Source organism: Oreochromis aureus, linkage group 1, assembly GCF_013358895.1.
Source record: "Oreochromis aureus strain Israel breed Guangdong linkage group 1, ZZ_aureus, whole genome shotgun sequence".
Taxonomy (NCBI): Eukaryota; Metazoa; Chordata; class Actinopteri; order Cichliformes; family Cichlidae; genus Oreochromis; species Oreochromis aureus.
The window spans coordinates 37,557,242-37,629,330 of NC_052942.1; the positions used below are offsets into that span (position 1 = coordinate 37,557,242).

At 41.7% G+C, this 72,089-nt stretch overlaps 2 protein-coding genes across 2 annotated transcripts in view; both read right to left on the bottom strand.

The window, feature by feature from the left end:
- Positions 1–5,437: 5,437 nt before the first annotated feature.
- LOC116325074 (adhesion G-protein coupled receptor G2-like) lies at positions 5,438–59,723 on the bottom strand. Its single transcript, XM_039613525.1, has 15 exons — positions 59,676–59,723; positions 37,943–38,082; positions 37,672–37,746; positions 37,392–37,461; positions 36,073–36,217; positions 35,465–35,584; positions 23,648–23,755; positions 23,465–23,510; positions 23,219–23,313; positions 9,721–9,857; positions 9,157–9,425; positions 8,988–9,084; positions 8,330–8,459; positions 7,293–7,449; positions 5,438–6,203 (listed from the first exon to the last, which is right to left on the bottom strand). Exons 1-15 carry the CDS (start codon positions 59,681–59,683, stop codon positions 6,109–6,111), a joined length of 1,692 nt encoding a protein of 563 aa, XP_039469459.1. The 5' UTR covers positions 59,684–59,723; the 3' UTR covers positions 5,438–6,108.
- Positions 59,724–70,670: 10,947 nt separating this feature from the next.
- The window catches only part of LOC120441080 (adhesion G-protein coupled receptor G1-like), an 11,292-nt gene continuing 9,873 nt past the window's right edge, over positions 70,671–72,089 (bottom strand). The window contains exon 12 of the mRNA XM_039614766.1: positions 70,671–71,253. Within this exon, the coding sequence (XP_039470700.1) occupies positions 71,159–71,253 (95 nt within the window). The 3' untranslated portion in view covers positions 70,671–71,158. The remainder of the gene's footprint in view (positions 71,254–72,089) is intronic.

A 72,089-nucleotide genomic window follows, 5' to 3' on the forward strand; every position in this document is an offset into this window, starting at 1 on the left:
AACATCGGACAGCAGCAGCAGCCCAAGCCTCATAGTGAAGGAATATGAGGTGAGGCGCACACTGAGGGCAGTGAACCCCAGGAAGGCCGCCGGACCAGATGGGGTAACCGCAAGGGTCCTTAAAGAGTGTGCAGACCAGCTGGCTGGGGTCTTCACTAAGATCTTCAACACTTCACTGTCCCAGTCCTGCATCCCGCCGTGCCTAAAGTAAGCCACAATTGTCCCACTGCCAAAGCGTACTAACATTAGCAGCCTCAACAACTACCGACCAGTTGCTCTAACACCTGTTATAATGAAGTGCTTTGAGAAACTGGTCCGACGTCACATCATGTCCTGCTTGCCACCCACACTCGACCTGCTCCAGTTCACATACACATCCGACAGATCAACTGAAGATGTCATTGCTACAACGCTCCACACCACCATCTCTCACCTGGAAATGCAGGGCCGTTACGCCAGGCTGCTCTTTGTTGACTTTAGCTCTGCTTTCAATACGATACTCCCGGACAGACTAATAGTTAAACTGCTGGAAATCGGACTTCCTTCTACCACCTGCCGCTGGATCAGAGACTTCCTCTCAGACCGTGTACAGAGAGTTAGAGTGGGGCCTCATCTTTCCTCAGCCCTCAGCCTTAACACCGGCTCTCCACAAGGCTGTGTACTGAGTCCCCTACTGTACAATTTGTACACACATGACTGTGTTAGTTCCCACCCAGACAACGCAGTCATCAAGTTTGCAGATGATACCATCGTGGTGGGGCTCATCTCTGGGGGGGAGAAGAGACGGCGTACAGAGCTGAAGTTCAGAGGCTGTCAGATTGGTGTGTAGATAACAACCTGGACCTCAATACCAACAAGACAAAAGAACTGGTACTTGATTTCAGAAGGAGGAAGTCTGAGCTGCAGCCTGTCAGCGTCAACGGGGAGTGTGTGGAAAGGGTCTCCAGTTTCAAGTTTCTGGGTGTGCACATAGACACAGACCTCCAATGGAGCTCTAACACCTCTGCTGTTTTAAAGAAGGCCCAACAGCGTCTCCACTTTCTGAGAATCCTCAGAAAAATGGACCTGAAGAAGGAGCTGCTGACCGTTTTCTACCGCTGCTCCATTGAAAGTGTGCTGACATATTGTGTGGTTCTCCAGCTGCACCACAGCACAAAGAAAGGCACTCCAGAGGGTCATCAATATGGCCCAAAAAATCATTGGACATCCTCTTCCCTCCCTGAAGGACCTGTACAGCACTCGCTGTCTCAAGAGGGCACGCAGCATCCTACGGGACTGTACACACCCAGGACACGGGGTGTTTAAGCTGCTGCCGTCTGGCAGGAGGTTCAGGCTGCTGAGGTCCCAAACAAATAGACTCAAGGACAGCTTTTACAACAGGGCAATAGCCCTGATCAACGCAAATAGCTGAGCTGACTGGCTACCTACCTGGACTTACCGTTAACAATGGTAAAAACAGTAATAATAATAATAATATTTATATTTATAACAAGGTGCAATAATAATTAATGTGCAATAATAACAGTGTGCAATACAAATACACTTATTCTTCTTTTTTATTACTAAGTTATTATACTGTGTTGTGTTGTTTGTGTTGCATTGTGATGTGTCGATCGTGTCATGTTGTGTTACATGTAGTGCCGACATAGGACAGTTTTCCAATTTCATTGTACTATTGTACTATGTATGACTGTGCAATGACAATAAAGAGTTATCTATCTTATCTTATCTTATCTTATGTTTTAGTGATGTCGAGAGCTTAGAGAGAATCTTGGAGCAGATTGTTACCAGAGTAAATAATGCGGCACTGTACGCTTCAAGATCATAAGGCGAAATGTGTGGGATGGAGCACCCAGAGCCATGGGCAGATCCAATTTTTCACCAGAGAAAAAAATAGATGTGAAGTTTACTGATGACTATGGAATATCTGAGGGTGCTGTTGACAATGGAGGACCTACTCGGGAGTTCTTCCGACTTTGCCTCCGTGAAGTCAAGGACAAACTTGGCATCTTTGAAGGTCCACCCAATGCTAAAGTTCTTACGTGCAATTCTAAAGGTACTTATGATTTAATTAATTGTTGCCATTTGAGTTATTTTACATCAATACATTATACATCAATTGGTTTGTGATTACATGTATGAGTTTAGTATCTCATACAGTTAACTAAACACATTTTTTTGGCCATGATAGAATTTTTGTACCACCACAGAGGATTTTAAAAAATTAAACCTAGATATTTAGAAATTCTGGCCATTTTTATACATGCTCTCTCATTTTCAGAGTCTCAAAAGTAATTAGTCAAATGACTGATATGGTGTAATTCAACAATCAAGAGATGCACTTATGAATGGAAACACAGATGTTTTAAAACAAGGTGCAATAGTAAATAACTGGAAGGACTTTGCCAGAAAACATCTAAAAGAACTATGCTATGCTACTATGAAGATATGGACTGATGACACCAAGATTAACCAAAATGATGGAAGGAGAAAAGTATAGTAAAGAAAAGAATAGCTCAAGTCACACATAGTGGAAGCAGTGTTGTCAATGATATCACTGGTGATTTGTGTAAAGGGCAATCTGTTCAGATTCAGCCAAATGCAAATGCTAAATTGATTGGACAGTGTAAATTGATAATAACCCAAAGCATACCAAGCCAGCTCAGTTACCTGATCTGACTGTAAGGCTGTAAAGAATATTAAAGAATTTAAATCCTTGTATTAAAAATAATACATAAAATGGTGTTAGCTTTCAATCACTTGTCTAAAGCCACTATCTTTAAAGATGGTGGATAATGTATAAAATTGACTGCAATTCCTAATTAGCTGGTTCCATTTTTTTTTAATAAAATACCTTGAAGAAATTGCACTTCAGTATCATCTTGATTGTTTGGTTTTAAAATCCAAGGTGGTGGTGCACAGCAAAATTAAGATGATTTTGTCATTATCCAAACTCTTATGGGTGCAACTGTATGGGCAATACTTTTTTCAGAAATAACATTTGGTGACTTATACTATAAAAAATGGCACAGTAACAAAAATAATGATGCAAGCTTTTGAGATTATGTTTTATTTTATTTGTTAACAGCAATGAAAGATAATGGATACTACTATGATGGCCAGATCATGGCAATGTCAATTGCCCATGTGGGACAGAGTCCATGTTTCTTGTTTGAACTCTTGTATGAGTGTCTTCAAAAGGGTCCAGACAATGTAAAAGTCAGCACTGATCATAATACTGATGAGGAAACGAGGTCACAAGTGCAGTAGGTGAGCATATTTTCCTTTGGTCCTTTCAATTTCAGTATAGGTCTGTTTTTGCTTGTCTCACATTTTTACTAACGCTTGCCTAATATTTCTTGCCCGAGTCCTGCACCTTTCTGGTGCAGTGGATCTGCGCTCGACAATGCAGCCTAGGTGGAGTAATCGAACGCAGATTCACTGAGCACTCAACGTAGACGGCATCGTCAGAAGAAAAGTTGATCAAATAAATAAAAAATTTTGTATCATTCAATACATATGCGTACCGAACCGAAAGCACTGTATCGAACGGTTCAATACAGATACATGAATTGTTGCACCCCTAATATATATATATATATATGTGTGTGTGTGTATATATAAACTCCCCCTTAGCCATCTGCTGGAGCCATTTGCCGATCTTAGGAGTCACTGTACCTAGTGTTCTAAATACCACAGGGACCACTGTTACCTTCACCCTCCACATCTTCTCGAGCTCTTCTCTGAGCCCTTGGTATTTCACCAGCTTTTCATGTTCCTTCCTGATGTTGCTGTGATTCGGTATCGCTATGTCCATCACAATCACTTTGAAGAAGAGAGTGCAGGCAGGCTGAATGGGGTGAGGAGTGTCAGGTGTGATTTGTGAAATAAGGACAGCAGCAAGAGTGAAAAGTTAGAAAGGGAAGGTTACAAGATGGCCGTGAGACCTGCTGTGATGTATGGTTTGGATGCAGCAGCTCTGAAAAAAAGACAGTAGCCAGAATTAGACAGGAAGATTTTTGGGGGGAGTGACCAGGATGGACCAAATTCAAAATGAGTATAACACAGGAGTACATCAGAGGGACAACTCAGGTTAACCAGTTTGGAGACAAAGTTAGAAAGGCAAGGTTGAGATGGTTTTGACATGTACAGAGGAGAGGTAGTGGGTATAGTGGAAAAAAAGAGGTTGAATATGAAGCTGCCAGGTAGGAGGAAAAGAGGAAAACCATAGACAAGATCCATGGATGCAGTGAACGAGGACATGTAGAGGGTTGGTGTGATGTTAGGGATAGGTTGGAGGCGCATGAGATATTGAACTGGGACAAGGACAAAGAATATGTCAGAATCACATACATTTAGAAAGTAAGGGTAAAAAAACAAGTGAGAAGAAAGTTTGCTTGAGAAAATTTATTTAAAATAACATTTATTAGAAGGAAAGCCTTATTGCACAACATTGCCTTGGGGTAATCTGCCTGTGTGCTACAATGAAGAAAACCTATCATATATTGTATGAATCTTCAAACACAGGTAGAAGTGTCTGTTATCATGGTGTGGGTAAAGAGGAGACCTTTCATGCTGTAAGTTTCTCTGAGCAGCCACCGGTCCCACATGGTGATATGACCACTGTTTACCTAAAATCCACTTTTTAAAGGGTTCTCTACTTATGAAAAATGCAGGGTAACGCTGCTTTTTTCTGCTATTCTGTGTTGTAGACATTAAATTACTACACTTTTGAGATTTAAACTATGATTTACCATATGATAATGATACTGAACAAACCTGAGATTTTCCCTTTTGTCATGATCCTGGGTCATTTTGACCCAGCGTTTTGTGTTTCCTTTTGGGTTCATCTTGTGTTTTGGGTTAATTCTGATTTTGTATTAGTTCTTAGGGTTGGTTTTGGTGTTTAGTGTTTTATCATCCCTACCTGCGTCTTTCCTCTGTGCTCTGTTCGTGTCCCGGAGTTTTGTGTTGTAAAGCAGTCTGTGATTTTTCTGTTTTACTTCCAGGTCTGTGTATCGTTATGCCCATTAGTTCCAGCTGTGTCCACCCCTGCGTGTTATTTCCCCTCATTACCTTGTGTGTATTTATAGTGCGTGTCTACCTTTGTTCCTTGTCGTGTCGTCTGCATTACTCTGTGTAACCCAGTGTTCATTCTGCGTCTCTCTGCCATCATTCTCTGTGCATTTTGCTCCTCATCCTGTGTCCTTATGTTTTCAGGTTAGTTCTTTAGTTTTCCCCAGTTTATGTTTGTTGACTCCCCGTTCTGCTCTTGCTGTTTTGCCACTTTGTCACTTCTGTAAATAAAGCTCACTCGCACCCCAGCCAGTACCTGCATTTTGGATCCTTCTTCTCACCACACCACACGACTGCTGCCCCAGCCGTGACACCTTTAGAATGCACATAACTTGTAAATATCCATAGGGTGAAGGTAAAATTCTGTTTAATTTCAAAAATATGCAAAGTTATTTTACAAAAACATAAGCTATAAAGAAACTTTGTTCATTTATTTTTCCTGGAATGATATCAGAAAATACATGTGCGAGTAAAGATTCATGTGCAATAAGGCAGCTATTACTGTTATTACTAACACCACAGCCTTTAGTGATTCACCATGTGCTTTAATATAATATAATTTTCAAACCAGTGCTATTACAATAAAGCAAAACGCTGTATGTGCAATCAATCAACATAACAGCCTTATAAAACACTAAACTAATGCCAGATGAGTTTCATTTAAAACTAACATCTGATATTCACCAGGCCACTGGTGAATATGTGACAAAACAGCAATTTTCAGTTGTTTTGCCTCTGATCTCTGAAAGCAGGTGCAGAAAAGACAGTTGATCTATCGTCTAATCTCTAAGATAAACTGCTTGCCGCAAAGACTCTATTGAAATAACAAGAAAACTTCAAACTACATTTGAGCTGTTAAAATGTTCCCACTTCATACATCCATATACATTTTTTTGTGTCAGTTGGTATCTTATCTGATACTGTTTCTTCTTAAACTCAAGTATATAACAATGTTTCTAAGTTAATATTACATTACACATTCCAACAGCACACACAAAGGAACTTCTCAGGGTATTGGTAGTTGTGTGTAAGCTAGGTGTTGGTGCTTCGTGTTTCACTGCTTGTCTTAGTAACTGCGGTTTTAGGCTTTCTCAGTGACATCATAAACCACAGGAAGATGAAGAAACCTGCATGGAACAAGGAAGAGAGAGGGAGAGAAGCAAATGTTTAGACTGTGTACAGGAGATGCAATGAGTATGCACATTTCAAAATAAAAGTAGTAATTCATCTATGTGTCAGAATCTGCAGGATGTACAGATTGTAAGTTGTGAGAGACCCAAACGCAGACGCTTGGAGACAGATTGATTGAAACTTAAAGCGAATAATTCATTTAATGAATAGAATAGAATAGAATAGACCTTTATTTTCATTGTACATGTACAATGAAAAAACACCACAGGCTGACTTCCATGAGTACAAATGGAAACTGTAGTCTACAGATCTAGAATTTAGAAAATCACACTAACTAGAGCATGAAGCCAAGGAGAGAGGCTTGACTGGGGAGGAGCAAAGAAAGGGGGAAAAAACCTCACTGGGAAGCGAGTAACAGAAACAGGTGCTTTGAAAAAGGATCAATGGAGACAGTGACAATATATACACTGAAGGTTGATTAGAGGAGCGAAGACAGCTGGGGAGAACAAGACATGGCTGAACAGAATGATCAGACAAGACAAGAGGAATAAAACCCAAGACAACAAACAAGGAACACAAACTCTAAAATAAAACAGGAAGTGAGATAACTAACCAGGGAAAATACGGAAACATGAATGAACTAAATACATGGTGCCCAAAATAAAAAGAAAAGTACACAGAGGGTGAAATTAACACAGTAAACACAGATGAATACAACACTAGCAACTATAAACAGAAATATGGATTTTTTGCCATGAGAGACCTAAGTATTTTTTTTTCCAATAGAAAGCGCTTTCCCTTAAACATAATGTGTTCCTCTCAGAAATGCAGTGCAACCAATATTATAGAGTAGACATTTAGAAGCCTTTGAATTCTTTGGTCTATTTTTAAAATTTCAAAATCTTCTGTGACTCTCCAAAAATCTTGAATCACTACAAAATAATATTTTTTAAAATGTATTGTAAATGACCTGCACACCTGCATTACTTTGTTTCCCATGAGGGGGCCACACAGAAACTTGTGACCTACAATAGCTCTAATATCATGACAGAACTGAGCTTAATGCTCAAAAATGTTATACAGACCTTGCAGTGAGTTCAGGATGCAGAAGAGGTAGACGCCAGCAGTGGTCAGGTAGCCAAAAGAGAAGAAGACCAGGCCCCAGGTAATGCCGAGCAGAGTCATGACTCCCAGCAGGGTACAAATGTCTTTCTTGGCTCTGTCACGGTTACTCTGCCCAAACTAATTTGGGAAATATACAATGACACAGGAGATTATATACAATCTCACACAGTTAGATAAATGTGTTTAAATAGTCAATACTAAACTATGTTTTTTGTTTGATTGTTTTTAAATAAATTACTACAAAATGTAATACAGTGCTCAAAAGATTTAAAGGAACACTTTGAAAACACAACAGATCTCAATGGAAAAAAAAATGATATGATGAATGGTGTCTTTAAGGATCTCCTCACAGATCTGGACCAGGGCATCACTGAGCTCTTGGACAGTTGAGCTGGAAACTGGCACTATCGGATGGACCAAAACATAATGTCCCCGAGGTGTTCTATTGAATTTAGGTCAGAAAAGTGTGGGGGGCAGTTAAGGTATCAGGTCTTTCATTCCTCAGGAACTGCCAAATGAGACCAGGCATTGCCATGGACCAGGAGGAATCAAGAACCCACTGATCCAGTTTAGGGTCTGACAATGGGGCAAAGGATTTCATCCTGATACCTAATGGCATCCATAGCTCTCGCTGTTAATTTCATTAACGTCAAACCTGCTGAAACTGATGAAACACTCCCTCTGCTACTGAACTGACCAGATCAGTATCCCAGAAGTTCACTTCATCAAGTTGCCTTAATGCTACACTCTGAATAAAAAGTATTCCTTTATTTTTTTTGAGAATGTACTTGGTCTTAAAAGCTAACAGACAATCATATAGTTCATCCTTTAAAAGGAATGACTAATGTAAAATAAAAATTAACAATAGTGGTGACTAGAGATAGTCTTTATTTTTCTTGTTATGTAAAACTACCAGTTGTTGATAAGACTAATTTATTATTATTTTTTGAGCTTTCATACGACATGTTGACAATAGCAACACAAAACTGCCCCGTACCTCTGTGCTTTTGCGTAGAATCCAAACTCGTCTGATTGTCACCGCAAACATGATCATGTTAAAGAGGAACACCAAGATGAATGGTCCCAGTGTAGTCCCCATCTTTACCTTGTCATCGGTTATATAGCATCTAAAAGAAAGGGAGTTTAGATAATACGTGTTTGAATTAAGAAGTACTTTCTGTAATAGAAATCCTATTGCAGGTGTATTGGTGCATGCTCAATCATCCAGGTAGGGAAATCGCCCCAAAAGGTTGATTCTGTTCATCTGGACGTAGTGTTTTCAGTGCGAGAAACTTTTCGTCACTCATCCAAGTGACTTCTTCAGTCTCAGCTGACTGCAGGTTTCCTCAAGCCTTTCCCATCATTTGAATGAGTGACGAAATGTTTCTCCTACTGAAAACATTACATCCAGATGAACAGAATTAACTTTTTGGGGGTGGGTATAGCGGATAATTTAGATACATGTAGTAAAATATACCAGAGACTACTCAGTATAGGCAAATAAGTGTTTGGTAAAATTGAGTTTGATTTCTATCCCTTTTATGACAGTTTTCCTCTACACTCTGATGCGTATACCGACAGTTAATAAATAAATATGAATTGTTATTTTAAATTTTCTTTTTTCAATTTTACATGCTTGCAAATATTTTCCTTACATATGAGTGTTGTTGGAGTTAGACGTGTCCAGAGAGACAAGACCATAAAAGCTTCTGCCTATGATCACCACCACTGACACAATGACTGCAGGAACACCTGAAACACAAGAACTGAACAGTTATTTAAATGATGATATTAACAGCTTCTTGCTTAAATTATTCCACTCACCCCATCCCACCATGCTGAGTTTGAGCAGATATCTCTTGATGTAGATGTTGAAGACTTTGACTAAGAGAAGGTAGAGGTGGAATCCCTCCAAGGCCATCCAGCTGAAAGTGGTCAGCAGAGAGTAGTGAAGGGCAAGAGCCATGTATAAACAGAGCCCAGTGGAGGACACTGCTGCTACGGTGGAAGTTAACAGGAAATGCAGGTTGAGGAGGATCAGGGCGATCACGAGGTTGATGTGGACCTTCATAGAAAGATCTTCTCTGACTTTTCTGGCAAATACAGGAGATGTGATTCACAAACTTTTTGGTTTTGTTCTATTAGGGATAAAATTAGACCAAATCTAGAAGTATGGACAATATAAACAGAGATATGATGGCATAAGGAAAAAAGACTAAAATAAAGAAAAAAGACAAAAAGGTTATTCATTGACAGTGGTGTTAAAAAAGTCAGATAGGACTGGAAGATGATAGTAGATGCTGAAGAGTCGATGGGGTAGGAGGATTCTACTAAGAACAGCAGAGAAAGAACGGATTGAGGTTTGAATCATGTCATTCAATAAATTACCTATTTGTGATGAAAAGCAAAACAGTGATGACCAGGGCAAAAAGAGACAGACTGCAGCCAATCAGCGTGATGTATGTTAAAATCTCCTGGTCTTTAGATGAGAGGGACCCAGTGCCATTTGTGTCAGAAACAGGCACCTGTGGAGAAAATACATATACACTTTTGCAGCAGTTCATTTGTGACAAGTAGTCAGTGAATATAAATTAAAAACAAAAAGACACAAAAACAGTAAAGCAGTCAATACATAATAAGCAACAAGAATAGAGGAAGTGTATGTAACAGTGCAGTTTGATAGAGTACAATAAGCAGGAGACAGACGCATGATTTGGGAAATACAGTCGTTTGTCAAGTTTTAATATTTCTTTTCGTCATCATTCAAGTCTTTGGCTATATCAAATTAAAATCACGACACCCTGAACATGATTTTTATTTCAGGGAGTTTCAGTAAATTAAAGTGACCAGCATAGGTGTTGTAAAACGAAGATGTAGATGAAAAAAAAAAGTCACAGATAAGATAGGGATGATACTAACAAAGAAATGAAGATTGTAGTCATGAGTGTAAAGGGAGCATTTGTAACAGAACAAGATGACTTTTTTTTTTTTAAATTGGGGCATCTAGTGGCAGTATCAGGAATCACATGAGGTAGGCAGGGCACACCCAGTGCAGCAACATTCTTAACACACTATGGTTGAGGAAACATTTTGGCAAGAGATGAGTGTTGTAGGTTATGAATACAGTATAAAGGAATCTTTCTGTTTTAACATATAGCAATATTAAACATACAGTAAAGTCAGTACTATGAAAATCTTGAGTCACCCCTTAAGTATTTATATTTAGCTTCTAAGGGGTCAGTAAAAAAAAAGCTTGTCAAAAAGCCATTCTTCAGAAAAGCTTGATGCACAATAAATTACATAAGAACTGTATTGAAAATCACTGGTAACATGTCTGATGGAGGGATGACATTTTTTATATGGAGGAGGTCATGAGAGAGGTACAACAGTGAGTGTCTGCAGCTGTCTGTAAGACACAGTGGGGGCTCTGTCATGTTTACACTTCAGCCAGTGGTGTTGTGAATCTTATCAAAGTTGATGTAATTATGAACACAGTAAAGGTACTGTCAGATTTTGATTGGCCATGCAATACCATCTGGAAAGTTTCTAATTGTTTTATTTTTTAGCATTAAAATGATTCCAAAGATTATATTACTATAGTTAAAGAATACCTGGATAGAAAAACACACAGTGTGACCAACTTCACACCCGATCAGATCTGCACACTGTTAGACCTCTGCCTTACCACAACATTCAATTCAATTCAATTCAATTTTATTTATATAGCGTAAATCACAACAAAAGTCGCCTCAAGGCGCTTCATAGGTACAGAGAAAAACCCAACAATCATATGACCCCTATGAGCAAGCACTTTGGCGACAGTGGAAGGAAAAACCCTTTAACAGGAAGAAACCTCCGGCAGAACCAGGCTCAGGGAGGGCGGGGCCATCTGCTGCGACCGGTTGGGGTGAGAGAAAGAAAACAGGATGAAAGACATGCTGTGGAAGAGAGACAGAGGTTAATAACAGATATGATTCAATGCAGAGAGGTCTATTAACACATAGTGAGTGAGAAAAGTGACTGGAAAGGAAAAACTCAATGCATCATTGGAATCCCGGCAGCCACGTCTATTGCAGCATAACTAAGGGAGGATTCAGGGTCACCTGGTCCAGCCCTAACTATATGCTTTAGCAAAAAGGAAAGTTTTAAGCCTAATCTTGAAAGTAGAGATAGTGTCTGTCTCCCGAATCCAAACTGGAAGCTGGTTCCACAGAAGAGGGGCCTGAAAACTGAAGGCTCTGCCTCCCATTCTACTTTTAAATATTTTAGGAACAACAAGTAGGCCTGCAGTGTGAGAGCGAAGTGCTCTAATAGGGTGATATGGTACTACAAGGTCATTAAGATAAGATGGGGCCTGATTATTTAAGACCTTGTATGTGAGGAGCAGGATTTTGAATTCAATTCTGGATTTAACAGGAAGCCAATGAAGGGAACCTAATACAGGAGAAATATGCTCTCTCTTTCTAGTCCCTGTCAGGACTCTTGCTGCAGCATTTTGGATCAGCTGAAGGCTTTTTCAGGGAGTTTTAGGACATCCTGATAATAATGAATTACAGTAGTCCAGCCTGGAAGTAATAAATGCATGAACTAGTTTTTCAGCGTCACTAAGAGACAGGATATTTCTAACTTTAGAGATGTTGCGCAAATGGAAGAAAGCAGTCTTACATATTTGTTTAATATGTGCGTTGAAGGACATGTCTTGGTCAAAAATGACTCCAAGGTTCCTCACAGCGTTACTGGAGGCCAAGGTAATGCCATCCAGAGTAAGAATCTGGTTAGATACCATATTTCTAAGATTTTCAGGGCTGAGTACAATAACCTCAGTTTGATCTGAATTAAGAAGCAGAAAGTTAGCGGCCATCCAGGTCTTTATGTCTTTAAGACATTCCTGCAGTTTAACTAATTGGTGTGTGTTACCTGGCTTCATAGATAGATAGAGCTGCGTGTCATCTGCATAGCAGTGAAAATTTATGCTATGTCTTCTAATGATGCTGCCTAGGGAAGCATGTATAATGTAAACAGAATTGGTCCTAGCATCGAACCCTGTGGAACACCATAATTGACCTTAGTGTGTGAAGAGGACTCTCCATTTACATGTACAAATTGGAGTCTATTAGATAGATATGATACAAACCACTGTAGTACAGTACCTGTAATACCTACAGCATGTTCTAATCGCTCTAATAGGATATTATGGTCAACAGTATCGAACGCTGCACTGAGGTCTAGCAGGACAAGCACAGAGATGAGTCCACTGTCAGAGGCCATAAGAAGATCATTTGTAACCTTCACTAAAGCTGTTTCTGTGCTGTGCTGAGCTCTGAAACCTGACTGAAACTCTTCAAATAAGCCATTCCTCTGCAGATGATCTGTTAGCTGTTTGACAACTACTCTTTCAAGGATTTTTGATATGAAAGGAAGGTTGGAGATTGGTCTATAACAGAGGTTCCCAAAGTGTGGGGCCCGCCCCCTAGGGGGGGCGCAGAGCCATTGCAGGGGGGGCGCAGTATGAAAAGAAAAAAAAAAAAAAAAGAACGCTTGGACACTTCTAGCATAAGGGACAGGTTTTTGACGGGGCTCCCACACAAACGCAAAGCAGGAGATGAAGCATCGCCAAATATGTTTCCAAACCAACTTCCTTCCAAGCCAAAGACTAGAAAATATGGTGAAGCATATCTTCCCTTTGGCTTCACCTGCACAAGTGCCAAGGTAGGTCTCCCCTGCAAAATTAGTTTCCCTGCGTCGGGAGCACGCGCTGGGCTCTCCAAATCACAGACAGACAGTATCCAACATTCTTGATTTTTAGTTCACAAACACTTCTTGTAATGACTAACTACTCCTGACATTTTGGACATGTTAGCTCTTTATGCAGTAAAGTTACAGTGGGATACAAATAATATCAGGCTGATCCTGCCGTAATTTGTTCCCTCGGTTCAAATCACGGACTAACAGTATCCCACAGCTGTTTTTGTTTTTGAAGCCATTTTGCACAGAGAGGCATTTTTTGAAAAATGTATTGACAGCAATGTTGAATATTATTACATAGGGAAAAAAACAACTACATGTAAAATAATTACACCATGACGCCTCTGCCTTTCTAAATGGAGGGACAGTAACTGCGTGTGTATATGTAAGCGTGTAAAACCTGAAGATAGTCAGATTAACAGTAACAGTATTTTGTCTCTATCTGCCATTCTGCAATTCATCTCATGTAAACAATAACGTGGCGCACAGCGTGACGTGAAAAGAGGCACATACCTTTGTCGTTGCGTGACGAACTCTGTATTCCTCATCCACACATAAACGCAAAAAAGGAGTTTTAAATAATCTCCGTTTTCGGTGAATCGTAACGCCGTTTACGTGTTGACGAAAAGTTTTCGCCTGTGACATTCAAGAACGCACAGCAATGAGAGCTAGATTCGCTGATCTGGTCAGTTTTGTAGAGAAGCAGGCAAAGATCGCTTCTCACCCATTGTTTGGTAACATTCAGGACACCACTTTGTCAAGAGACAAGGGCAAACCAAATGTACGCAGAGAGAATGCACTGAAATTCAAGGAGAGGGAAAGCATCTTTGCTACTAATACGACACCTGTGTCAAACAGTGCTGAGCAGACAAAGAGGGAAAGGGAAAATGTAGGCTCTACAGGTGGAAGACAGTGTCTTTTCTGTCATAAGGGAGGGCATAACCTCAATACCTGCAGACTCCTCAAGCAAAAGCCCCACAGAGAAAGGCTTGATTTCCTCAAATCAAAGAGTTTGTGTTTTGGTTGCCTGTCACAGGGGCATTTGAGTAAGGGTTGCCAGCAAAGACACACGTGTGAGACTTGTTCTCAGAAACATCCCACCATTCTGCATAAGGAGCAGTACTCTCCTCCTGATAGTGACGCTAAAAGTATCAGGGAACCAGCAGCAATTTTTTCTCCAGCAGCAGGCAGTGAAACATGCGGTTGCACCGGGGCTGGCGAAGCAGTCTGTGCGCTTTCAATTGTGCCTGTGAAGGTCAGATGTTCAAGGAGCAACGCAACAGTTGAATCGTATGCATTCTTAGACCCAGGAAGCACTGGAACCTTTTGTACAGACGAGTTGATGAGGGATTTACACGTCACAGGAAAAAGGTCCAACATTCTGCTCCGCACCATGGGAAAAGAAGCGACAATCAGTACTCATGTCATTATGGGTCTCGAGGTCAGTGGTTTGGATGAGGACAACTTTTTGAAGATTCCCCAGGTTTTCACACAGGCAGAGATTCCAGAACATTCCACAACAGAGCGATGTGGACAGATGGCCTTATTTGAAGGAGGTTCAGCTCAAGCAGATTAATGGAAAAATTGGTATGTTAATAGGAACGAATGTACCAAAGGCGCTTGAGCCCTGGAAGGTTATCAACAGTGAGGGCAACGGCCCATATGCTGTAAAAACTGCACTAGGCTGGACGATTAATGGACCTCTGCTAAGAGAAGAGGGTAGTGCTCAAGGAGCTGTTGAGTGGCCACCGGTGATGGTGAACAGGATATCGGTGACAAAGCTAGAGGAGCTCTCGCAGCAGCAAATGAAGTATGACTTCCCTGAGCATGAGTCGTCCGAGAAAATGGAAATGTCAGCCAGAGACAGACAATTTATGGAGTCTGTGTCGCTGTCAGTGAAGCAGGTTCACAGTCACTACACCATTGGCCTTCCTTTAAAGAACAAGGGGGCTGTATTTCCAAACAACCGTGTTGTGGCGGTGCGAAGAGCAGAAGGCCTGAAACGGAGGCTGTTAAGAGACAGTGAGTTTCATCAAGAGTACACAAAGTTCATGACAGAGACACTGGAAAGGGGCTATGCCGAAGAAGTTCCCGTGGCAGAAACTTCTAAAAGTGGTAGCAGAATATGGTATCTCCCACATCATGGGGTCTACCACCCAACCAAGCACAAATTGAGTGGTATTTGACTGTGCATCCACGTATCAAGGCATGTCACTGAACTCACAGCTGTTGCAGGGGCCAGACTTAACCAATTCCCTTATAGGTGTTTTGATCAGGTTCAGGCAGGAGCCAGTTGCCTTCATGTCTGATATTGAAGGCATGTTTCATCAAGTCAGGGTTCCCGCTGAGGATGCTGATCTGTTGAGATTCTTGTGGTGGCCACAGGGAGATCTTGGTAAAGGCCTCAAGGAATACAGAATGGTAGTTCACTTGTTCGGTGCAACTTCTTCACCAAGCTGTGCATGCTACGCGCTGCAAAGGTGTGCTGAGGACGATCAGGCGAGGTTCAACCATATTGCAACAAACACTGTTCTAAGGAACTTTTATGTGGACGATTGCCTAAAATCTGTTGGCACTGAAGAGCAGGCAATCTCACTGATTCAGGACCTCAGGGCTTTATGCGCTGCAGGAGGTTTCAAGCTCACTAAGTGGATTTCCAACAGCAGAGTCGTGCTTGCATCTATACCTGAGGATGACAGGGCCAAAGAAGTCAAGGAGCTCGATCTTGAAAGGGACTGCCTCCCTATTGAAAGAGCTTTAGGGGTTCAGTGGTGCGTGGAGTCTGACACGCTGAAATTCAGAGTTCTGGTTGAGAGCAAACCACTCACAAGGAGAGGTCTGCTTTCGATGGTAAGCACTATATATGACCCACTTGGGATCTTATCCCTCTGATCTTGCCAGTGAAGCACATCCTGCAAGAGCTAAGCAGAACAAAGCATGCATGGGATGATATCATGCCAGAAGCTCTGTCTCTGCAGTGGCAACAATGGGTCGACAGTTTGCACCACTTAGCTAGGTTTGAGGTAGACAGATGTGTGAGACCAGTCAACCTTGGCAAGATCACTTCAGCTCGACTTCACCACTTTGCCGACGCAAGTGAAAGGGGTATGGCATAGCCACATACCTGGTTTCAAAAACAATCTGAACCAGCCACATAGTGCTTTCATTATTGGTAAAGCCAGGGTTACACCATTGAAGCCAGTTACCATACCACGACTCGAGCTTACTGCTGCAGTGGTGGCAGCAAAGATGGACAGGATGGTAAGAGCCGAACTGGAGTTGGAGCTGGAGGAGTCTGTCTTTTGGACGGACAGCACGTCCGTGATTAAGTACCTCAAGAATGAAACAGCGAGGTTTCGTACGTTTGTTGCCAATCGAGTTGCTGCCATTAAGGATAGATCAGCTGTCTCTCAGTGGAGATATGTGAACACCTTGGCCAATCCTGCAGACTTTGCTTCCAGAGGGCTCAGTGTTGGTGCCTTTCTCAAGGCAAAGACATGGATCACAGGTCCAGATTTCATCATGAAACCAGAAATGGAGTGGCCAGAAATGCCAGACAGTGTATGCCAGCCAATCTGTAATGACCCAGAAGTCAAAGAAGCATCAGTATATGCTCTTATGGTTGAAGAAGGTGCAGACGCCACCTCTCAGCTCATTCATCATTACTCAAGCTGGCATCGGGTTAAAAGAGCCGTTGCATGGGTCCTGAGATTAAAAGGTGTGCTGAAGCTTCTCACTCAAAAGAGGAAGGATTTAGAAGCGAATCTCTATTTTGGAAGGTTGGATGTAGGAAGTCAAAGGCTGGAGCAGGAGAAGCAAATGACCAGTGTTGGGACTAACGCGTTATTAAGTAACGCGTTACAGTAACTACGTTATTATTGTGGTAACGAGCACGGTAACTAGTTATTATGCCAAAACCAGGAACGCGTTACTCGTTACTGGGATTTAGATAGGCTCGTTACTCGTTACTTGCGGTGGTGCTATCGCGGAGCTTCCACAGATTCAATAACATTAGCAAGTGGTGGAAGCCAGCAGGTGGATGAAGGAAAAGGAGGCAAGAGGAGAGACCCCAAGCGGCCGCGGTCCGCGTGTCAGGTGAACTGAACTTCAGGTAAGAAGTTATGACCTGCAGTCTATCGGAGTCAGATATAAACCAAGTTTAGGTGGAGTTTATTTTCAGTATGCTGACTTTTTCGTACTGCGTGCTAGCTAGCATGACGGAGTTTCTATACAGCTGTGTGGGTGCTATGTTACTGATGTTGAACTTTATTTTGTTCATACGGTTAATTATTAGAGTTTCCAACCGTCCCGTAAAAACAGAATCGTCTCGTATTCAGAGAAAATATTTCGCGTTTGCGTACTGAGGTGAAAAGGAACACAGTTTGTCCTGGACTTCAGCTACAATGAAAAAGACACAAAGCTGAAGCTGCACAGCTGCCTCTTCTTCTCATTCTCTCCTCTCCTGTTTCTACTTCAATCACGAAACTGATCAGTGATCAGCTGATCGGCTTTTCTCTCTTGTTTATTTATCGCCCACTGCGCCAGAAAGAGGAAACCAGCGGATGTCGCGCTAAACAACAGCAGCACGTTTAAGCTTGATCAGCTGTTGTTAGAATTTATTTAATATTAATTTCTAGTATCAGCTGATGTTTGCTGGAGCCACAGCTGTAAAGCTGCTGGTCATGATATCGGTTTGGTTATCTGGTGAGAGGGAAACATGAAGATGAAACCAGGAGATGTCCTTACTGAATCATCAGAGCTGAACAGGTGATGGAGAAACAGGTTTACCTTTTAGGTGACATGGATGAGTTGAAGGAAGTTATGAACTGTTTCTGAGAGACAAATAACACCAGCATCCTTTTCTACATAGCTGACAGCTGGTAACTGTGCAGGGGCGGGTCTAGCAAAGTTTTGCCAGGGGCCAGGTAGGGCATTAACAGGGAAGGGGGGGCACAAGGAAATACTTTTCTTTATTATTCTCATTTAAAATGTCTAGCTTTTAAAAAATAATTATCTGAGTCTTACAACAAACGATTGATAGATTGATACATATATACCATCAGAACAGTGTACATCACTGTCACAACAGTGTTTGTTTTCATTCAAAGGCTTTATGATTTTTCCTATAATGGTGGGCGGTCTCTAGTCAAATTCCCCGGGACGATTTTTTTGTTCCAGTCCAGCCCTGTATGCAGCTCATCTGCAGTCTGGTGTTACCTACATCTTCCTATTCAGAAGGCAGAATTTCCAAGTTCTGAGTGCAATCAAAAGCACCACGACTGCAGTTTTTGTGTTGGATGTAAAAGCAGGCTAGAATCATGGCGGCGGTCAACGACGGTCCAGGCGGGATTTCTCTCGTGGAAATGTGCACATTATTTTTCCTTTCTATTGGTAGGTGGCACAGTGCACTTGTGGCAAGTAAGCAAGCTAGAAGACTGGCAGTCTTGCTGGGTATCCAGTTAGGAAGCAACACATTAACAAGAGAATTCTGAGTAAAACCAAAGTTACTTTCCCTAGTAACTAGTTACTTTGAAAGTAACGAGTAACTTGAAGTAACTGAGTTACTTTTTTAGAGAAGTAACTAGTAATGTAACTAAGTTACTAATTTAAAGTAACTTACCCAACACTGCAAATGACACACCTCAAAGCTAACCTTCCCATCTTGCCACTTTCTGTGAGTGAAATGGCTGAGGCGGAAGTAGAGATCGTGCGCTTCAGTCAAGGGCAGCGGTTTGGCGAAGAGATTGCCAAGCTGCGACAAGGAAAGACAGTGTCAAAGGATAGCCCTCTTTGTCAGTTGTCGCCAGTTGTACAAGATGGCATTCTGAGAGTGGGCGGCAGATTGAGCAGATCTAGCATGCAAGAGGAGATAAAACACCCTGCAATCTTGGCTAAGGATCAGCATATAGCCACTCTCATTCTCAGATCTGCTCACGAGGATCTTGGACATGGTGGCAGGAATCATGTCCTATCAAAGGTACGGCAGAAGTACTGGATACTAAGATCCCATGCTGCTGTCCGGAAGATTTTGTCCCAGTGTGTTGTCTGCAGACGGCATCATGGGAAAGCGGCAAGTCAGATCATGGCAGATCTTCCTACTGAAAGGCTCACGCCCGATGAGCCACTGTTCACGAGTGTTGGTGTGGACTATTTCGGTCCCTTTGAAGTCAAAAGGGGTAGGTCCATGATCAAAAGGTATGGCGTAGTTTTTACCTGCTTGACAGTAAGGGCTGTGCATGTTGAACTGGCAAATTCATTGGACACGGACTCTTGTATTCATGCATTGCGGAGGTTCATTGCTAGGAGGGGACAGGTTCAGTTGATGCGTTCTGACAATGGAACAAACTTTGTAAGTGCAGAGAGGGAGCTGCGGGAAGCAGTGCGTGCTTTGGATAATGCAAAGATTCAAGAAGCCTTGTTGGTTAAAGGCATCACATGGATATTCAACCCCCCAGCTGCCTCGCATTTTGGAGGAGTTTGGGAGCGGCAGATACGGTCAATACGCAAAGTGCTCAGCTCCGTTGTGGAGCAGCAGGTCCTTGATGAGGAGGGTCTGCACACACTGCTGTGTGAGGTAGAGGCGATTATCAATAGCCGCCCTATCTCAAGAGTCTCTACCGATCCGAATGACCTGGAGGCCTTGACGCCAAACCATTTGCTTTTGATGAAAGCCAGAACTCCGCTGCCTCCTGGAGTATTCAGCAGGAGCGACTTGTACTCGAGGCGTAGATGGCGTCAAGTCCAGTACTTGGCAGATTTGTTTTGGAGACGGTGGATTAAGGAGTATCTGCCAGACTTGCAAAGGAGACAAAAGTGGGCCCAGCCACAAAGGAATATCAGTCAAGGTGATATTGTCCTCATCGTGGATGATTCCGCTCCAAGAAATTCATGGGTAATGGGTCGAGTGATTCAGACGTTTGAGGATGCCAAAGGTCGGGTTCGTCAGGCCAAGGTGAAAACCAGCAAAAACGTTCTCCTACGACCTGTGACGAAGCTTTGTGTGCTGCTAGAGTGTGATATGTAGCGCCCCTTCTACATATCACTCGAGAGACAGCGGTAAAGGCTGGTCTCCTACGGTGAGTCATGTGCTTGAACCTCTGACTCCATTCCCTAATCTCCCCAAAACACACACACATGCACGCATCCATGAAGATATGTTCCAGCTTAAGAAGAGTTCCTGCTGTAACAAGGCAGAGCGAAGTTTCTGTTGGAATAAGGACATTAATGTGCCATATGGACAGTTCAAGTACTTTGTATATTTGCCTGTTCGTTATCTGGAAAGTTTGGTGTTCTGAACAATATATATGTATAAGAGTAATTGTTTTTTGGCTTACAAGAACAATTAGGGGCCAGGATGTTGGAGCTTAGACAGTTCAGGCCAATATTTTACTTAGTTACATCATGCCATATTTAAGTATTTGTCATGATCTTTGAGTTTCTAGTTATAATCTTCATTATTTTATGTTATAATGTAGTATACTGTGCTCCATAAATTAATCCTGCTTTGTTAATCTTTTGTGTTGTTGTAAAGTGTTGATAGATGTCGTAAAGGGGCTGTGTATTTTGCCCGCATGTGGGGGGGGGGAGTCAGGTTAGGCTAGCAAGCAGGACGTGGAGCAACAGTTTTCTGACCGTCGCCGTTTAATGTTGTTTTCGTTGTAGCATAAATGGAAAGTAAACGGAGCTCCCACCGGAGGCATTTGTTTTGTATTTTTTTGGTTTGTACTGAGAATAAATGTTTTGCCCTTTTTTCCTTCGCCTCGTTTTTGTTACCGGAACGCATCCAAGCGATTTAACAGGAGCACGAGTCAGAAACTTTACGTCCTGCAGAAGCGGCAGAGAAGGACCGAAGGTTGCCGCTACATTAGGGATTAATAAAGTATTCTCATTCTGATTGTTTCAGGATACATGACCTGCCATTATCCAATGACACATCTGCTTACCTGTATCTTTTGCTCGTTTCCCCTCCCCTTCTTTTCTCTTTTTTCTAAACTGAGCACCTGATTTCTTTGAACTTTTCTTGTCCATCTTCCATTGGTTTTAATTTTGCACTCCAGTATGAACACCCATCCCCCAACTCTAGGATCACCACAACATAACCTAATAGACCTATACCTGAGTTCACAGATTCACTTTGTCAAGGGTTTTTTTCTGGGATTTTGCACAACCCAGGATTCAAATCATGAATGGGCTTGGATTTACAACATTATGAATGAAATGTGCTCTATTTGGAAACAGCAGGGCCCCCTCCCCTTTCGAGGGGTTGTGTGTGAGACTTTAAATCATCAAACTGTAAATTATAAATTTTACATTGTCATTGATCCCTTTACCCCTAGTCCTAAAGTGGATATTTATTTTCTTACTCTTCTTATATATATTGTTTGTTTACTTGCAGTGCTGTAACTGAAGCCTCGGCGTCTCGTCTCTCTATATACTGGACTGTATGTAGCGGAGATGACAATAAAGTTTACTTTGACTTCAGCAGCGAGCAGGCGCACCGAGGGCTCTCACGCTCACTTTTCGCGTATAGAATATCGAAAAAACATCGGTGCAAATTATGTATGTATCATAATATGTATGTATGTATGTAAGTCTGTATTATAATGTCTGGTGTTTTCGTGTTTGTTGGGTTGTTTTTATTTTGTTTTGTTTTATTTTGCGGGTTGGTTATTAGATGCTGCTCCAGCCAGCCAGAGAATCCCCCGCCGCCCCACCCTCTCCTCCCTGTGCCGCAAGCAGCAGGCGCACCTCGCAAACGGAGGCCGCCCTTACTCCCAGCAAATGGGCGATAGAAAACTGATTGCCCGTGATGCCGCCCCGGGCAACCGCCCATGTCGCCCGTATCAAAAACCGCTACTGCTTGTAAGTCACTTAAACTCAAGTTCACTCATAAAATGTGTCTGCCATAATAACGTTACAGGCTATGCTAGGCCATACATGCCAAGCCTTCCGATTTTTCCGTGAGAATCCCGAATTTCAGTGCCCCTCCCGAAAATCTCCCGTCCAATTTCACAGTTGCTCATTTCTAGTCTACCTGGCTTTCGGAGGACCCGGCCCACTTAGATCGCGAAGGCAAGGTCCTCAGGTGGACACAGCCTCTGAATTTGGACACCCCCAGCCTGTTTCCGGCCGGACAATAATAACGGTGACATTTAACTTATTTTATCACTGTAAGATTCAAGTTTTTTGTGTGTACATACATATATATATAGATAGATAGATAGATAGATATAGATATATCTATATATCTATATATCTATATATAGATATATATATTGTATACCACTCCTCCCCCCAACAGCCCTTTTGAATGTCTTGCTAATTCTGAGGTCTCAATGTTGGCAAGTATGTGCTAGGCTTTTGCTGTAAAACAAATATGCCAGCAGTTCATCTCAGTTAACGAGAGGAGAAGGCATGTGTTTGGCTTCTTCACATAGTGGACATTGAGTTGTTGTGTGGGGCACCAGTAGTCCATGTCTGTTGCTGTAACAGTAGTTCATGTTTAGAATAAAAAATCCCATCTCACTGATTTGATCGGGGCAATAGTGCCTAAAATGTTGCATAATTTTGCTGAGAGATCTTTTACTTTGTGGTAATCTTAGATCAGTAGTTTTATGGACAAAAACCACCAGGTCATTCAGTGTTCCCTTAGTGCTAATGTATAAGAGATGTTGGTGTACTATAACTGAAGTAATGTTGCTGAGTCCTTAAAGTCATATTCTTTTATTGTCATGACTCTATTTGAAGCTATTTTTATTTTTGTATGATACCTGATTTATATGGCTGAAGTAAACTAAAGTCTAAAATACTTAGTCAGTCATTTGTTTAATAGTAATTTATCATTATATAATTCACATATAAAACTATGAATTGTGATTTTAAATGGTTTAAAAGCATGTAGAATAGCATATGTAGGCAAGTATATTTCTCCTTTTTTTATCAAGAAGCAAAGACAAAAAGGAGAAAAAAAAAGAAACAGGGCAGGGTTCGGTGGTTGAATCATCCGTCCCCACCAATGCCAAAACCAAATCTACGCCCTTGCTGTCGTGTTTGTCTATATTTTGTTGATCAAGTTGCCCTAACCTATAAAGACATGTAACTCCCGAATTCCACTTTTTTGAATGAAAAAGTTCTCTCCTACCAGGAGCACAGCGAAGTATGTGAGATGGTCACAGGAACAGGTGAGATTATTCTGACCACGTGTCCGTAGGGTAATGCATCCATCCTCACTAAAAGCTGATAAGTCAAACAAAGAAATCAATTATACATAAGATGATTTTACATCCAAGTCAGATCAGATCAGCTTTGGATGACAACAATCACTCCAGTTTAAAAAAAATATTCATGTTCTACATTATTTAGGCAGATGTGATGCTTGGTTACTCACTGTTTGTTGAGAAATTAAGGAACTGACACGAGGGTTCTTGGGTTTCCTATGACACAGAAATATTGCATGTTTTAATATTATATATGCCTTTTTTATTAACTTTTGCTGAACAAAAGATAAAATGTATTTAATAATATAATACTGTTAAAAGGCACATCTGGAGTAAATCACCACATTATGTACATTTATTTCCTTGGTAAAGTTTATGGTGATGTTGACACGCTGCTGTAGTCCCGATATGTTCTTGCCCTGCACACTCAGGCCAATCAGTCTTCCGTCATACACTTCATCCTACAATAAAATACAAATTCATCACATTCATGTTTTTCCAGGAAATATTTATTTAAGATTTGCTGTCTATTATGAAATAAGTTTAATATCATTTACATTTTATTAAAAGGTTGTAGAGATTTTTCCCTGGTGTACCAACCTTCCTACATAAAAATATATGTTAAAGTGTCTTAAATATATACCGCATTTATATTTTATGCATTATTGTTAAAGATATAACTCTTCCTCTTCCTGTGTGAAAGTTGAACAAATTGATTAACTCTTACTAATTAGAGCAGTAAAAACATTCTTTTGTGTTTAAAATATGAAGACATTAAACCATAAAGAACAATGTTAAGTCTAAACTTATTACTCCTTCATGAGACACAACTATTCCATTTATTAAATCACAGAGGCAATAATGTACTGGACACAAAGTTATTTGTACATGTTATATGTGTTGGAGTTTTCATGTACTGTATATCTGAATTAAAATTTGTAGTTTAGTGGGAGAAACTATATGGTATAAAGGTATTTTGAATACACAGCAGGGTAAATGTTTTCCGAGGGGCCCGTCCAGCCTTCTGTTCCCGCTGGAGGGTCCGAGGGGCCCGTCCAGCCTTCTGTTCCCGCTGGGGGTTCTGGAGAACCGCACCAGCCCTTGTTCGTCTCCGCTGGAGGGTCCGAGGGGCCCGTCCGGCCTTCTGTCTCCGCCGGAGGGTCCAAGGGGCCCGTCCGGCCTTCTGTCTCCGCCGGAGGGTCCGAGGGGCCCGTCCGGCCACAGCCACCTGTCTCCGCCGGAGAGTCCGAGGGGCGCGACCGGCCACAGCCACCTGTCTCCGCCGGAGAGTCCGAGGGACCCGTCCGGCCACAGCCACCTGTCTCCGCCGGAGAGTCCGAGGGACCCGTCCAGCTTCCTGCCTCTTCCGCTGGAGGGCCCGAGGAGCCCGGCCGGCCGGCAGCTGCAGCCTCGTCATCCTCGCCAGCTGCAGCCTCGTCATCCTCCCCAGCTGCAGCCTCCGGGGCTTCGGCGTCGCCTGGTCCAGCTGCAGCCTCCGGGCTTTCGCCGCCTGGTCCAGCTCCGCGCCGCCTGGTCCAGCTCCGCTTCATCAGCGCCGCCTGCAGCGCCACCATCTCTGGCTCCGCGCCGCGCCCGACAGTGCCGGCCTCCTTCCAGGCCTCCGTTTGCATCGCTCGCCGCCCGCCTGCCCGCCCTGCTCGCCCTGCACGCCCTGTCCGCCTGCTCGCCCTGCACGCCCTGTCCGCCTGCTCGCCCTGCACGCCCTGTCCGCCACTTTCCAGGCCAATGACTGGACGTCATTGCCGCCGTGGATGGCCCCTGAACTTTTTGTTTGAACTGTTTTCCTGGTCGCCTGTGCCTGTTGTGAGCCTGTATTTTGTTGTGTTGCTTTCCGGGCTCCGTGTTTTTTTTTTTTTTTTTTTTTGTTTCTTGCCTTTTGTTTGGTTGTTTCGAGCCTCCGTCCTGTTTCCCCACCGCCCGCCCTGGTTGGGTTGTTTTTCGTTTTTGGTGTTCTGGTTTGGGCTGTCTGGAAGCCAGCCCTTAAGGGGGCTACTGTTAGGATCCTGGGTCATCGACCCAGTGGTTTGTGTTTTTGGTTCTTTGAGTTTGTTATTTCATTATATTCTAGTTTTGCTTTTTGGGTTTTTGGATTATTCTTAGTTTAGATTCTCTGGGTGGGTTCTGTTAGAGTTTTAGTGTTCTGGTTTTCTGTCTGTGATTCTGAGTTGCTGTCTCCCCTGTTTGCTGTATCCCCACGTCCAGTCAGTGTCTGTCTGCCCTGGTCCCACGTCTTTGTTCCCTTTGTTATAATGCCTGCCTGTGAGTCTGTTATGTTTCCTGTCTTACTTTGAAAGTCCATGTCTCATGTTAGTGTATCTGGTTTTGCTCTCCTTGTCTCGTTAGTCCTGATTTGCCCCAGCTGTGTTTCCCTCCTGTTGCCCATTCCCTGATTACTCCCTCTGCGTATTTAAGCCCTGTGTTTTCCTGTGCTCTCTGTCGCGTTCTACCGTTTACTTAGCTGTGTGTTCTGTTAGTCCTCTGGTTTAAGTTTATTTTGATTTTTTCCAGTCATGTTATGTTACCCCTTTTTGAGTTCAGTATTAAAGCTGTTTTGAGTTCACCTTTGGTCTCCGGAGTCTGCACCTTGGGTCCTATTCCTGTCTGCACACAGCCTTAACCTAACAGGGGCAAGTTGCTTCGTTAGTTGCTTCGTTAGTTAGAGTACGACTACTTGGCTCAGCCCACTGACTGCAGCGTGTGTAGACTGCGTAGTGTGTGTGTGTCAAAGCGCCGTTAGAGTCGGCGCCTCGCTTGAAGCACGGAGTCAATTAAAGTAACAAAAGAATTCGATCTAAAAGTGTGTGTTTGGGGAAATGTGTGAGTGTGTGTAGGAACTAAGAGATTTGAGTTTAAGATTGTGTTTTTGTGCTGTATGTGGACGGGAGGCCGTGCCACTGATTGTTGTGTATTTTGAGTTTATTGGGGATTGAATTTGACTGTGTTTTGAGACAAAAGGGAAATCGCGGTTAAAGGCTGCGATCTGAAGATCGTGAGTTTATAATTTTGTTTTTGTTGAGTTCTAAAAAAGCGGACCATATCCACTCTTTGTGCTGATTAGGGCGTTGTCCTGAATCACAGCGGAGAAGGTGTCTCGCAGAAAGTTTGAATAGGACTGTGAGAAGCATGAGGTGTGTGTGAGCCAGCCTCGAGGGGTGGGTTCACAGGTGGAACAAAGGAGGAGTAAAATGAGTGTGTGTGTGAGTGAGAGAGAAAGAAAGGTGGGGGCGAGTGACCAGGCTGTGAGTGTGTGTGAATTACTTGATGACAAAAAGGGAGACAAAGTAGATTAGTTGATTTTCTGTGAAATAAGAATAGTTAAGAAATCAACGTGATCAAATAGGAGAAAATGAACTAAAATAAATAAAGAAAACTAAACAGTGGATTAGTGTTAAGTTAATGATAAATGAATTGATAAAATTGATAAAATTAACAGTGACATTTAATGTCACCAAGTACTCAAGGATGAATGGAGAATTTGATTGCTGACTGTGTGAGAGCTGTTGGGGTGAAAGGAAAATGAGGTTGGAGGAGTGAGTAAACAGGATTAATGTGTGGGTGTAAAACAATGGGTTAAAAAAAAAGAGAGAGAGAAAAGAGACAGAAAATAATGAGAAAAAAAAAGAAAAAGAAAATAAAAGTGTGTAAGTGTGAGTGGGAAATTGTCTCCAACTGGGGGAAGCAGTGACACTACAGGTCACCTTCTTCCCCTGCTGGACACAAAAGAAAACATAATTTGGAGTATTGTGGGTGAAAATAATTAACAATAACATCAAGAAGTTTTTGTGTTTGTGGTTAAGAACAAATAAAATTTCATTGTTGGGGTTTAAAGTCAGTAGAGTTCAAAACCAAATAAGCGGAGATGTGTTGCTTTAGGAGTGATGAAAACATATGCAGTCACAGTGAATAATGAAAGTCTCTCAGTCTGTCGATTACAGGTGGGGAACGGACCTGGATCAATTCTCCACGGGCAGCAGTCGGAAGAAAATTGTAGGTTAAGATCATTAGAAACAAAAAAAATAGAAACACCCAGCCAGAATTTATGGCTGAATTGTTTTGCAGCTTCCCGTCCTCATCCTGAAAAAGCAAGCTCCAAGGAAGCTAATCTCTCCCTGAAGACACAGAGTGCAGTTCCAGAAGCACAAGCATGAACATCAACAGTGGACAGCAGTCCAAGAGACAATACCAGAGACCTGAGCAGAGAGTTCCAGCAGCACTATGGGCAGACGGCATCAGAAAGAGAAGATCCATCATCTTGATTGGATGAATGGAGACGCGTTTCCAGCAAGCTGCAACTTCACGGTGTGTGAAGGACTTTTGAGAAGATTGTTGGAGTTTGACACTTGCCATGTTTGGAGCAAGATGGCAATGAAAGAGACAGTGGGAGAATACACGGGACAAAGCTGAAGAGAACTGACTGCCATTGGACGGCAAAGTGGGAGAGGAGAAAGGAGCAGGTGAGGACAGATGAATGCTGTTTTAGTGTGGGGAATGAAATTGGGTTAAGGAATCCAGGGAGACAAGCGACTGCCTTGAAGTGGAGAATTGACAAAGTGTCCAGACCACCACAAAAGGGGGAGGAAGACAAGCACTGAGGTATTCAAGTGTACTCTTAGAGAAAATGGACAGACAACACCACACATGTACATGATATGCACTACAGAGAATACAAAATCATACATAAAGTGTTACACATCAAAAGAGGGTATTGGTAGAAGGGGTTAATAACACACAGCGTGGTTGCCAATGGTAACCTGCAAGCATCTGGGGTTTAGCTGTGCCTGACTATGACAGAGATTTTTATTTAGATGTTTCTGAAACAAAACTTGGATTGAACGGAGTTTTGTTTCAGAAAAAAGGGGGAAGGTACATAAATGGACACACAGAAATAGTAAATGTATTAACCTGACTAACACACACACACACACACAATGAAGGTCATTAGGATCAAACACAATTTTAAGTAGGCAATCCTGTTACCATCATCCTGTCTGGTTTATTGAGTGGGTTGAGAAGTGATACATAGACAACTGAATTAGTATTATTTTGGGGAACATGATAACAGGGGTGAACAGAATCCTGCAGCCAGAGTTTAAATGAATAAAACTAGCAGATTTTTTGTTTTGTTTTGTTTTTTTGTTTCTAATGTATGGGGAAGGTTTTACCATGGCACCAACTCTTAGACTTGGTGTGTTTTCACCTATTAGAAAAAGAATATTCTGGGACAAGTCCTAAGACCGGGCTTCTGTATTTTTATTTAATTTTGTTTTTCATTTTGATCTGTTATTTTTATTTTTATTTTGTTTTTGGACAGTGCACTGGGAGTTTTGTTTGACAGTTTTGTTTGTTATTTTTATTTTATTTTATTTTTTGTTTTAAACAAGTGCACTGACTTGTGTTTGTGAATTTCTTTTCTTTAAGCAGATCCGCACGACGGGAATTAAAAGCGCTATACGACACGTCGAGAAAACCGTTGCAAGTGAGATTCTCCAAAAAATTACAATGGGCTCTGGAGAAAGCCGCTTATTTGGAACAATTAGAAAATGAGAGTCCCTGCCCAAAAAGGATTGACCGAGGTAATCCGACCTAAAATTCTTCTTTTTCTTTTTGAAATGACGTCATTTTGCTGTGGGTGGAAATGAAAATGCGACGATAATTTCCACTATCAGCAAAGAAAGAATGGATGAATGAATGAATGAGTGAAAGAGAAAAAACTGACTGACTGGTAAAAGCTGACAAAAGCTGACAAGACTTGACCACTACTCAAGGTTAACCTCCACCTAGACAGGACAAAAGGGTGGATGAATTTATGTGTGTTTCCTTAAACAGGAGCGGGAAGACGACAGCAGCATCCTAGGTTGTGTGACGATTTAACCTTTTAAATGCCACTTTCTGTGTTTATGAATCTATCAGGGGTGTGTTATTCATGGGCTTGTGCACACCGTTAACGTTTACATTTATTTTCTACAGCAGAGAGTTAATCATGTGTTTGATTATGTGAGTTACGGCAGGACACACTAATGGTTGATGTTCTTTCTACTACAGGATTGCTGGGTTTATGTGGGAAGAAAACTGTGTTTACAGGTTATGAGTTGATTATGCTATTACACTGTGTTGTTGGGAAAATGTTGAATATTACAGGGGAGAAGTGAAAATAGTGTGAAACACATCCTGTGTTGAAACCAGTGTCATTATTTTTACAGCAGGCTTAACTTTATGACCTTTTACAGCACCTCTGGAACCTGTCGACCTGCGCCTGACCATCAGGATTGTCCATGTGTGTTGTTAATGTTTGTTTTTCTAAGAGTGCATGTAGAGGATTCAGCAGAAAACAGACAAGTGACATGAGAAAACAATAAGAGATGCAGTGTTTATGGAATAGTTTAATATGGGCTCATTAGCTGGCCACTATTAAGCTCATAATGATAAAATGAGTGGAGTGACATTGCTTAAGCCTTAAGGAAGGTCACCGATTAAATTGTGGACTAAATTGGGATGATTCATGATTTGGGACAAATTATGGCAATAATAGTGATTTGATGATTTGAGAAAATCTGCACATGATACTTGTCTTTTATGCTGAATACTTTATTATTCTTATGATCTATAGTTGGTTGAAAATGTGAAGTTTGATTTAACAGACGTTGTCTTCCAGGATACGGGCTCCAGGTGGAGCTGGGAGTTAAATAAGCTAAACATGTAACTGCCGACTGATGTTTTTACACAGGGTTACAGGCTGGAGTATGGCTGCTCTAACTGGGAAACCCTGGAGATTGTTTTAGAGAGACGGTGCAACATTCTTGTACATGTCTCATTGGGGAGTTGACACATGGTGAAAGCTATGTGGCGAGAGGAGTGTTATTTTTAATCTCTAGATGTCGTGAGGTGCCATGATGAGAAGCAGTGACTGAGAGGATCGTCCACAAGATGGGAGCTGAGGCCAGGAGAGAGTCTTCAGGAGGATCAGAGATCACCTTCAGCACAGCAGACATTGCTCAGGAGATCGTCATGAGGAGACTCTGCACAGCAAAATCTTAAATAAAATGAAAGAGTGTCAACGTTGACGTTGAGGAAGACAACTAAGGTGTACGACGTGCTCTACCTTAAAATCTTCAGCAGCATTGGAACGTGAGAATCGAGGGATGGAGAAAGCGTGCCAAGCTCTAAAAGTGACAGCGCAGAGGAAGTCCAGCGATGGAATTGTGATTCTGTGAACAGCACAAATGATTTGATGCACTGCAGAGAAGCCTTTTGTGAGGGAGAGATGTAAACAGACAAGCCTTTCATCTACATTTATATCATGTCAACTTCTCTAGGCTGGTTGAGGGGTAATTGGAGAGAAACGGTAGTGTTAGGTGTGATAACTGTTGTTATTGTCTGTGAAGGTTCTCAGTCATCCAGGTCATCGTAGTGTAAGGAGCTTGGAAAGAAAAGCGTCTGGACTTCTTTGAGTTGCTTGAAGACGTTTCACCTCTCATCCGAGAAGCTTCTTCAGTTCTAAGGTCAAATGGCCGAGAGTCCCAGATTTAAACCCAGTGGGAGTATCCCCAAAGAGGACAAAGGACCCCTGGTGATCCTCTAATCACATGAGACAAGGTGTGAAAGGTGTGGGACCCTAATCATCCAGGGTTTCGGGTGAGCTCATTGTGAAACCTAGCCCTACCCTATCATGTGAATTCCTGAGGTCAGATGGCCCAGAATGTGAGTGGGTGCAGGCGTCTGGGAAGGGATCTCAAAACTGGATTATAGATGGCAGACAGTTGGTGTCGTAAACCACCGCCTCTGTTCAAAGGCGGTCGCTCACAGTGGACATAGATGGCTCTTTCACTCCTCTTTCAAACCATCTGTCCTCTCTGTCCAATATGTGAACATTGGCATCCTCGAAGAGTGACCTTTATCCTTAAGATGCAGGTGGACTGCTGAGTCTTGTCCTGTGGAGGTGGCTCTTCTATGTTGTGCCATGCGCTTGTGAAGTGGCTGTTTGGTCTCTCAATGTGAGGTCTGGGCATGCCTCGCTGCACTGCACAGCATGCACCACGTTGTTAAGTCTGTGTTTTGGAGTTTTGTCTTCGGGTGAACCAGTTTCTGTCTGAGTGTGTTGCTGGGTCTGAAGTACACTGGGATGTCATGCTTGAGAAAACTCTCCTGAGTTTCTCTGACACACCGGCCACATAGGGTGTATCAGTAGCCGGTGTATCAGAGAAACTCAGGAGAGTTTTCTCCAAGCATGACATCCCAGTGTACTTCAGACCCAGCAACACACTCAGACAGAAACTGGTTCACCCGAAAGACAAAACTCCAAAACACAGACTTAACAACGTGGTGTATGCTGTACAGTGCAGCGAGGAATGCCCAGACCTCACATTGGAGAGACCAAACAGCCACTTCACAAGCGCATGGCACAACATAGAAGAGCCACCTCCACGGGACAAGACTCAGCAGTTCATCTGCATCTAAAGGATAAAGGTCACTCTTTTCGAGGATGCCAATGTTCACATTTTGGACAGAGAGGACAGATGGTTTGAAAGAGGAGTGAAAGAGGCCATCTATGTCCACTGTGAGCGACCATCTTTGAACAGAGGCGGTGGTTTACGACACCAACTGTCTGCCATCTATAATCCAGTTTTGAGATCCCTTCCCAGACGCCTTTAACGCCCACTCACATCCTGGGCCATCTGACCTCAGGAATTACATGATAGGGTGGGGCCAGGTTTCACAATGAGCTCACCCGAAACCCTGGCTGATTAGGTCCCACACCCGCTCACACCTTGTCTCATGTGATTAGAGGATCACCAGGGGGTCCTTGTCCCTTTGGGGAATACTCCCACTGGGTTTAAATCTGGGACTCTCGGCCATTTGACCTTAGAACTGAAGAAGCTTCTCGGATGAGAGGTGAAACGTCTTCAAGCAACTTAAAGAAGTCCAGACGCTTTTCTTTCCAAGCTCCTTACACAACTGTTGTTATTGTAACTGTGATTTTTCTTCTAAGTGAATTGCCCAGAGACAGACCTGAATCCACTCCGGCGACTCCACCATCACAGGCCACGGTGAAGCGAACCAAACGTAGTGAAACAGACATGAGCATGAGGCCGGGGAGATTAACGCCGATTGGTGCACTGTGACGTACCTGGCCAGAGGAAAGCTATCAAGAGACACCGGCACCGAAATAAGCCTGTGGGCACGTGCTGGTTTGTATTATTATTGTGGTGGGTACAGATTGTATGTTAGAATTCCTAGTGGGACTTTTGGTCTCTGTGCCATGGTACGTATAGGTGCACCTCTCGTTTTAGTAGGAGAAAAGGGGGTGCGGCTGGGTAAGCCCGGCACCGCTCAACTGACAGTCACGCGCAGACGTCATGTGTTGGCCAAACGGTCACCAGGATCGTTTGACCTTACAATAGGATCACCAACATACATAGATGCTATTGGGGTTCCTAGGGGTGTGCCTAATGAATTTAAGGTAGCGGACCAAATTGGTGGAGGATTTGAAAAGCTTCCCATAATTTCTGCATTTTTTCAAGTAACTCCAAATAAGAATGTGGATCGTATCAATTATGTGCACTATAATGTCCTGAGACTGGCAAACCTTACCAGGGACGCAGTTGAAGGGCCTGCTGAGCAGTTGGGTCCAACATCTTTAATGGCAGTACAAAATCGGATGGCGTTAGATATGTTGTTGGGAGAAAAAGGGGGCGTTTGCGCTATGTTTGGGGATATGTATTGTACTTTTATTCCAAATAACACAGTTCCCGATGGCTCTGTGACCCGAGTTCTGGAAGGCCTAAGGACGTTGTCCACCACAATGTATGGGCATTCGGGAGTGGATAACCTGCTGGAAGCGTGGATGACCTCTGTCTTTGGGCAATGGAAAGGTTTCCTTATGTCAATTATGGTTTCTTTGTCTGTTTTTACTGCAATATTAGCGACGTGTGGGTGTCGTTGTGTGCCTTGTATCAGAGCCTTGTTCATAAGACACATTAATCGTGCTGTGGGAGAATCTGATACAAAGGCAGACACCAGGATGCCACTTTTGGGAAATGGGGAGACAGTATGAAAACATTATGGTGAAAGATTTAGTGTAGTTTTATCTGCCATAGGGCAGATAAAAAGGGGGATTTGTAGGAATGTTTAGCTTATTTTAAAGTTTAGAAATGTGTTAGATAGAATGTAGAATTATTGTGAGACACTGACACTGCCCTGGATATAAATAAAGGCCTGACTGTGTCATGAACTTAGGAGTAGATCTTAGGAGACCCTCCCCCAATTGAACTGTGAAAGTAAGACAAAGAGGAGTTAATGTTAAGTGGAAATTCCTCCGGGGATACCTGTGTGGGGGTCTCAACATTTGTAACTTGATAACTGTGGTCTGGAAGAGAGAGGGGGTTTTTATGACCAGCAGGGAGTCACGTACACACACACAGTGCTTAAACTGTTACACTCACACATCCACATGCACACTCACGTGCACACACATACCAGGTATGCGCACACAGTCACTCACGTGCTCGTGCACATAGACACAGACACAGAGTTTGCAGCACACTGTGGGGGCTTTATGATGGGGTCGTTTCTATAAAGCTGGCTGTAACTAACAAAGAGGTGAAGATTGTTTCAGAGGGACACCGGCCTCGTCTTCCCTTCTAGAAGTGCATGCTTAAATGAAGATGAATAAAGATGAATAAAGATTTTGTAAAAATGACTACTGGGTCCGGTGCGTCTCTGGAGGCCCGAGGAATAAAAAAGAACCGGGGTAAAACTGATTTCCCAACAGCAGCTAAATCAAAACAATTGACAGGTGAAGTGTGTAAAATTGATTTCATTGCAATGCAGTGTTTTACTACAGAAAACTATGAGACCCTGGAGCATTTATGTCGGTGTTACTTAAGCTGTTCTAGCTTCTTTAGAGGTCTGCACTGAGTAAAAAAAATCTGTTATTTGTCTCCTGCTTTACTTCTCAAGCGTCAGTTATGCATATATCTGTCATGGTTCTGGGTCGGTTCGACCCAGCATTTTGAGTTCGTTATGTTTTGGTTTATTTTTGAATGATGGATTGTTCCTTATGTCTCTCTGGTGCTTTGATTTTTATTATGAATCTGTGTTTCTGTTATTCTGGTGTGTTTCTGTATTAGGATTAATGTTTGGGTTGTATTTTGTTGTTATTGCAGGTTTAGTTCAGTGTCTAGTCTGTCTCACTCTGTCGAGTCCGTGTCCTAGTAAAGTGTGTCTTGTTTCCTGTTTTACTTTGGAGGTTCATGTTCCTGTCTAATGTCTGTGTGTCCAGCTTCGCTCCCTCTGTCTCGTTAGCCCTGACTTCTCCCTGGTGTGTTGCCCTCCTGTCTCTCATCCCCTGATTACTGCTGTGTGTATTTAAGCCCTGTGTGTTCTCCTGCTTGTTGCCGGTTCGTCTGTGTTCCATGGTGTTTCGTTCCTCTTTCTGCGTCTCTCTGCCCCGCACCCCGTTTCGTATGTTCTCAGGTTCGTTACTTAGTTTTCCCAGTTTAGGTTTCTCCAGTCATTTGTCATTCCTCACTGCCTGTTCTGTCACTGCCACTTCTGTAAATAAAACATCACTCTCATCACCAGTCAACTGCCTGCATTTTGGGTCCTTTCCCTCCTTCACCACACAGCTCGCCCCGGCGGCCGTGACAATATCCTTATATGTTTATTTGCTTTTTTTTTAATAAAGTGACTTGAGCTGAGCCCTGTCAGTGCTGGCTGTCTAACCACATTATATTGTCTGCTGCCAACCCTCAGGGTGATTTGACCACATACAGAGAGCCTAAAACAGCAGGTGGCTGCTCGGTGTACATGGTTTAGGTGAGCTTGTTAAGTCTACAGTTAGAAAGCAAATAGTTTAAATTGTGGTGTCCTGTCTACTACACTGTTAGGGACTCATGTAGATTTTGGTGGCAGGTTTGAGTGCTCAGATGAAGGTCCGTCATCAAGATAGTATGACAAAGGTTTCTTAATGATAAATAATATTTAATAAACGGAGGGTAAAATAAATATGGCTCAAATTTACAAATATTTTTTTAGTAATCTTACTTGGCTAAAACAAGCTAAATCAACAAACAATAGTAGTTTAATTTACAGTGAAAAATCTATGCCTGTAATAAATTCAAAATTTTGTATAACAAAGTTTAATTTCTGACCTGGTTTGTTTCAGGCCACTTAATCATGCAGAACACAACCTTGTTGTTCGGTCCAGCTTTCAGTTCACTCGGCAGCTGAACTCTCACTGTGCTGCTGGGAGGAGGCGGGCCTGGGCTTACCTGCATCAGCATCAAAGTGCCAAAAACAGTAACAGCAGAATTGGATGTGAATAACAGTAATATTATGCTTAACTTAGCATACATCTAAACATGTATTATAAATTTAATGGAAATTGATCACTGCTGTTCAGCCATTTTAGTCAAAATGATGCCAAATTTGTGGAACTAGAGGAAAGTCATTAAGATTCACAGACTCCGAAATGCAAAGCAGCAGGAAAGTTTAACCCATAAAGCAAATGTTGAGATATTTCATAGTATAAGCAATAATTAACAAGCTGTTTTGTTGCCTAGGGAAAATACATGCACATTTGGAAATCAATAGGATATAAACTCAAATATTCCCAGGAGTTTTCAAGAGCAAAATTGTAGACAAAACAGATATTGGCAGTTTTGCTGCCAAAAAATTGTGAACAACTTAAAATGTCAGTGTCACAAAAATTACAGTCTGCAATTATTTTTAATTAATGTAATTATTATTTTTTAAAAACCTGATTATTGCTGGCATAAATGTCAAGCCCTTCAAAGGTACCATTGGGTTTATACTGTAGGGCAACAACACTGTCAGAAATCATTGATGAACTGGTCCCGTTAATTTCTTCTTCCTCTAGAATTTGTTGTAGCTCCTCAATGGTCCTTGTTGAAAAGGAAAAGAAAACATTAGAATGCCTCATTCTGTTTAAAAATCTTAAATTAATTTCACACCACAGAACAAAGGTGTCAAACTCAAGGCCAGCGGGTCACAACCTGGAAAAATAGATTTAGAGTTTGGCAACATTGTGTATTTTACAAAGGTGCAGTGACTAAGTTAGGGAAAAGAGTTTGTGAGCTGGATGAGGAAATCTGCCAGTTCATGGACAGTAAAGTAAAAGGCAGAGCTCTGCAGGATAAGAGGGGGAAATGTGAGCTGGTGTTTCTGGCTGACATAACTAATCATCTCAGCATCTTAAACCTTCAACTCTGAGGACAAGACTTGCATGATCACTGATGTGTATGATGCAGTGAAGGAGTTTGAAGTGAAGCTGCACTTATGAGTTTACAGGATGCTTTGGAAAGAAAGCCAGGAACAGAAAAGTAATTTTGAGCTGCATCACAACCCTTTGGAAATTGCATTTTTTTTGAAATTGCATTTTTACAGATTCAGATGGAGCTGATAGAGTGGCAGTAGAATGGGACACTAGTGAGTAGTACGACACTGTGGGGTCCACACAGGTCACTCGCTTCATTCCTGAAGCAATGCTCCATGTTTGGCATCACATATCTGTGTGAGAAGCTGTTCTCTTAACAAAACATCACACAGAAGTTGTGTCACTGATCAACGCCTGAAGTCCATTCTGAGAATCTCCTTAACACTAGGTTTACTATCCAAACATAAATGAACTCTGCCAAGAAAAGATGCCAAGCATGCAGCTCTGACAGAATGGCATAAGAGCAGAGAAAACAGAATGTTTTGACTTATTATTTTAACTACTACCTAAAAGCACAATGTTTGTTTTTATTTTCATTATTTTTGTTCATATTTTAAATTTGTATACATTTGACAGGATGTATTTTTTTTTTTTGTTATTTTTAAGTTAAATAATCTGTTCAATAAATGCATATCCTGTTTGGCCTGTGAACTAAAGTGTGCTTTGGGTTTTGGCCCCTTGTGTGATTGAGTTTGACACACTTGCCATAAACCATCTTAAATACATTAACATCTCAACCCTTTTGATTTTGCTCCTATATACATGTTTGATTTAAGAGTTTTTCCAAATATAAATCTCCAAAAAATTAAAAGTTTGTTGCTATTTAGAAGGAAAGTGTTTACTTGACAGCGTCATTACAGCTTCCGTTTTTCAAAATGTTGTCTGAAAGGTCCATACAGCATTTGCCACGCCCTGTTAAAAAAAAATCATATACACATTTTCAATACATTCAAGTTATTTTAAAGTCCTACAGAATGTATCACAGTTTCACCTGAAAACCTTTGTACATTCTTAATTACTGTTTTATCCAATCACAGAGATTTGAGTATGTGTGTGTGTGTCTGTGTGTGTTTGTGTGGGGGACACTTAATTAAAAAATCTATTAAAATTAAAATTCCTTACCATTTTCCTGTTTACTGCTACAACCGTTATCTTTATCATGTTCTGTCTTACAGTCTTTTTTTGGCTCAGGACATGCTATAAATGAAAATAAAGGAAATGTGCACATTTTCAAGTTATTAAGTCCTGGAGAATGAACCACAGTTTCACCTGAAAACTTTTGTATATTCTTAATTGCTGTTTTATCCAATCAAAAAGATGTGTGTGTGGGGGGATACTTATAACCTGAAGCATGGAAACATGAGCCTTAAATATTAATATTAAAGCATCTTACCACTTTTCGTATACTTGTCCTTGCAGAAACCCTGACCTTGTGAACGTGGTTTCTTCTTACAGACTGGTGTTGAACGAGGACATGCAGAAGGTTGGTGTGACAGAAAAAACACCAGCCAGCAGAGAAGCCACCACTTCATCCTGCGAATTGCAGAGAATTAATTTAAAACAGTATCTGTGCTTTACAAACAATAATAGGCTTAGGTTATGGAAGAAGTTCAACCTTCGTCAAAGCAAATACTGCCTAATGAGCTTAAGTTTTATTAAGATGCACCAGAACATATGACTGTTGAATTTAAGATACATATTTGTGTGAAGACTGTGGGTTCTAACAACTGTCTAAAGTCTATAAAGGACGCTGATATTTTTCTTGGGGAAAAAAAGTGTAATCCTTAAAAGTACTGATGGAGCAATATCACCAACATTTTTTTTTTCTTTTTTTGACTTCTTGCTTTAGGGTTTGGCACACTGGATCATCTTCCTCCATCTCACCCAATCCATAGCTTCTCCTCTCTCACACCAACCCTCTGCATGTCCTCCTTTACTACATAATTGTCCTCTGAGGTCTTCCTCTTTAACTCCTCCCTAGTAGCTTAATGTTCAACATCCTTTGTGCAATTAATGTACTATCGTCTCCACCTTGCCCCTCTACCTTTGTCTCCAAATCACTTAACTTTAGCTCTCCCTCTGATATATTAGTTTTTAATCTTGTCCATTCTGCTCTCTCCCAATAAAAATCACACCATCTCCAAATTATACATCTTATTTGGTCCCACTAACCATCTTGTAAACCTTCCCTTTCACTCTTGGTGGTATCTTTCTGTCACAAATCACTCCTGATACTCATCTCCTCTCCACCCGTCCTGCACCTCTCTTGTGAATTTTAACTCAGCTACCTTCAGAGGTAGCAAAAGTACAGACTTTCTTTACCTAAATAGAAGTATAGATACCTGGGTTAAAAAATACTCCTGTAAAGGTTGAAGTACTGAAGTAATTTCTTTACTGTGAAAAAGTAGTCTCTGAAATGCACTCAAAGTAGTAAGTAAAAAGTAGCTTGTTGAAGAAAAATTCTACTAAACATTTTTGTACAAAGGTAACGGAACCTTACGCTATACTAATATAATAATAAAACAACATTAGTACATGGATTAAAAAAACTGTTTTAGTACGACTTTGGTAAGCTACGAGACCGCTCCACTTGATGGATTATAGGAGCATTACAGCTATCGTAGTCAGGAGCCTTGCGGAGTAATCTGGGTCCAAACTCTGCTCCCAAAGTCAAACGAACACTGCGGCATGATTGAGATTTAAAAACTGTCTAAATTCTTTCATCTTTAATAAAATGATCAGAATTGCTGCTTTATCCGGTGTAACAATTAAGTTTAACATCCAGGCTTCCATGAAAACAGAATCTATTAAATTTAACAGAGTTAGAAGTTAGCAGGAAGTTAGCTTGCTAGTTTCGACCTAAACATGATATAGCATGTTCTGACTGAGGGATTTGTGAAAAAATTAAAACGTACAGCTCTGCTATCACTTCCAACATAAATGAAGACAGAAAACTAAACGGCAGTGACGTTTGTAGGGTTACTGAAGTTGGGCTAGCTGGTATATAATGGTGTGCTACGTGATCGCTAGCGACTTAGCATAGCGACTTAGCATAACATAAGCACAGTGAAGCTGGAGGATGAATGCAAACTTTTTTCCACTCGATAAAAGTTAACATGAGGGTTCCCGATGGGTAGGGACAAATGCAATCCCATGGCAGGATGCTGTAAACAGACCCAACTTCAGTCAGGAGAACAACTGAGATAATCCATCCACGATGCGAGGTTAGTCATTAATATACTGCAACAACATAGGAATAGAGCTGCTGCGAGAGAATTCAACATTAATGAATCAATGGTACAGAAGTGGAGGAAGCAAGAAGAATGAGTTGAGTAAAGTTTGGCTTATCTGACTATTTTGTTTTGCTTAATGCACCTTATAATCCGGTGCGCCTTATGTATGAAGACAGACCCATTCATCGACAGTGCGCCTTATAATCTGGTTCACCTTATGGTACTTGATTAAAATTGTGACATCACTTGCAAGCTTTAAATCTGCAGTTTATCAAGCCTCACTGAGCAGTGCTTATCTTTAACTCTAGCCTGTCTTCTTCCTCTCCTATCCTGTCTGTCTTCCTACAACTTTCTGGATCTCTGAATGAATTTATCTCACACTTTCTCTCCCCATGAAATACAGCAGCTTTACCTTTAGCTAGCAACACACTGTGTGACAAAATCTCCTTATGTATCACTAACTAGATTCTTAAGTACCACAATCAAAACTTGCGGACACCTGAACTCCTTCCAGCCCACTTTAACTTCCGAGTATAAACACTAGAGGCAGGGGTGTCAAACTCATTTTACATTGATCTTAAGTGGGCCGGACCAGTGAAACTCTCCTTTCTGTTAGGGTAAAGGAGTTGCACATTAAACTGTTTTTCTACACAAAATGTGTAAAATCACAGAAAAAGTTCTATTAGCTCATTGCCCAGACTATCCAATTTTTTGTTTTTTGTTTTAAACTGTAGTCATATAAAAAAGATAAATGTCTACAATAAAAAGTGGTAAACAGACACATTTGTCATTTACAGCAGTGTGAAAGAGTTTGCCCCCTTCCTGATTTCCTTTTTTATGCATGTCACACTTAAATGTTTCAGATCAAACAAATGTAAATATTAGACAAAGACAACAAGTAAATACAAAATGCAGTCTCTAAATGAAGGTGTTTATTATTAAGGGGGAAAAATCCAAACCTACATCGCCTTGTGTAAAAGTGTTTGCCCCCTCCATGCTCTTGAGACTTTGATGGGAGACACAGCAAACCTTATGACAATGGCACATACTGATATTGCTTGATAATTCGTTTTTATCAGGATGTTCTAAAAACACCCTGAAAAGCCTTCAGTTAATCCAAAATGCTGCAGCAAGAGTCCTGACAGGGACTAGAAAGAGAGATCATATTTCTCCTGTATTGGCTTCCCTCCATTGGCTCCCTGTGAAATCCAGAATTAAAGTCAAAATCTTGCTCCTCACATACAAGGTCTTGAATAGTCAGGCCCCATCTTATCTTAATGACCTTATAGTACCGTATCTGTCATGCGGCGGCTGTGTGAAGGCGAGAGAGGACCCAAATGCACGGCTCAGGACACGCGGGGATAACTCAAAAGGCAGGTCTTTATTAATAGGAACATAGACATACAAAACTATACTTAGGAGAAACTAGAGCTGAGGCACTGGGAAGACACGAGGGAATGCACACAACCTAGAGGGACGACGCAACACGGAACAAAGGGATACTCTGACATAAATACACAGAAGGTAATGAGGGAAGTGGGAACACACGGGGAACACAGCTGAGGACAATCACCTATGACAGAGCGGGGAGGACACGAAACTGAAAATACTGACACTAAGATGTGGACCTTAAACACAACACAGAGTACACAGAGAGGAGCACAGAGAGAGGCAGAGAACAAGAAGAAATACACGAGGGGATGAGGAGAATACAGAACACAAAGGATGGAACACGGTACCAGAACAAACACCACAATACATGCACGGACACGGGGGGAATCCAAATACCAAACCAAACAATCCTATGAACACAAAGAACAAAATATAAAACCACAGGAAAACTAAGAACACTGGGTCAAAATGACCCAGGACCATGACAGTACCCCCCCCTTAAGGGCTGACTCCAGACAGCCCAAACCCAAGAACCAAAAGACAAGAAAACTGAAAACAACCCAACCAGGGCAGGATGCGGGGGACCAGGACGGAGGGACCGAAACCAAACAGAACACATGGAGCATGAGACCAAAACCGAGCCCAGAAACATACAAAAACAGTCCAAAACAAAAGATGCTGGAGTCCAGGGAAACAGCGTCCATGGAGAACAGAAAGTCGACCCGGGGGGCGACAGCACAAAAGTTCATAGTCCGGCTGTTCCGGGGGCCGGCCACGTGAGAAGTGGCAGCAGAACAGGTCCGGAGGCCGGGCGCATGGAAGACGGCGGCGGCAGCAGAACGGGTCCGGAGGCCGGCCGCGTGGAAGACGGCGGCGGCTGCAGAGCGGGTCCGGAGGCCGGCCGCGTGGAAGACGGTGGCGGCTCTCAAGCGTCAGGCGTACTGGTCGAGGCTTGGTGGGCACAGGACCAGACGAGGGCAGAAGCAGAAGCTGGACCAGACGACGGCGTAGGTGGAGCAGAAGCCGGAGCTGGACCAGGCGGAGCAGAAGCAGAAGCTGGACCAGGCGACGGCGTAGGCGGAGCAGAAGCAGAAGCAGAAGCCGGAGCTGGACCTGGACCAGGCGGAGCAGAAGCAGAAGCTGGACCAGACGACGGCGTAGGCGGAGCAGAAGCAGAAGCCGGAGCTGGACCAGGCGGAGCAAAAGCAGAGGCCGGACCGGGCGAAGGCGACTTGGACCCTCCAGCGGAGACGAGGAGGTGCTGGCCGGGCTGACCAGAGCCGCCAGCGGAGACGAGGAGCGGCTGGAGAGGTTCTCCTGAACCCCCAGCGGAGACGAGGAAGTGCTGGCCGGGCTCACCTGAACCCCCAGCAGAGACGAGGAAGTGCTGGCCGGGCTCACCTGAACCCCCAGCGGAGACGAGGAAGTGCTGGCCGGGCTCACCTGAACCCCCAGCGGAGACGAGGAAGTGTTGGCCAGGCTCACCTGAACCCGCGGAGATGAGGGATGGCTGGAGCGGTTCTCCTGAACCCCCAGCGGAGACGAGGGATGGCTGGAGCGGTTCTCCTGAACCCCCAGCGAGAAGAGATGCAGAGCCAGCAGGTGCGGAGACCCCTGGCTCAGCGGACACCAACTGTAGCTGCACAGGGCACGCAGTCGGCTTGGGATGCAACAGCTGGGGCTGTGCGGGGCAAACAGTCTGTCCAAAATGTGTCAGCACCACGCAGTCTTCAGCTGGCTGAGTGAGCACACAAGAGCTTTCAGCAGAGGATGGCAGTGACTGAACAGGTGGTTGAGCAACTAACTGAGCTGGTGACAGAGTTAATGACTGAGCTGATAACTGAACAGGCAATGGAGCTGATAACTGTGCAAGAGACTGAGCTGGTGACAAAACAGGAAACTGTGCTAATAACTGAGCTAATGACTGCGCTATGGACAAAAGTGCAAGTTGTAGCGGTGGTTGCAGTGATGGTGGATCAGCAGGTAGTTGAGCTGGTGACTGAGCAGGTGTCTGACTCTTGGCTGCTCTCCTCCGGGGAGCAGGAACGGGTGCAGGGCCTGGCCGAACACCAGCCATCCCCACCCGAGGAACAGATACGGGTGCAGGGACGAACTGGGCTCTTGCAGCCTTAACCCTGGGGGGCGCGCGTGGGTGCAGGAGCTAGCTGGACCTCTGCTGCTCCCACCCAAGGAACTGAGACGGGTGCAGGAGTCGGCAGGGTCACAGCTGACCTCACCCGGGGAGCCGGAACAGGTGCAGGCAATGGCTGGGTGTCCATCAACCCTACCCGAGGAGCAGGTATGGGCGCCGGGACGAATGGAGCCTCTACCAGGCTGGAGACAGAAGCAGGGACCAGCTGGACCTCAGCCACCCTCACCCGAGGAACTGATACAGGTACAAGGGAAAGCTGGGCCCGCGCTGCCCTGGGTACAGGAACCGGAGGTGGAGAGCGAAGCACGGGAACAGCAACTGACACAGGGTAAACTAGGTTGATGGTGCCGAACACCGTAATAGCTATCAGAGACTTATGGCAGGCTGATTTCAGCAACTCTGCTGTTCTTAAGCTGTCCATCTTATAGTTAGCAGTCTTAGGAAGAGTGAGTTCAGGAACATTCACAGGTACTGGAGAATTCACACAAGCAGTGTCTGGATAACCTGGATGTGAAATAACACTACACACAGTCATACAGGATGTAGCCTGAGACGTAGTACACACAGAGTCCATGAAACTTGGCCGAAAAGCATGGCGCACAGAGTTAAACTGACATGACCGGGGAACAGAAAAGTTAACCTGTGCAACCAGCTCTGCCGTGCTCAAACTAAATTCTTTTGCCAGTCTATGTATAGCAGATGAAACCTTGCGGCTCTCAACCTTAGCAGGCATTGAATACACAGTTTCAAGGAGTCCACGAGGAAAAACAGAAACAGTCACCTGCTTAGCAGGCATGGGAGAAGGCGAGGTTACACAGGTAGTGTCCGAGTTAGCACTTTCGAGTTGTGGCACAGAAAAAACCACAGCCTGAGAAACTGACGGAGCAACACTGGGAGTCACAGATACAAGAGTTGGCTCAAAGATTAAACTGTTCATAGCAGAGGAAAGGCTAATAGTCTCTGTGTCACCTGGCTCAGGCAGAACACTAGGAGTAGACGTTACATTGGCTTGCTCAGCAACACAGGTCTCATTCTCAGTAACTCTTTGGGGAACTGAGAGAGCAATAGCTGGTTGAGGGGTTGGCTGAGGAATATCAGAAATGTCTGAAGACAATAAAGGCTGGAACATGAGACAGTCACTGGAAGGAGCATCACCTAGAGAACACTCAGTCCCGGATGGTTTGTGCTGCTCATCATGCACGGTTACATCTAGAGCTGATGATGGAGGTGGTGTGTGGCTGAGCTCAGACTGGGAGACCTCTGAATGTACAGGCTGAGTGAAACAGTTCTGTTGGGCTAAAATGCTGGTAGCAGTATGTAGGTGACTCTGGTGTGGAATAACAGCCTTAGGTTCAGCTAACTCTACTGGTGAAACATTCTTACTAGCTAACTCAGAGGAAACACTGCGAGCATTACAAAAATCTGAGGGCTCAGAAACACAAAGATTACTAGTGAAAGCAACTGGTGAATTATCTGACACGGAGGTGCCTCGCTGAAGACTGTCTTTAGAGTCCAAACACAAAATGGCAGAATTGTCTGAGTTAGGCTGCACAATATGCACGGAGGGCCAAACAGTGCTACTCACAGCGGGGGATAAGTCATGAAGTCCAGGTTCAGAACGTTTGGGCTGAGTGTGTGAAGCACAGTCACTCGCTCCCACGGGTGCAGCCTGCTTGGCTGTACGGGAGCGACGGCGGCGCCCCTAATTTGACGCGTGCACATTCGCACCTCAACGCGTGTCCAAGAAAAATCCATCGCGCGTGAACCGGAAATGTGGGAGGAATGTGGGAGGAAGTTTTATTATGCTGTGCTTTTTCTCCGTCCTGCGCGCCACTTTGTGGCGCCTTTTTCCCTCGCGGTGCAGGTGTGTATCTCCGAATGAGGGTCATAGTTATGAGTGTTTTGTGCTGTTTTTCTATTGGACGTGATGGTTATCAAAACCAAACATGATAAGTTTGGCAAGCGCAGGAGACACGACACGGAGGAGATTTGTCAATCAGGCTGCAGCAGAATGCAATGCGCATTGTTGAAAGCTGTACGGTGCAATAACAAAAATCAGCGAAATGTGACGGGTGAACAGCGGGACCACTGTATACTGTTTTATTAATAAACAAAATATATTCCTATATGACAACACGCATAAATTAACTGCCTACATTAATTCACTGTAAACCTTGTCCTTCTGACTGACACTCCCTGCTGCCTCTCCGGGCTGTCCCTGGTCCTCGGGGGAAGTTCTCCACGGTCCGCACCATATTGCCGCTAGTCTCCCGCTGGGGTGAGGAAGGGGTCCAGAAACCCCATGACCGCGAAGAACTTCCATCTCTTCCCCGATCCTGCTGCAGACCCACTCCTCTTCTCCTTCTCTGTCCTGTTCTCCTTATTATATGTGTCCCTGAGGCTCTTCCACTTTCTCCTGCAGATGTCCTCTGAATAAACACATTATCTTGTTGGCGGAAAGGTATTTGTACATCAGTGGGAAAATAGCGGGACAGTACGCGTCAGTACCTAGGTCAGAGCCACGTCACCAGGCTCCTGATTGGTTGTCGCGGCGCGATTTGATGCCGGAGTTCAGATTTTCCAACTCGAGCGGTAGAGGCGAAACACGCGTATGCACAAAATGCAACATAAAAACTCACGCGCGTGTTTTTTTCCGCGAGTCTACACTGACGCGCGTTTTGGCGTTTTGGCGACGCAAATCTGCTTCCGAATTTTCGCCGGACGCGCAATCGCGTGTCATCGCGCTCTTTCCATTGACTTTACATGTAAACCTGACGCTCTGGCCGCCTCTATCGCGTTCGGTGTGAACGCACCGTTAGATGTGGACCTTAAACACAACACAGAGTACACAGAGAGGAGCACAGAGAGAGGCAGAGAACAAGAAGAAATACACGAGGGGATGAGGAGAATACAGAACACAAAGGATGGAACACGGTACCAGAACAAACACCACAATACAAGCACGGACACGGGGGGAATCCAAATACCAAACCAAACAATCCTATGAACACAAAGAACAAAATATAAAACCACAGGAAAACTAAGAACACTGGGTCAAAATGACCCAGGACCATGACAGTATCACCTGATTAGAGCACTTCGCTTTCGCACTGCAGCCTTACTTGTGGTTCCTAGTGTATTTAAAAGTAGAATGGGGGGCAGAGCCTTCAGTTTTCAGGCCCCTCTTCTATAAAACCAACTTCCAGTTTGGATTCGGGAGACAGACACTATCTCTACTTTTATGATTAGGCTTAAAACTTTCCTTTTTGATAATGAAATTTGTCTATTCATGTTTGTGTGCATAACCTAAATATACTTTGTTAGACTAAGTATATTGGGTTGTACTGAAAGATATAGTTGCAACTAACCAAATACCCTTTAAAGGGTCATTTCAAGAGATAAAGAAAAACGTATTTTTTTGTGAAGGCCTCAGGTTGTAATTTCTATTGTATAATTTTTATCTGCTGTTACATTAAGATTATTTGGAGTTAACTCAAAAACTTGTGTGTTATCATCATTTGCACTCATACTTGACTCCTACTAAACCTAGAGAGAGGTGTACTCAGGAGTGGGTTACATTTCGCTTGTGTTAACTTGTTATTTTCTATTATATCGCGAGAGTACTGTTGCCCGCGAGGTGTTGTTGTTGTGTGTGAAGAAAATGGCGCAACGAATAAAGCGCTTGGTGTGAGACTACGATGTCGTGTCTTTTGAGTTAACATTGGTAGCAGAGGATGGTTACCAATTACAAAGTACCACCAAAGCTTGATGAAGCCAGGCCATACGAGTGCTGGAAGAATGAAGTCAATATCTGGAGACGAGTTACGGAGCTGGATAAAAAGAAACAGGCACTCGCGGTGGCGCTGGGGCTCGAGGGAAGAGCCAGAGAAACGGCCATGGAGATACCCGCGGAAGATTTGAACAAAGATGACGGTATGGAAATACTACTTGCAAAACTTGACGCGGTGTTTCAGAGAGAAGAGAAAGACTGCGCTTATGAAGCCTATTTGTACTTGTAGCCTACAAGTACAACATGACGCTGCCTGACGCTGTGTTAGCATTTAAGCTTCTAGATACGGCTTGTCTTGATGAGAAAAGTCGACAGCTTGCACTGACAGCGTGCACGGACTTAACATTTGCGTCTATGAAGTCTGCACTGAAACAGATTTTCAGAGGGAAAGTAGCCGGAGTTTTCAGCGGAATTCAACTGAATCAAGATGCAGTTTTCCTTACGGAACAAAAAGGTCCCAAATACAAACGAAACAACGGTACTTCGTCGCGGAGTGGACAGCGACAACCACTACAAGGTACCAACCCACTTGACAAGTTTGGCAAGCGAACAAGATGTGCTATTTGTCAGAGCACTTACTGTAACTCCCTCCAAGTTGAAAAACGGACACAAGGCGTTCTTGATTTTTACTGGCATTTATTGCACACAGGTGCCACCAACGATGCCGTGAGAACTATACAAACAACATAGAATAATCAATTTCCACAATAAATTGTTCTCATAGAGAATAAACAATAAAGCACATTATTAAACAAGATAAAACACTCACAATTTTACATTTACAAATTACACGTGACCACCATAAACTCGACAGTTCAGTTACAAACAAACATCTTATTTCCCTATCACGACATAAACGCACATTGCATACCTCATTGGCCGCATTAACTTGCAGGGGTTAATGAAAACACATCTTGCAGTGTCACTTCTTTTCACAGCTGGAAAACTTCGTTGCATGCGTCTGCATAGCTCTACCACCGAGTGACAGAAGAAAGCATGCTGCCCTCTATCAAGTGTGGCGTGCAACTGAAAATACTGTCAACCCCAAAACAACAGACTGAACATTGGTTCCACCCTGGAAACATTCTGTAAACCATTTAAATGTGTATTTTTAAACCCAACGATGTATACATTAAATCTGATATATTAAAATAAAATATTTTTAACTTATTTATTGCAACTTAAACCATGAAATTATCTTTAACTGCATGACTGCTGCTGACGGCAGCCACACTTACCACTGGGCTAAAGACTGTCCTCATCGTAATGGTGACCAAGTAAAGCTAACTGAAGATGGGAAAGTGGAGGAGTGTAACATTACTTTGTACACTAAAGCCTCAATGACAGACTCTGAAATCTTCCTGACTGAAGCACTGGGGTCAGCCATTATTGATACTGCATGTACACGCACAGTTTGTGGTCAGAAGTGGCTAGATAGTTACATGCGTGACCTCAGCCAAGGCCAAGTAAACAAGTTGTTGCAATCAGAAGCCCCAGTTCCAGACCATTTCGCTTTGGGGATGGTACTGTAGTGTATTCCAGCAGAAAAGTGAAACTTCCAGCCAAAATTGGACAAACGAAATGTGACATTGAAAGTGAAGTAGTTCCTGTTGACATTCCACTACTACTGAGCAAAACGTCTCTCAAGAAAGCAGGGACGGTTCTAGACATGGAGAATGACAGTGTTGTCATGTTCAAGCAGCCTGTTCCCCTAGAGCTCACTAGTTCGGGACACTATTGTGTGGACATTAGAGATGAAAATACTACAGAAAGCTGCAATGAAAATGAAGTTCTCATGGTAACTGCTGAAATGTCTACAAAAGAGAAACAGAAAGTTCTTGTGAAGCTTCATAAGCAGTTTGGTCATGCATCTGCAGAGAGGTTATTGAGGCTCATCCAAAGCTCTGGCAATACAGACCAACAATGTGCAGTTATTCTACAAGAGATAGTTCGTGACTGTGACATTTGTCAGAGATATTGCAAAACCAAGCCGAGACCTGCTGTTGGTCTACCCCTGGCTTCTGAGTATAATGAGACAGTAGCGATAGATCTACATGAGCTGGAGCCCAATGTGTGGTACCTTCACATCATCGACCACTTCACACGCTTCAGTGCCGGCAGCATCATAAAGACAAAGAAAGCTGCAGAGATCGTCAACTCCTTCATTCACACCTGGATAAGCATTCACGGTGCCCCCAGACGGCTCTACACAGACAACGGCGGAGAGTTCAACAACACAGAGATTCGGGACATGGCTGAAAACTTCAACATTGAGGTAAAGACAACGGCGGGTATAGTCCTGGAGCAACGGACTACTGAGAGACATAACATGACACTTACAGAAATCCTCCTGAAGGTAAAAAGGAACGAGGATGTGACTGGCACACTGCATTAGACTGGGCCCTTATGGCCAAAAATAGTATGCTTAATGTTCATGGTTATAGTCCACATCAACTTGTGTTTGGCCAAAACCCCAACCTTCCTTCTGTGTTGATGGATAAGCCACCTGTCTTAGAGGGCACAACTGTAAGTGCAAGAGTAGCTGAACATATATCAGCATTACATGCTTCCAGGAAAGCATTTACTGAGGCAGAGTGTTCAGAAAGGATCAGGAGAGCACTACGCAAGCAACTTAGGCCCACAGATGACAAATATGAGGCAGGAGATAAAGTATACTACAAACGAGTCAACTGTACAGAGTGGAAGGGTCCAGGTGTAGTTATTGGGCAGGATGGAACTGTTGTATTTGTAAGACATGGGGGGACTCTTGTAAGAGTACACCAGTCAAGGTTGAGTAAAGTGGATGCACAGAGTGGAGATAAACAAATACCACACAGTACTACTGATGATGACACTGACAACAAAGACACAGTTGAAAATGATGACACTGACACACCCGATGGTGAACAGAGTATTAGTGAGGAAGAAGATCACTATTGACAGAGAAACTAACACTACAGAAAACATGTCTGTCACACATACTGCAAATGAGCCCTCTACACCCACTGATCCTGTCTCCTCTGCAAATGTAAAGTTAAGGGCAGGACAGCTGATCACTTTTACCAACAGAGACAACGGTGTTCAACACACAGCCAGAGTGCTAGGCAGAGCGGGAAAAGCAAAAGGGCAATACAAAAACTGGTACAATGTGCAATATCTTGAGCATGATGGTAGTGAAGGTGAAAAGAAAGCTGTAGACATGTCACTTGTTGATGGTCTTTGCACTGAAGCTGAAAACAGAGATGCAGATGTACTCATAACAAAAGATATTTCCTTTGATTCTGCTAAGCAGCAGGAGATTGAGAGCTGGCAAAGTAATGGTGTGTTTGATGAAGTGAAAGACCTGGGTCAAAAATGTGTGTCTACTAGATGGGTCTGTACATTCAAAGAAACTACTAATGGTGTTGTCCCAAAGGCTCGACTTGTGGCACGGGGGTTTGAAGAGGTAAATACTAAAGAACTACAAAAAGACTCTCCAACATGTGCGTCTGAGTCCCTCAGACTGGTGCTAGCTGTGATATGTCAAAACAAGTGGAGAGTAAATTCAATGGACATTAAATCTGCCTTCTTGCAGGGAATGGAACTGTCAAGAGACATTTATCTTCGTCCCCCACTTGAAGCTGGCAAGGACAATGTTCTATGGAAACTGAAAAAGTGTGTTTATGGACTTGCAGATGCTTCACTTTATTGGTACAATAAAGTCAAAGACATTATGCTCAAAACTGGTGGTAAAATATCACAGGTTGATCCTGCAGTGTTCTATTGGCAGAATGAACAATCTGAGATTACAGGAGTGCTTGCATGTCACGTTGATGATTTCCTTTGGGCTGGTTCAAGTCACTTTGCAACTCATATCATTCCTGTACTGAAATCTACCTTCCTTGTGGGCCGTGAAGAACATGACAGCTTTTCTTATGTTGGTATGGACATTTGTACAGTCTATTCATGAAGTGAACAAAGTTATCCGTAAACTTAAGGCAGAGAAAGTGACTCTTAAGTTTCAGCACTTGGGTAACAGTGAGGATTTGGCATTGGCTGTTTTCAGTGATGCTTCATTTGGCAACCTTCCTGATGGTGGTACTCAAGGAGGGGCATTAATCGTCCTTATGGGTAAAGGAGGAAAGTTTTGTCCTCTCTTTTGGCAGTCTAAAAAAATCAGGCGTGTGGTCAGAAGTACAATGGCAGGAGAAACTCTTGCCATGTCAGATGGAATAGATAGTGCTGTCTTCCTGGCAACACTTTTTTCTGAGCTTACAACTGGTAACACTGGTCTGAATGCTCTTCCTTTGATCTGTGTGACTGACAATCATTCCTTGTTTGATGCACTCAAGTCTACGAAGCAGGTTACAGAGAAGAGACTGAGGCTAGAAATGAGCAGCATTAAAGAGCTCATACAAGCCAAGAAAATCAGACAGGTTTGTTGGTCAGATTCAAAATCCCAACTTGCTGATTGTCTGACAAAAAAGGCAGTTTCACCTTTAACTCTTCTAAAGGCACTAGATGAAGGACTCTGGATACTGTAATCCTTTGTTTACAAAGTTGTCTTTGCATTAAAATGCACTATTGGTTATTGTGTGCAATGATAGTGTGCTTTAAGTAAAGCAAAGCACTTTGAAATGTTTTTTTGTTTATATAAATATATACATATATGTACACAAATGTTTACAGGGGTGTGTTTATACTTTCATTTTATTTTATTTTTTTAAAAGAAAGAGGGAGATTGTTAACTTGTTATTTTCTATTATATCGTGAGAGTACTGTTGCCCGCGAGGTGTTGTTGTTGTGTGTGAAGAAAATGGCGCAACGAATAAAGCGCTTGGTGTGAGACTACGACGTCGTGTCTTTTGAGTTAACAGCTTGTCCATAATGAATAATATAAAGGTGTATATAAATAAATTTAATTTATTTATATACACACTAGTAAAATCAAAATATGGGTAAAGAATCAGAATCAGAATCAGAATTGTGTTTACTGGCCAAGTATATGTGCAGACACATACAAGGAATTTGGTTCCGGTAGATGGTGGCTCTCAAGCACAGCAATGTAAATGTCACACACACACACACACACACACACACACACACACACACACACACGTCTATATATACATTACACATGCATACACATACATACACAAAGCTGTGTAAACCAACTATAAAAGTCCTTGTTAGTCCAGTTTAAGAGCAGTAATTCGTCGACTTTGTTTGGAAGAGAGCGGAGATTCGCGAGGTGAATGGAGGGAGAGCCGTGCGGGATCCTCGCCGACGTAGTTTCACCAGCGAGTCCCCGCTCACGTCTCCTCCAGGAGCCACAGAGAGCTGCTGCGCCCAACTAAAATCTCCAAAAAACTTTCCGGTTTGTGAAAACGGATAAGAACTATAGTGAGACGACTGCCTGATGTTTAGCAGTTGATCTCTGGAGAAAGTGATGTGGTCTGAGTGACCAAAAGCGCAGAAAATAAACAGAAACAAGAAAAGTGCGAGAGAGCGCAGTACCGAGGCTGCCATCCGCGGCGCCATCTTGTATCTACTAAAGTAGGAGAAGTAGGAGAAAATTAACAAATTAACCTTTGTTAGGTTAACCCTCGATAAATCTTTCCCAAAGATGTTTCCTGCCACTTTTTATTACACTGATTTGGGTTTAAGGAGCCTCCTTCTTCATAAGTTTGATTTGAATATCAAAGGTAAAATATTATACTGGATAACCTGTTAGTCTATAAAACTTTGTCTTTTTAACATTGCACTTCACCTGTCAGCAAAACTGTAGACGGAAAAAATGTAATAGCAGAACTTCAAAACCTGAAGAGCCGGTCAGGAGGGGAAGGATTAGATTTTATTTCAGCTATGAGAATTAAACTTCTCATTTGACAGTTGGTGATTCTTCTTTTACACAAGCCGACCTCAGAATATGACCTCAGCAGCACCCAGTGACAACAGACAAATAATCTTATATAAACATTCTTTATGCTGAATAAACTTTTATTTTAATATTGGAGTAAATTTGTAGTAACTCTCAAACAAATAGTCAAAGGAGTTTGCAAAGAAAAGCGTCTGGACTTCTTTGAGTTGCTTGAAGACGTTTCACCTCTCATCCGAGAAGCTTCTTCAGTTCTAAGGTCAAATGGCCGAGTCCCAGATTTAAACCCAGTGGGAGTATCCCCCAAGGAGGGACAAAGGACCCCTGGTGATCCTCTAATCACATGCGCCAAGGTGTGAAAGTGGGTGTGGGACCTAATCAGCCAGGGTTTCAGGTGAGCTCATTGTGAAACCTGGCCCCACCCTATCATGTGATTTCCTGAGGTCAGATGGCCCAGGATGTGAGTGGGCGTTAAGGCGTCTGGGGAGGAACTCAAAACTGGATTATAGATGGCAGACAGTTGGTGTCGTAAACCACCGCCTCTGTTCAAAGATGGTCGCTCACAGTGGACATAGATGGCCTCTTTCACTCCTCTTTCAAACCATCTGTCCTCTCTGTCCAATATGTGAACATTGGCATCCTCGAAAGAGTGACCTTTATCCTTAAGATGCAGGTGGACTGCTGAGTCTTGTCCTGTGGAGGTGGCTCTTCTATGTTGTGCCATGCGCTTGTGAAGTGGCTGTTTGGTCTCTCCAATGTAGAGGTCCGGGCATTCCTCACTGCACTGTACAGCATACACCACGTTGTTCAGTCTGTGTTTTGGAGTTTTGTCTTTCAGGTGAAACAGTTTGTGTCTGAGTGTGTTGCTGGGTCTGAAGTACACTGGGATGTCATGCTTGGAGAAAACTCTCCTGAGTTTCTCTGATACACCGGCTACATAGGGGATGACAACGTTGTTGCGTCTGTCTTTCTTATCCTCCCTCGCTGGTGTCTGATCTTCTTTTCTGTGCCTCTTTGCTGACTTTATGAACGCCCAGTTAGGATAACCACATGTTTTCAGTGCTTCCTTTACATGTGTGTGTTCCTATGTAGCCGGTGTATCAGAGAAACTCAGGAGAGTTTTCTCCAAGCATGACATCCCAGTGTACTTCAGACCCAGCAACACACTCAGACACAAACTGTTTCACCTGAAAGACAAAACCCAAAACACAGACTGAACAACGTGGTGTATGCTGTACAGTGCAGTGAGGAATGCCCGGACCTCTACATTGGAGAGACCAAACAGCCACTTCACAAGCGCATGGCACAACATAGAAGAGCCACCTCCACAGGACAAGACTCAGCAGTCCACCTGCATCTTAAGGATAAAGGTCACTCTTTCGAGGATGCCAATGTTCACATATTGGACAGAGAGGACAGATGGTTTGAAAGAGGAGTGAAAGAGGCCATCTATGTCCACTGTGAGCGACCATCTTTGAACAGAGGCGGTGGTTTTTACGACACCAACTGTCTGCCATCTATAATCCAGTTTTGAGTTCCTCCCAGACGCCTTAACGCCCACTCACATCCTGGGCCATCTGACCTCAGGAAATCACATGATAGGGTGGGGCCAGGTTTCACAATGAGCTCACCTGAAACCCTGGCTGATTAGGTCCCACACCCACTTTCACACCTTGGCGCATGTGATTAGAGGATCACCAGGGGTCCTTTGTCCCTCCTTGGGGATACTCCCACTGGGTTTAAATCTGGGACTCTCGCCATTTGACCTTAGAACTGAAGAAGCTTCTCGGATGAGAGGTGAAACGTCTTCAAGCAACTCAAAGAAGTCCAGACGCTTTTCTTTGCAAACTCCTTTGACTACGATGACCTGGATGACTGAGAACCTTCACAGACATATCTCAAACAAATAAAAAATTTGTGTCAAAAGGGATTATATGTTCATATAACTGGTATCATTATTTATATACATGGGACACACCTTCTCATTTCATGTATTTTCTTCTTCTGCGATCCATCTCATCCCAAACCATCTCCACTGGGCTTAGGTCAGGGGACCGTGGATGCCAGGCCATCCAGCGCAACACTCCATCACTCTACCTTCTTGATCAAATAGCCCTTACACAGCCTGGAGGTGTGTTTGTGGTCATTGTCCATTTGAAAAATAAATGATGGTCCAACTGCAGGATCCTGTGATAGCCACGCTGGTTCAGTGTGCCTATAATTTTAAATAAATCCCCAACAGTGTCACCATCAAAGCAGCCCCACACCATCACACCTCCTTCACCATGCTTCATGGTGGGAACCATGCATGTAGAGATCATCCGATAATGTTTTTTGCATCACACAAAGACACGGCGGGTGGAACCAAAGATCAAAGATCTGGACTCAACAGACCAAAGCACAGATTTCCACTGGTCTAATGTCCATTCCTTGTGTTTCTTGGGCAAAAACAAATCTCGTCTGGTTGTTGCTTTTCCTTAGTGGTAGTTTCTTAGCAGCTATTTGATCATAAAGGCCTGATTTGCACAGTATCATCTGAACAGTTGATCTAAAGATGTGTCTGCTACTGGAACTCTGTGTAGCATTTATCTGGGCTCTAATCTGAGGTGCTGTCAATTTGTGATTTCTGAGGCTGGTAACTCAGATGAATTTATCCTCAGCAGCAGAGGTGACTCTTGGTCTTCCTTTGGGGCAGTCCACATGTGAGCCAGTTTGATCGTAGCGCTTGATGGTTTAAAGACATAATTCAAAGTTTTACCAATTTTCTGGACTGACTGACCTTCAGTTCTTAAAGTAATGATGGACTGTTATTTCTCTTTACTTAGCTGACTGGTTCTTGTCATGAAAGCAATTCTAACAGTTGTCAAATAGGGCTGTCAGCTGTTCAACAACCTGACTTCTGCACAACACAACTGATGGTCCTAACGCCGTTAAAAAGGAAAGAAATTCCACAAATGAACCATGACAAGGCACACCTGTGAAGTAAAAACTATTTCAGGTAACTACTTCATAAAGCTCACTGAGAGAAGGGTTTGCAGCGCTGTCAACAACGCACTTTCAGGAATCTAAAATATAAGACATATTTAGAATTATCATTTTTTCTTTTCATCATATATTTGATGTCTTCAGTATGTATCTACAATAAAAGAAGTAGAAAAATAAAGAAAAAAACATTAAATGAGAAGGTGTGTCCAAACTTTTGACTGGTAGTGGATATATAAACATACCACAAAAAATGAATGAAATTTGTTTGCTACAGTTGGAAAACCTGTTTATTTCTTCTTAAATGGTTCCATATTTATATGGAAAATGCATTTCTGCAGAAGAGCAGAGTATGTGGGTTGGACTCATGAAATCTTTCCAAATCTTTGTTGTCAATGCCAAACAGCTTATTCTGTTATTCACTCTTGTTTCTAGATTTTCTCTGACAGCATTAAATAAAAGTCAAAGGTTTTCCCTTATGTGCTTAGTTAAAATTGTTAAATCAAATTCTTTCATGCTGTTTTTTGCTAACAGTGTGTGATATTTACTGTAACGTAATTAAGATCCATTAATACTAGAATAAACAGAGAGGATAATACATATTTTAAATAAATATATAAATGTTTTCTAGAGGGCTAAATATAACATCTTTAAGTAGAAGTCCAGATCCTCCGTGCAGTATTTCTTACATTTCATAAAGGAGAAGTTGCTATCACACTGCTCATAAAGTGCTGAGTTTTATTCATCTTCTGGGGCAGGCCTACGGTAGACGTCTGTAGAAGATTTTACTCCGAGGGAGCTGCTAGTGAAGATTGTGAGTCCTGCCTAATCCCTAGAACAGGGGTGGCCAACTCCGGCCTTTGAGAGCCGGTGTCCTGCAGGTTTTAGATGTGTCCTTGATCCATCACAGCTGATATAATGGTTAAATTACCTCCTCAACATGTTTTGAAGTTCTTCAGAGTCCTGGTAATGAACTAATCATTTGATTCAGGTGTGTTGACCCAGGGTGATATCTAAAATGTGCAGGACAGCGGCTCTCGAGGCCTGGAGTTGGCCACCCCTGTCCTACAATGAGCTTCAGTGCTCCTGATGTTCTGACATGTCTGCCTCATAGGATTAACAGAAGATCTGGCACAGGACAGCTGTGATGAAAGAACAGCAGGAAGTTTCTACAAACCATTGGACCAAGGCAGACCCCAGAGCCCAATCCGGGTCTTTTGTCTGTCTCAGTTTTCCTTAGGGTGAATGCAGCTGTTGATAATAATATGGATTCTGTATTCTGTTGTTAAATAAAAACTTCAAACACAAAGGATACAATTATATCTGGGCTGCAAGATACTTTCATATGTCAGTTATCCGTTGATATGTGGGAGGGCCGGACTTTATTTTGATGGGCACAACATGCAGCTAATAACATGCAAAGAAAGACAGGGATCATGCCATTATGTGAAAAAAGGAATGGGGCAGACGTGCCAAGCAAGTGCAGTGGTAAAGGCCAGGTAGACAGAGAAACGGGAAGCTAGATTCAAATGCAAGCATGTGAAAGTGAAGAAAGGAGTGAAAACATAAAATGAGCTGCATCTGGCTGCATTTTAATTATATTAGGTGTCTGAATGTCTAAATGAGTCTCTCAGACCTGAATATGAAAAACCAAACAAAAAAAGGAAGAAGACGACAACAAAAAACTGGACAGTCTGGGCAATGAGCTGCGAGAGAGAGTCATGCTGACAGATTTCAAACTGGTCTGACCCATATTTAATAGGTCAGACCATTTGATGAGTGGTGTCAAACTCATCAAATGAGTTTGACACCACTGGTCTATACTTCCTGTTTCCACAGAAAGTGAGGAAATGGGTCACATTCAAAGGACATGTTTTGAGGTGTGTTATAATATTTACATATTATTTTGCTGCTTTATATACATATTGCTACATGATCAATATGTTAAACAGCAGACACAAGTTATCAATGTTACTAATTGATATTCAAAAAATGAGTCTAGAGTTCTAATGAATTTTACAGGAAACACATAAGGTCATACTAGTTCCTAAAAAAAGAAAAGGAAATCTAACTGGGATAAACAAACCTTCAAAGTAAGACAGGAAATGGCCAAAAGCAGTCAAATATCCCCCAGCATTACTTTTATAGACTGAACCCACCTAAGACTATTGAAGCAATTATACTAATACCAATTCTACGCCCTATACTACAACTGCTACACCACTAATAATGATAGCGATGGGATGCCTGATGTGAAGTAACATTCAAATAAAACCACTTCAAGAAAGATTTTAATGTTCTTAAATTTAAGGATTTGGTTGACCTCAGAACTGCACAAACAATCTACAAAACAGCAAATCAATCTCTGCCCCACAACATTCAGAACTTGTTCAAAATAAGACCAAATACTCATGACCTAAGAGGAATCCTTATGTTCAGCACACCAGTAGTAAGGACTAATGCAAAATATCAGAGCATTACAGTCACAGGAGTTAGTGTGTGCAACACCTGTACAGATGAAGTTAAGAAAAGTACATCAATACAAACATTCACACGATTGTTTAAAAACTGTAAATTGCATGAATAAAGGCTTGTCCTCATTTTTATAGATAAAGGGAAGATTAACACAAGTTTGAAGTATTCATTGAGGTATTTGTCACAAAGATATAATTCCATATTGTGGCAAGGTGAGGAATCACAACAAAGGAAGAACAACAAAAAACCTACACAGAGGTTGAGCCTAACTTTCCACCTGAAGCAGAAAGGAGAAGCACTTTATCAAACAGTTTGCCATCCTACACTGTGTTTCAGAGGCTCAATAACCCCACACATGAACTCACTCATGGTGTAACGTCTCTTTCTATCAAAACAACAACTATCAGTGAATTTACACCAGAATATTAACAGGGACAGTCATAAGAGTTGCGTAGCCAAAACAAATGCCAATGCACAGTTTAAACATCTTAACTGGCAACACATGTTCCCGAGGCATGATGGGAGATAACTAGCCGCTACCAACATGCCACAATATGAAGCAAAGTCCAAACATAACTCATAAACTGAGTTATGTTTGGACAAATTAAAAAGAAATAAATATGTACATATGTGTGTATGTGTACATATATATATATATGATTAATTAATTATTTTCACAAAGCCCAGAGATTTAGTGGGTGTTAACCGTAGGTTACTTACTTTATGTAAAAATGTATTTTGTTGTTGTTTTGGTTTATGAGCTTAAATTGTTTTATGTGTGTATTAATGTCAAATTCTGAATATTGACTTAATGCATATGAAATAAGGGGGTAGGAACAGAAAAAGTGTAAATGTCATCCTACTCTTTTTCAAGCATAAACATTTTGTAGACAGAGACTTTCATGAAAAATTGATGTTTTGCAGTTTTTCTTTTCTCTTGTTATTTCAGTTATATTTACATATTCAACATATATTATTCTAATTATCTTACAAAAATATAATATATGTGAAATAAAATAAATAACACTCCATTTACGCACAAAAAATAGTTTGTACATAGTACACATAGCTTAACCCCCCCCCCCCCCCAAAAATCACAGAAATAAACACTCACAACATTTACATCTGTATATATTACAATAATTTTTTATGCAGAGTTTAAAACTACAATATTATAGCTGTAATATTAGCATAATTCAGAGAGCTTAAGTAAATCTCTAACATAAAGACAGCCAAACAGCCTACCTTTGCATGTTGCTGAGTCCGTGTTAAAATGATTTTATGTGAAAAGAAATTGGGGCAGGAAAAAAAGCAAATGAGTAACCCTGAAGAGGTTTATAGGAAGTTGCTGACATTTCATGTAAATTATTATTTGAATAAAAAAGAGGAAGCATCAGCTGACATAAACCTAAAAATACATTTATCTCTTCTTCCACTGAGTGTACAGCAAATACAAGGTAACATTAAATCACTGAAAAATATTACACTGAGTTCTAGACACTGTTCTGTTCTGTTCACACATTCAGCTTTCACACATTCAACTTTTAAAAGTCATCCTTTTATAAACTAGTTTATCCCGAATTTGAAAGAAATTTGTCATTAGAGACCAAATTGTGGTATGTCACTGCTATGACCAACAGATGCAAGTAGTGCATGACAGGCATGTGGAGAGGAGGGGGAGGAAGGGGCTTGAGTACTTGCCCCTTTTCTCTGGGATGCCCCAAGTGCCCTTTTCTTGAGACATTTTTTTAAACTATTTTTTAATGTGTGTGTGCATAAGGAGTCCTGCTTGTGCCCCTCAACAATCTCGTTTAACTATTAATCACAATGTTTTGGTTCTGTATCATTTTTCTATCATTACTTTATTATGGATTAGGTGTAATAGTTGTTAAGTGTGGATAATTAAATATAGATAGATGCAATAGCAAATTGTGCCTTGTTCTCAGATGGACAGCAAATGGAGAATAATAGATGAGAGGAGGAGATAGAAAGAGGAAGAGATGCAAAGAGTGAGTCACAGGCAGAGCCTAGTTTTTTTCTCACAGTTTTTTTAATCTGTTGCCTAATCTGTTTCCAAGCGCTGACATCAATCTTTGCATTTTGTTGTTATCTCATAACACTTGTTTAATCAGCTTCCATCTCTCCCATGGACCTTTCAATGTCTACAGTTTCAGATCAACACAGTCCTGCACTCCAGCACTATCAGCAGCAGGAGCAGCAACATTGTACACTATCAGTAGTGCAGAAGCAGAAATATTCATAGATAAATATTACAATAAATAGTTAAATATAGACCTATAGTTATAAATGTAAATATACATATAAATATAAAAGGACACATCTGTGTGCAAATATATGTCGTGGTGTAAAAATGTGACAGGGTGCGTTAAGGTGTGATTAATTCTGTTCCACATCTGTGGATCTGACCCGAGTGGATGAATTAAAGAGTGGTGGTAGGCATCATATTCTGTCTACTGTGATGTGATTCCATATTAGATTCTTGATGAATGTGGGTTGTTGTTATTCAGCCTGCTTCCATGTGCCCCTTTTTAACTTTAAGCACCTGCCACTTCAAACATCTCTGCAAGGCCCTGGTACATGAAAACAAAAAAGAAGTTGAACTATGTTTAACTATGAATCTTCCAGTGTTGTGTATATTGTGATTTTTCTTCAATGAAAGTCAAATTTAAGCCTGAAAGAATAAGAAAAAAATGGATTTCATCTAGTATATTGATTTAGAATTTTGATTTTTAAATACATTTTTTGTAATGTATTATTAGTTTTTGTTTTTTTTTAACACTACACATTATGAATATTTTTCCACATTTTTCCATAGTGTTACTTTTCCCCTATGACCACAAATCACTGAGTGTGATGCCAGGCCAGGGATGAGGTTATGGTGTGAGATGCATGAACCTGGTGCTGTTATCACATGAACTTGAATTCAAGCCTCCAACTCAAGTCTAATGTAGATTTATAGGCCAACCATGTATAGCTTGACTGTGTGTTTGTTGCACTTCATGTTTTATCTAACAAGATAGCCTATTTTTATTCGTGAAAGTATAATACAGGTAAATAAAATTCAAAGAATTGCACACTGCAGGGTTTCAGATACATTTCTGTAATCTGCATTGTATGGTAGCACAAAATAATATATGGTCAAAAACAAAGTCATTACAACCAAGGTATGCAGTAGAGAATCTCTAAATGCACAGTACATCAAAACTTGAATTAGTATCCTAGCTAGCTAAGGCATGTAGTCAATTGGAGAAAGCCACTCTGTGTACAAGAATTATTCAGACTTACTAAAAAGGTTCTTGAATGAATGGGTGTGACTGGTTGGATGAGGCATGTTGTATGAAATCTTAAGAGTGCTTAGGCAGTGGAGAAAAGCTATAAATTATAAAAAAAATAAAATAAAATATATAAAAGGTGCTATATATGAATCAGTCCATTAACCAATTACATGTGCTACTTTTACTGATCTCTTCTTAAAATAGATGCTGACCATGGCCTTCCTTTCTATCTGCTATTATCTGTCCTTCTGCATCAACACCATACCCGAGACCTTCTCATCACCTCTATTTCTTTTATTTTATTTCTCTATTTCTATCTCTATTCCTCTAGCCTACTGTATTTTTCGCACTATAAGGCACACTTTAGTTGATTAGCTCGTAGTAGTTGGACTAGGGTGACCATATTTTGATTTCCAAAAAAAGAGGACACTTGGCTCAGTCATGAAGAACTTGCTTAAAGAAACATAAAATCGGCCCGGGCATTTTGACTAGAGACCCGCCCACCAGGTATTATAGGAAAAACCATAAAGGCTTTGAATGTAAGAAACGCTGTTGTGACAGTGATGTACACTGTCTTGTTGATATATGTATGATTTCTATACATTTTACATCAGATGAAAATGTTGGTTGTAAGATTCAGATAATTATTTATTAAAGCGAGACATTTTAAATGAAAATAAGAAAGAAAGGTATTTTTTTTGTGCCCCCCTTTCCCTGTTAATGCCCTACCTGGCCCCCCTGGCAAAACTTTGCTAGACCCGCCCCTGCACAGTTACCAGCTGTCAGCTACCTAAAAAAAGGATCCTGGTGTTATTTGTCTCTCAGAAACAGTTCATAACTTCCCTTCAACTCATTCATGTCACCCAAAAGGTAAACCTGTTTTTCCATCACCTGTTCAGCTCTGATGATTCAGTAAGGACATCTCCTGGTTTCATCTTCATGTTTCCCTCTCACCAGATAACCAAACCGATATCATGACCAGCAGCTTTACAGCTGTGGCTCCAGCAAACATCAGCTGACACTAGAAATTAATATTAAATAAATTCTAACAACAGCTGATCAAGCTTAAACGTGCTGCTGTTGTTTAGCGCGACATCCGCTGGTTTCCTCTTTCTGGCGCAAAGTGGGCGATAAACAAACAAGAGAGAAAAGCCGATCAGCTGATCATTGATCAGTTTCATGATTGAAGTAGCAACAGGAGAGGGAGGAGGAGAGAATGAGAGAAGAAGAGGCAGCTGACAGCATAAAGACACAGAGTAACTCCAGCTTTGTGTCTTTTTCATTCTACCTGAAGTCTGGGACAAACTGTGTTCCTTTTCAGCTCAATACGAAATACGTAATATTTTCTCTGATAACGGGACGATTCCGTTTTTTACGGGACGGTTAGCAGCTACAAACTAACCTTATGAATAAAATAAAGTTCACTATCAGTAACATCATAGCACCTGCCCAGCTGTATAGAAACTCCATCATGCTAGCTAGTACGCAGTACAAGTTATTGTAACTGACTGTAAAAAGTCAGCACAACAAAAATAAACTACACCTAAACTTGGTTTATATCTGACCCAGATAGACTGCAGGTCATAACTTCTTACCTGAAATTCAGTTCACCTGACACTCGGACCGGCGGCCGCCTCGGGTCTCTCCTCCCCCTGCCTCCCCTTTCCCTCATCCACCTGCTGGCCTCTGTGGGAGCTCCCCCACAGCCACCACCAAACAACTGAGTTATTTTTACACATCGGCGAGCATCTGGCCAATCCACCACCTTTCATTGTTTATACCGTTACAAAAAAACCCATCGGCCCATAAAAACGAAAAATCACCAATGCCCGGTGGGCCATTGGCCTGTCCCGCTATGGTCGGTACAAGGGAAATTTCTTTTGCAATTTTTTCTGAAAGATGGACTTGCGCTTTGGGATCTTTTAAATATCATTAGGCGCGTTGCTGTGCACTTCTGTCCAGTCTGTGAGCGCAGAACAAGCGCTCACAAAGCAGCAGTTTGGGGATGACGTCACACACGTGCGTCCTCTGTCCGAATATAGGAAAACCCGGACATTTTTATCAATCTCGAAAATCCCCCCGGACGCCCTGGACAGAACGTGAAAAGAGGACATGTCCGGGGAAAAGAGGACGGTTGGTCACCCTAAGTTGGACCAGCTGGTATATAATGATGTGCTATCGCTAGCGACACAGCTATGTTAGCATAACATAAACACAGTGAAGCTGGAGGATGAACGCTAACTTTTTTCCCACTCGATAAAAGTTAACGTGAGGGTTCCTGGTAGTTAGGGACAAATGCAATCGCATGGCAGGATGCTGTAAATGGACCAAACTTCAGTCAGGAGAACAACTGAGATAATCCATTCACAATACGAGGTTAGTCATTAATGTACTGCAACAACATGGGAATAGAGCTGCTGCGAGAGAATTCAACATTAATGAATCAATGGTATAAAAGTGGAGGAAGCAAGAAGAAGGAGTTGAGTAAAGTTTGACTTATCTGACTGTTTTGTTTCGCTTAATTCGCCTTATAATCCGGTGCGCTTTATGTATGAAAACAGACCCACTGATTAACAGTGCGCCTTATAATCCGGTGCACCTTATGGTCCGAAAAGTATGGTACATATTCATTTAAGTATGCAAATTAATGTTTTGTTTATTTTTTCAAGTTTTTGTCAGGAGGTTCAAGAAAACACTGACATTGAAAAATGAAAACATTTAATTTTCTGGCACTTAGTGGATTCAGGCTTTAAATGGATATAATATAATATAATATATGTGTTTAATAAAATACTGTATATAACTGTATATTTTTGCAAAAAAAAAAGTAATTTAATATTTTTAAAAAGTACCTATGATTGAAAAGATCCCCAAAACAAACCACAGATAAATACTCACAACATTTATATCTTTACATAATAGAAATAAATTAAAAAAATTGCATCTGTAACAGCCTACCATCACATGTTACTGAGTTTCTCTTAAAATGATTTTATATGAGAAGAATGGGGCGTACAGCTGATGTGACAGCAGAAAAAAAAAACAAATGAGTAACTCTGAAGAGATCTGTAGGACCTTGTTGGCATTTCGTGTAAATTGTTTTTTTGAATAAAAAAGTGGTATCAGCTGAAAGAAATATAAAAAAAAAACACTGATCTTTTCTTACTCTGAATCCCCACTGAGTGTACAGCAAATAGAGACTGACATTAAATGAATAACAAAATATTACACTCAGTAATGAACACTGTATGTACATTTTGTTCACACATTCAACACTATGTTATCTTTTTTTTAAATGCCAGTATTACATAAAAAGGCAAGTTGACCATAAACTACAAATCTTCCAGTTTTGTGTATATTGTGATTTTCCTTCTGTTATTACAAAAATGAAAGTACAAATTAAAGCCTGGAAGAACTTGGGGGGGGGGATTTCAAACACCAACATTGTTGTTGTTTTTGTTGGAAAGCCAGCAGTGACACCTTGTGGGGAAGAAGTTAATTGCAGTGATATGACTGGTTGTCCTACCAGCTACAGCACCCATCCGATTTCTTTACCTTGCACTGAACATTTCCTTCTGTGCGTTCATGTAGCAACTTTTAATAATAATAGGTTTATTACCTGTCCGGACTTATGTGGTTATTCGTTTGTTGCAAGACCTGTGAACTTGTGTCGAGGGGAGCTGTTTTGGAAGCTAACTGTAGCTTTCCATTCCATGTGGGGGGAAGCATCCATATGCTAGTCTAGGCAGTTTTATGAATTCTTGTTACCTGATGAGTCTGTTTGAATGTGTTGAATGTGAATCTGTTCTGTTTGCATTGTTATTGTCGTTGTTTAATGGGTATTGCATAAACTACACATACCTTACTGGTTATACCTTACTGTTTCAAGATTTCTCAGAGAAAAATGAATTCATTTAATTCATTCAAAAATGAATAAATTAAATAAAGTACATCCATCACAGGCATTTTCATCCTCTTACTTCTTCTTACTTCTAAATTCCCAGCTTCAAGAATCTCACACAAGATTACCACTCTTCCATTTCTCTTCCTGTCCACAACTGTAGCTGTATTAATACAGTATGTCAAAATGGAAAAATAACTGTAACTTCAGACATGTGAAGTTGTGCTGAAAATAATAATACCAAACAAGGCAAGATAATTTGTTTTTAATGGAGAAATGTAAAGATAAAATCAAAAGTAGTCAAAAACTGCCAATTATACCCTGGACTGTAATGTTTTAGTGCATAATATTTTCTTCTTAGATTGTGTTCCCGTGCTGCCATGATTAGTGCTTCTGTGAAGTCTTTTAGTCCAGCTTTATCCAACCACTCACAGGATTTCTCAGTATCAGCCACTTTTGTATATGACAGTGGTACATGCTGTTTGTTGTCTTGATGTGGCTTCTATCTCCTCCTTTGGCCAGCTGGATATCTGATGACTGACAGGGCGTAGGTGTTGATTGCCTGGTTCTCGTTCTCCTCAGGACTTGCCTTACTCTCAACAAGTATTTGGTGGTTGATGCTTTCCTAGTGGTTTCTGTGTGGTTCCATTTGCCTGTGGGATTCCCAGATACTTGTAGCTATCCTCAGTGTGCAAAGTTGCCTTGAGTAGTACAAGGCAAGATGGTACTAGCTATCTTCCCTCTCTTTGTTACTATCCAACTACAGATCTCCTAATATTGTTAGAGAGGTGAGGTTAAGATATCATCATATCATATATTGTCACATGCATCTGTACAAACACAGAAGTTTCTGCTATCAAATTGCAGTTAAAGAGGTGACCTTGTCATATCTGGTGATATTTTATTTTATTTATTTATTTAGGACAGTGCATGCTAATGAACATAAATGTAAAAACAATTTACATGAATGTAAACATGCCAGATTATAGCCAAAGGCTAATTTCCATCTGTTGTCCACATAAAAAATAGACATAAAAATTCATCATTCATTCATAATAAAAACTTCATCACCAAACTTACACATACACACCATTCTGTTCCCAAATAAAACATTAAAACTATACAACTCATACATGATCACACACTTGATTTGTCCATAACCAGTTTTTAACCTTTGCCTTAAACAAATTGAAAGTCGAGCATTCTCTAATGGGTTGAGGAAGACTGTTCCACAGATGGCCACCCTGGACAGAGAGGACATTCTGCCCAAATGCTGTCCGTCTGTGAGGTATAAACAAGTCTCCTCGGGTTGTAGCTCGAGTGGTCCTGTCTGAGCTTTCTTTATGCCTAATGAACTGCTTTAGTGGTGGTGGAGCAAGGGAGTGTAAGACTTTATATATTAAACAGACTCTTTTAAGTTTCATTAAGTTATTAAAGTTCAGTAATTTATGTTTTTTTAACACATGACAGTGATGGTGGGAAGTCGGTTTTTTGTCAAGTAGTGTTAAACTTCTTTTATAAATGTTTTCAATAGTTTTAAGTGTTGTTGGACAAGCAAGTGACCAGGACGTCAAACAATAGTCCATATGAGAGATGATCATTGAGTAAAAATAAGTTTTTGCAAATTTCATATTTAAATTATTACGTATATGGTTAAAGTTTCGATTATTAAATTTAAGTACCTGGGACACTTTATTTATGTGACTCTTGAAGGATAATGTTGGGTCTAGAATGACCCCAAGATATTTAAATTCTGGTGCTAGATCAAGCTCTACTCCATCCAGGAATATGTTTGACTGCTTCAAGTTTAAGGGGCGTTTGGAAAAATACATGCAGACAGTTTTTGAGGTGTTCAACATTAGGCATGAGTCCTCCAGCCAGCTATTCATTAATGCTAAAGCAGCTGTAAGATCTTTTGCCACCTGCTGGACACTATTTGCTTGCGTATATATAACTGCATCATCCGCATACATTTGAGCAAATAAATTTGGACAGACTTCAGGTAAGTTATTGATAAAAAGAGAGAACAATAAGGGCCCAAGAACAGATCCTTGAGGAACCCCTGTGTCACAGTCTAAATATGGAGATTTAACCCCATCCAACACCACACACTGTTTCCTGTGTGAGAGATATGAGGCAAACCACTGAAGAGCCTGACTGGAGATATTAAACTGAGTCAATCTGGACAACAATATCTGATGGTTTACAGAGTCGAAAGCCTTCTTCAGATCTAAAAATACAGCTCCAACACAGGGACTCTTGTCCAGCAAGCTCTTCAAGTTCTCCACTAACATACACAGGGCAGTATCTGTGGAGTGATGTGCCCGAAACCCAAACTGCAATGGATGTAATGAGGGTTGGGTGTTTTCTAGGTGAGCAGTGAGGAGTTTAACCACCCACTTCTCAGCTATTTTAGATACGACCGGGAGTATGCTTATGGGGCGATAATTAGACATGTCAGTCTTCACACCTGCTTTGAAAATTGGTGTAACTGCAGCAATTTTCCAATCTGTTGGAACAATGGAGTGTTTGAAAGACATATTTAAAACATGAGTGGTTGGACGTACAAGCAAATCCATATGTTCTTTTAGGAAATTTGTGTTAATACCATATACATCAAGTGCTTTTGATTGTTTTAAACCTGTAATTAGTTTAGCAACTTCAGTGTCTGAAATATGAGTGATGGTGAACAAATTTTGACCAACATCATTCACATTATCAGAGCATACGACTGAGTCAAAGCGCTGACTGATCTCCTTAACAGATGAAATAAAGAAAGTGTTTAAGTTACTGGCAATAGATAGAGGCTCTCTAACAATGGAGTTATTTACATAAAGTTCAATTGTATTTTTACTTTTGTTTGAATGACGGCCAAGTAATTTATTTAAGTGTTGCCAGATAAGTTTACCATTACCTTTGGCTCTCTCAATTATATTTATAAAAAAATTTGCTTTGGCCTGTCTCAAACTTCTTGTTACTTTGTTCCGCATTGAAATAAATCTCTGTCTATCCAGAGTTAGACCTGTTTTCAGGAACTGTTTTAGTAATTGATCTCTTGTTTTCATTAAATTCTTGCACTCTTTGTTTAACCAGGGCAAATTAGATGTTGTCTTTATTTTTTGTCGACCTCTAATGGAGTATGTTGATATAACATCCTTGACAATGTCAGTGAAGTGACTACTGCAGAATTGTGGATCATCACTACACAATAAAGGCTCCCAGTTAACTGATGCTAATGCTTCTGCTACATTTTGTCGCTGACTTCTTGGTATAAATAAATAAAAGGATCTCCTATTAGATGAACTTTGAAAGTGATTCTTAACCCGTGATTTTATAAGTTTTCTAGAAAATAATATAAAATTGTGGTCTGAAATACCAGAGATAAAATTATAAGATTTAATAATTCGCTCGGGCTTATTACTGAAAACCAGATCTATTTTAGTTTTAGAGTGTCTCGTTATTCTTGTGGGTTGTTCAATGTGTTGAGTAAAGTTTAAAGTCTCCATTATGTCCTTGAGTGTTTTTCTGTCCTTTTCACAGTCCCAGTTGACATTAAAATCTCCCATTACAATTATTTCATTAGACTTATTATTTATAGTATGATATTTAAGTAATATCTGTAATTGTTCATAAAAAATATTCTTTATGGAAGGAGGCGATATAAACAGATCAACGTAAATGACATTTCTGGGGAAAGAGTGATTTTAACAGAAATATGTTCTATTTCGACATCTCTTGGTGAACTAAGTAAAGAGCAATCCAGGTGTTTTTACATACACAAGTATTCCTCCTCCTCTTGTTCCAATTCTATCCCTTCTGAATACTGTGTACTCTGGAAAGACAACCGCAGACTCAGGAGAAGAACTTGTGAGCCAAGATTCAGAGATACCCAAAATAGAAATATTGGAATTGCTTAGAATATGTTCCAGTTGCTCATGCTTTGGTAACATACTGCGAATGTTAATGTGTCCACATAGAAGCCCCTTTGGTTTATTTTTAGTGTCCCAGATTACTTTAGCCTGATTAAATGTCTTGCAGATCTTTGTTCCTCTGTAACTTTTAATAGCAGGATTTCTTGTCCTTTTGTTGACAATGCTATGAGCATTTAATGATGAGAAACCCTTTACCGGAGACTGTAGTTTGGGTACAGCAGGTGGGGGCCCAGACAGCCAAGATGGGGGCCCAGGCAGCCGCGTTGGGGGCCAAGGCACCTGAGGTGGAGACCCAGGCAGCCAAGGTGGAAGTCCGAGCAGCCAAGGTGGAGACCCAGGCAGCCGAGGTGGAAGCCCAGCTAGCTGAGATGTAGGTCCAGGCAGCTGAGGTGTAGGCCCAGGCAGCTGAGGTGGAGGTCTGAGCAGCTGAGGTGAAGGCCCAGGCAGCTGAGGTGAAGGCCCAGGCAGCTGAGGTGGAGGCCCAGGCAGCTGAGGTGGAGGCCCACGAAGTTGAGGTGGAGGCCCAGGCAACCACAGTGGAAACCCAGGCAGCTGAGATGGAGGCCCAGGCAGCTGAGGTGGTAACCCAAACAGCAGAAGTGGAGGCCCGGACAACAGGGGGGTAAACACTATTAGCTGCAGGTGTAGCCTTACTAACTGGGACGGTGGTTGGAGCACAGTTAGTTGAGGTGGAAAGCAATGCAGAGATAGCTGTGCCCATAGGCTAACTAGGCTAATTAGTTGTAGCCAGTCCAAATCACTGATGTTTGAATAAGGTCCAGGATTTAGTTCTAGTTCTCTGAAAGTTTATGCAAATTTTTTATACACATGAAATTAAGTAAAAACTAAATTAAATCAAGAACAGTTTTGATATTTAAACTATGATATACCATTTGATAATGATACTGAACTAAACTGGTATTATACCTTTAGATTGCCTATAAGTTGTAAAATGTCCATAGAGTAAAGGTAAAATTCTGTATAACTTCAAAAATATGCACAGTTATTCTATAAAAATATTAACCGAATATTTAACCAAAAGGATCATCATTGTGCAGAAAGAATGAAAGGCAGCTATTACTGTTACTATTGACACCATAGCCTTTAGTGATTCACAGTGTGTTTTAATAAGAAATAAACTTCAAAGCAGTCAAATTATAATAAAGCATTGTTCATGCAATCAACATAACAGCTTCTTAAAACACTAAACTAATAGCAGGCGAGTTTAATTTAAAACCAGTATCTCGGCTGTTATACGCAGAAAGTTGAAATGTAAAAAAAAAGAAAAAAAAACTTAAAAGGGTACATTTTATACCTCTTATATCTGAAAGTGAGTGCACAAGAGACACTTGATGTATTTTGGTCTGGTGGACCACAATTCTGGTGGAAAGAAACTCTTTCCCACAAAGATTCTATTGTAATAACAAGAAAGCTTCAAACTGAAGTGGAGCTGTTAAAATGTTCACACTTATTATCAGATACAATGGTCATGTATACGTGACCTTGAGAAAAAATTAACGTTTCTAGGTTCATATTACATTACACATTCCAACAGCACACAAATAGGAAATTCTTGGGGTATTGGTAGTTGTGTGTAAGCTAGGTGCTTGTGCTACGTGTTTCACTGCTTGTTTTAGTAACTGAGGTTTTAGCCTTTCTCAGTGACATCATAAACCACAGGAAGATGAAGAAACCTGCATGGCACAAGGAAGAGAGAGAGAGACAAATGTTTACACTGTGTACAGGAGATGCAATGAGGATGCTGATTTGAAAATGAAAGCAGTAAATGAACTATGTGTCACAATCTGCAGCATGTGCAGATTGTAAGTTGGGAAGGATCCAAACACAGATATGTGGAGACAGTGGTTGAAACTCAAAGGTAGTCATTGATTTAATAAAGACTGGTTTTCAGGAGTACAAAGGGAAACTGAAATCTCTAGATCTAGAATTTAGAAAAATACACTCATTAAAACATAAAGCTAAGGCGATACACAAGACTAGTGGATGAGTGTCTGTTTGCGGGGTGGGGAACTGGGAAGGGAGAAATGGAAATACATGCTCTAACAAAGGAACAGGGGAGACAGCGATGACGTATGTGCTAAGTGGTGATTAGATTTGCATTTTGATTTTTTTTCAGCGGGAATAAATTACACTGTCAAATTCAAAGCTCGTTGTTTAGTCTTGAAAGTTCCTGATAAATTGTCTTGATGCATTCTCAATAATCCAAGTAAGTAAATCTCCAAAAGTTGATGCCTGTTACCCACCAGCTGACCGCATAGCTGGACTGGCCATTGGGCATACCGGGCATTTGACCTGTGGGCCGATGTTGATTTTTCATTTTTATGTTTGGTTGTTGATTTGTTTTTGTAATGGTATAAACAATGAAAAGTGGTGGATTAGCCAATTGGTCATGATCAACTGTGGGCTGGACAATACAATTACAATACATCTGTATTGAGGGGAAAAGGAACGCGATTGATCCCGTACTTCAGCTAGAATGAAAAAAAGACACAACAAGACAGTGTACATC

What these genes read in the sequence shown, in the direction of transcription:
- LOC116325074 (XM_039613525.1), bottom strand. An exon ending in GGACAAGTATACGAAAAGTG is followed by an intron (nt 37,747 to 37,942) that starts GTAAGATGCTTT and finishes TTTCATTTATAG; the next exon opens with CATGTCCTGAGCCAAAAAAA. An exon ending in TTTATGCCAGCAATAATCAG is followed by an intron (nt 35,585 to 36,072) that starts GTTTTTAAAAAA and finishes ATGCTGATGCAG; the next exon opens with GTAAGCCCAGGCCCGCCTCC.